Genomic DNA, 72,089 nt, shown 5'->3' with positions numbered 1-72,089 from the left:
TCTGAATTATGAAATATAGATTATCCATTCAGCAACAGTTCAAAGATACATTGTGTGTGAGGGTAGTGAGCAAAGACAGGGAACTCTAAACATTACATGTACTGTTATGGTAAGTACAGTGTCTGTTTAAATACCTCCTTGCTGTATAGCAAAGTTGCAGAACATGTAGAGACCTTCAGTTATTCCAACAAATGGGCATGGCTGACATTACTGACTCATATCCCCCTTAGAGCTACATTTTTTTCTCTTTTCTTTGTTTCCTCGTCTCACCTTATCCTTCTTTTCATGTTTAATGAGACATAAAAATACCTTTACTTCATTGAGCATCTTTCATCCAAGCAGCTCAAAGAATACCACATTAAGGCTCACAACACCTCTTTGAGGAAGGAAAGAGGTACTCAGAGGTTTTTTCACCTATCATATGGTGTATGTATTTCTGAACTGGAGGGTAGTAACTTTTCTGAGAAGGGATGTATCTCAATGTTACTGTTAAACAGCATATTAATCTAGTCCTGCAATGTGATGCATGACAGGTCCTCAGTCAAGAAATATATGCAGTACTTGTGCTTGGTCAGAGCAATCCCAGGCACAGCTACAGGTTGGGCAGAGAAGAGATCCAGAGCAGCCTTGTGGAGAAGGACTTGGGGTGTTGGTCGATGAGAAAAAGAACATGAGCCGTCAGTGTGCGCTCGCAGCCCAGAAAGCCAACCATATCCTGGGCTGCATCAAAAGGAGCGTGACCAGCAGGTCGAAGGAGGTGATCCTGCCCCTCTACTCTGCTCTCGTGAGACCTCACCTGGAGTACTGTGTGCAGTTCTGGTGTCCTCAACATATAGAGGACATGGAACTGTTGGAACAAGTCCAGAGAAGGGCCACAAGGATGATCAGGGGACTGGAGCACCCCCCATACAAAGATAGGCTGAGGAAGTTGGGGCTGTTCAGCCTGGAGAAGAGAAGGCTGCGTGGAGACCTCATAGCAGCCTTCCAGTATCTGAAAGAGGGCTATAGGGTTGCTGGGGATGGACTATTCATTAGGGGCTGTAGTGACAGGACAAGGGGTAACGGGTTAAAACTTAAACAGGGGAAGTTTTGATTGGATATAAGGAAGAAATTCTTTCCTGTAAGGGTGGTGAGGCACTGGAATGGGTTGCCCAGGGAAGTTGTGAATGCTCCAACCCTGGCGGTGTTCAAGACCAGGTTGGACAGAGCCTTGGGTGGCATGGTTTAGTGTGGGGTGACCCTTCCAATGGCAGGTGGGTTGGAACTAGATGATCTTAAGGTCCTTTCCAACCCTAATTATTCTATGATTATGATTCTAAATTAGATGTGTAGATTTGTTGGAGCTACTCACTCTTAAAATGTCAGAGGGTTAAAAGTTTCACTTCTACACCTAAAAGAACCAAACATTTTAGGAAATCAGGAAAAATGGATCTGAAATCTTAGCGAGACCTGAATAAAATACTGGCTGACATCAATAGGTTTTCAGCTATGGACAAATTTTAACAAGGCTATTTTGCAATGACTTCCATCAGAGTTCAATATGCACTATAAAAAACTATAATATCTATGAAGTACGTTACATTATCTCTGTTTTACAAATGAGGAAGCTATGCACAAACAGATGATGTGATTTCCAAAGCTTGATAGCAAGCTAGCATGTTACAGACAGGAACACCCTGCTGGCCTCCTGGCCTTCACTTTTCAGATTGGTTGTACTTCCTCTCATATACTTTTTAGAGAGATTTATATGCTCCCTTTTGAATCTAGGAAAAGATATACATTGATTTTAACGTTGGAAACTCTCATCTCAGATTTTTGAAAATTGTTTTTTAAAGCCATCCGGCAGGGGACAAAGATATGTTGAAAATTATAAACATGCAAATTCAAACATATTTTTTTCTTGATTATTCAGGAGTGCTTTGCATTTAAACCAGATATTCAGTGGAAGGCTTTCAGAAAACCCACACTTTTGGTCGGAAGTTTGCTAAATTTTCCAGATCCCCAAAAATATTCCTGGCCAAATGGAATTTTGAAATTTTCCTATGACACTTTCAAGTGATGTATCAGGATATCTATGGAGATGATGCATCATAAGATTTCTGTATTTCAGAGAATGGAAAAAGGAATGGTTTGACAATCAATGACATGCCAACATTTTAACAAAAAAAAATACTTGTGCTGAGTGATGTTCACTACCTGAATGCCAGATCAAATAGGCTTTGTTCTACATATTGCATATATATACCCTTAGTCATGTAGTCATGGAACTTCACCCTTGCTGTAACACTGTATGAAAGGAAAACAGGCTTAGAAAGCAATTCCAGCTGTTATAATGAGGGTTGGTTGGATTAAGTTTAACTAGATCATAAGTGCACTGCAGTCACTGGGAGGGGAGAGAGAGAGAAGGCATTGTTGGCACCCATGAAAAACAGCAAAACAAGTGTGATTTGACTAAGTGGCAGATTTAGGGAAGGGGGCTTGATTTGCCCATCCAGACTTCCTGCTCTTCCTTTTTATGCATTACGACTGAGTATTCAATTATATTGATCATGTACTATTTTATTTAAATTCTGCAGAATCGCTGCCTCATTTAGTGGGTGGCACTCAGTAAACAAGGCAGCTGCTCAATATTCCTTTTTATCCACTTTATTCATTGTGTGTGGTCTCATGCCTTATTTAGTTCACACAATCCCAAATCGGCCCTAGGTCTGGAATTATTCACCAAATAGTGTGTGATTATGCAGTTAAAGACTGTATCAAAACACACAAATGGGTTGAATTAGGATTGCATAGAGTTGAATTTAAGTTAGTTGAACTACATACGCTTTGACTGCTTGATTTTTTCACCTTAACAATCTTCTTTCAGTAGTTTTGTTTTTATTTTTGCTAACCTTCTGAGGCAAAGTCTGTGGCAGACCTTTGTAAGCTTCAGTTACTAGAACTGCAAAGATGTGGCCTAAGCTGTGAATGGCTTGCTGTGTGGAGTGGAAAAGCCTTAATTCTTAGCGTATCCCCAGAAAAGCCTCAGGACTTTCTCTGCTGGGTCATTGCCTGATGCAGCAGTATCATTCTTTTCTACGCCATTCACCTAACAGAGTCTCCTGAGAAACAACCTCAGCTTTTCTGGATGAGTAAAAAAGGCTCATTGTAGATCCTACCTAACATAACACTGTGCCTTACACAAGGAAATCCACAAGGGTCTGGAGAGAGACAATGCATCCTGTTCAACAGCCCCTGGCCATATGGGGATACCTCAGGCACGATGGCATCCCTGATCACAAACTACAGACTGTGCTTGTGGGTTTTCAGGGACATCCTTCCTTCCTTGCTTGGCAAATAATGAGTATAAGCTGTACCTCTATAATATTAGAGATAAAATACCTATCTTGTCATCTCTTTCATTTCCCCTGTGGTTTTCACACATTTTTGCCTTATTCCCATGTATAAAGGATCCCACTGTTAGCAAGGCTGTTTTTTTTATGCTGCCTTTTTTTTTTCCCTTTATTTAATTCAAGTCCAATTATACCCAAGTATTTCTAATTATATCCCCTAATAGCAGGCTAAATAATTTCCAAACCTTCTTGGCTTTTACCCTGTTCAAATATTTAAACCCAAGGCCAAAATCTCTTCTAATTTCTATGTCACAGAGTAAAATTTAGCTCAGACCAGTGTAGTTGCAGCCTTGCGGTAATGGCAATGTGGTGTGAGAAGAGGGCAGTACCTCATACTCCAGGATAATTGGAGGATACAATCACTTCAGTAATTCAGGACTAAATTGATTCGATTTGGCACTTTTCCATAACCCAAATTTCTGGGGCTTTGTGGGGTCTGGGAGAAAGGAAGTGGAAGGGAGCAGGAGGATTCACTCATCAAAGGGTAAACTGATTATTCTGAATTTCAAGTGCAGAATCTTTAGTAAATGAATACACAGAGGGCTCCAAGTGTACACTGAGAAATGTTGGGTTGCTGGCACTATAAAGGGCTAACTGTTAATTAATTATTGTCACATATGTTGTGTGGATTATTAAACCACAATTACTCTCACACTAGTGTATGGCTGGAAATGTCACCCTTATTCTTGCTTTACATGACCTGGTTCAAGACACAGATGAACATTCATCTAGCTTGTGTAAAATAGCCTGCATGCTGGCTTCAGCTCACATTTTTAATTCCTCTGTATGTTTGCTGTCTTCCTCAGTGTACTGCAAAATCCACTTATCACCACTTCCTCTTCTTCCTCCTGTTCCACCTCAAGCTATGCATAAAGGCAGCTGGATTTTCTGCCACTTTACATATTTAACAACTACATAAATGAACTTCAAACCCACCTACTCAAGACCACGCCTCAGCAGTGGCCTGGACCTCTTCCCACAGAAGGATATCTAAGTAATCCCAGTGATAATTATCCAATATCTCGTAACAAAACTGAAAGGATAGACTATTATTAAAGGTGCCTTTCTGTTGAATAGAACATGAAGTCCTTGCTTTGAAGTAAACACAGAACACTTTGTGGAACAGGGTTATCCCATAAATTTAATGGAAAATAACATCTTTGGAATAGAATGTTAAGGAAAAAAAAACTATAAAAATAATTTTAGTCAATATTAAAAGATTTCTAGTTCTTTCATAGGAGTTCCTTTGGAGGGTTCACAAAGATTGGTCTTCAAGCATGAATATAACAGACTTATTGAAAAATATAGTATGCAAATATATGAAAAATACAGCATTTCTACTTTTGGTTTTGACCCAGAATTAAATGCTCTAGAATATACAGGTAAATTAGTGCATATGTAAGATTAAATTAATTTTCAAACACACCTTTTAAAGAACTGTGCACTTTTCATCTTTCCTTTGTGCTCCTCAATGACTGCAGACTTGGAGTTGACTGTTCTTTCACAAAGAATTCCACAAATAACTTCCTTTTTTCAAATTAGCTGTTCAAAACTCACTGTCTTCCAGTAGAATGAGTTTGCAGTGCTGACACTAGCAAACATTATTCTCTGAAAAGGCTTGTTTGTTCATCAGCCTAGCCTCAATTTCTGACAACTGATAACTTTAGGAAAACATAGTAGATCAATGTATTTGGTTTGTGGAGCCAGGCTTTGTTAGCGGGGGGGGGGGCCTATAGAGGTGGCTTCTGTGAGAAGCTGCCAGAAGTTTTCCCCATGTCTGATGGAGCCAATTCCAGCTGGCTCCAAGACAGACCTGCTGCTGGACATGTCTGAGCCCATCAGCAATGGTGGTAGTGCCTCTGGGATAAGGTGTTAAAGAAGGGAAACAAAACCTGTGGGGAGCAACAGCAGCAGAAAGAAAAGTGAGAATATACGAGAGCAACAGCTCCACAGACAGCCAGGTCAGTGAAGCAGGAGGGCAGGAGCTGCTCCAGGCTATGGAGAAGAAATCCCCCTGCGGCCCATGGTGCAGCCCATGGTGAGGCAGCTGTGCCCCTGCAGCCCATGGAGGTCCATGGTGGAGCAGATCTCCATCTGCAGCCCAGGGGGCAACCCACACCAGACCAGGTGGATGCCTGAAGGAGGCTGTGACCCCTTGGGAAGCCTGCATTGGAGCAAGCTCCTGGCAGGCCCTGTGGTCCCATGGAGAGAGAAGCCCACACTGGAGCAGGTTTGCTGCAGGGGACCCGTGTGGGAGCAGTCTGCTCCTGAAGGACTGCACCCATGGAAGGGGCACACGCTGGAGCAGTTCATGAAGAACTGCAGCCCATGGGAAGGACTCACATTGACAAGTTCATGGAGGACTGTCTCCTGTGGGAGGGACCCCATGCTGGAGCAGGGAAAGAGTGTGAGGAGTCCTCCCTCCTGTGTGAGGATGAAGGAGTGGGAGAGACAACGTGTGATGAGCTGTCTGCAACCCCCATTCCCTGTTCCCCTGCACTGCTGGGGGACAGAGAAATCACGAGTGAAGTTGGGCCCAGGAAGGAGGGAGGGGTGGGGAGAAGGTGTTTTTAAGATTTGGTTTTATTTCTCATTACTCTACTAAGTTTTGGTTGGTAATAAATTAAACTAATTTTCCAAAATTGAGTCTGTTTTGCCCATGACAGTAATTTGTGAGTGATCTCCCCCTGTACTTATCTCGACCCTTGAACCTTGCATTATGTTTTTTCTCCTCTGTACAGATGAGAAGGGGAGTGATAGACCAGTTTTGGTGGGCACCTGGCTGTCCAGCCAGGGTCAACCCAACACATCCAAATATGTAAATACATAGAAATACACAATAACATCTTAGTATTATGGAATTTGCCACATAAGGAAAAAAATTAATTTGTATTTAAAAATCAGTTGAGACTCCAAAGTCTACTGCATTCCAATCCTAAGTGTATTGCCTTTTCTTTATATCACCACAATGCAAAAGCCCAGGGTATGTGGGCAGGCTGCCAGTCCTAACTTGGTTAGATGTCTTTTACGTTAACATCAGCTCTGATTTTCAAATGTTGTAAGGATTGGTTTTGGAATACTTCTTATTTGTTTGCATTTGTGTTTCTCCATGTATACTGAACTTCTATTTAGCATCATGGAGATCTTATCTAGGAATTTCTATAGAATCCCATTATTCTCTTTCACTACATAATGTGCACCTAACATACACTTTTCAAGCACAGCGTCTGGAGCTATTCTTTGCTTGAAGGTTTGCTCATGATTCTACGGCAATTCCAATCTCTGCAAAGGCTTAACCAGATGCTTCAGTTTTTGGGTGAAACCTCTGCAGTTCTGCAGTTAGTGACAGCTGATGAATTCTTGATATAACCGTCAGGTTTATATATGGATCATGATAAATCTTCCAACAACAGAATAACGTGTTCCAAAACTTTGGACGCTGAATTAACTTTGCACTATTTTATTTAAAAAACCTCAAAACTTCTTGTATTCGTTCTGCTCATAATTTTTATGGTTGGCATGGTAACGCCCTAAAAATGTGCTAGAGGCATTACAGCTCTAAGCTTTTCTTGTAGCCTATGATTCTTAATCAAAAAGTTTGCAATACATCCCAGTACTGTATGTGGTAAAGCTAAAAATATTGCTCTCTTCAGAGCATAAACAACTGCAACATGCTTTCAAAAAGAGTTTGCACTTACAATGAAATGGAAAAACACCAACATTAACCCCTTTATCCATTTCTGCACTTTAGCATCATGACACAGTCCTGGAAGTCTTGAATATCTGGTATTAAGTAAATTTTTCCTTTACAGCACTGTATACTTTTAAGATTGAGGGAAGCATGTAGGCTGAAAGAGTTTTCTCTCTTTAATATGTGACAAGATGCTATTTAAAGCCATGATACTGCAAATGCATACACATGGGGGGATTTGCACAAAAGTGAATAGTAGCACTGAACTCACAGGGATGACTTATAACAGTAGTAACCTCTATGTTCAGCTGGCTACAGAATTTAGGCCCAGCCCTTATAAATCATACAGGTGGCCAAATATTTTCTTGACAAATTACTGGTATTGTAAATATTCAATATTTCTTAGAAGATGCAGATGCAGACTTAAAGAGGGAAGATGGGGACTATGAAACCATCACAACACTTAATGCAGAAACATGTAATGCCAACCAAGGGCTTAACTCCACATAGCTATCTTCCCAATAAATCCACACCTGTCTAAAGGATGGTACTGAAATTAGCAATATTATAAGAATAAATTGTATGAACATGGAGCATTCCTTGCTAGAGTGAGATTCCTTGTATTAATAAAATGCACAGAGCGGTCCTAGCTATTTCTTCCAAAACACAGGGTAAGCATCTCCACGTAGGGGAAAGTGACAGCCCTCACATGGCTTTTTAATGCCTGTCGTGTAGGTGAGAATATTATCTATGGGGAATACATTCCTTTTTAGTACTATTATACATGGGTCTATAAAAGCAGGGATCACACCACATTTTCTTTCTAGAAGATTATGATAGTCCATATTTAGCACATTTGGCACCCTGAACTGGCACTCATGCAATCAGCACAAGGCCAGATGAACCCTTCTACCTGATCAAACATGCACTTTCAGAAGGTGTGTGCCTGGTTTCTCAGGCAGTGGCCCAGCCGTACATTCTCTAGCACAGCGCAAAAGTAATACAGCTATTTGCAAGGCATGTTATCTCTCCTAAGATGCTGATCTTTCTACTCTCTCATTTTCTTTTCTGAAGATTTTCAAACAGGGATATTATGTCCACTCCTCTGTGAAAGGCATGACTGGCAGTGCATTGGTGGCAGCAGTGCTAATGCTGGTGACAGTAACCAATGCTGACTCTGAAATTGTTGCTTAAATTTGCTGGGAAATCTGATGCTGTAAAGCCTTACAATCTTAATATCTGGCAGTTTCAGTTCTTTGATGGGACTCAGTGGTGCTCAGAGCTTTTGAGGATCAGGTTTGTCAATGACGTATGTATGACTTGGGTAATCTGTATTTTAAAACTTTGCTTTAAAGGGTTTGGCCTCATCACTCACTGTTGTACTCTAATGAGAATAAGAAAGGCTTTTGGACTGTCACACACAGCTCTAACAAGGGTATGTGTAAGCCTGTAAAATTCTTTTCCAGTCAAAGCAATGAACAATTTAATTGCAACAGAGGAAGGTCATTTTTATGGTCCCAACTTTTTGGATGCAGCTACAGTTGCCTTCTCTATACATCACTAGGTTTTTGAAATACTTTTGATAAGACAGAAGAAGGGCCAGATCCACAAGAGTAAAACAAGTTCCATCTTCCACAAGCTGAAATAAAGATACATACATGAGATTGATGGTCTTGTAGACTATAAACACAGAAGCACTCAAAACCTCCAGTGTTTGCAATGTTTACTTTTGTGAAGGAAACACCAGATGCTTGTTTGCAAGAGAAACCTTCAGCCAAATATATGAGATAATGACTGTACAGGTGTCAGCATGGTCTGTTTATACAGAATTGTAGGAAAAGGCTCTTAAACAGCATCTTTTTCAATTTTTTAAGTCTGTTCCATTTAGGAACCACTTTAAGATAGTATTAAGAATTATATTTTCACAGGAACGCATAATTCTGCTCTTCATTAAAGCTACAAAACTGCTGAAACAATGTTTATTATTTCATAACTTTTTTACTTTTAAATCTAGTTTTCTATGGAATAGGGACCAATGTAACCATGATGACCCTACTTGTCCATCAGTCCCTCTATCGTTCTATCTGCCTGGCTTTAAAATTAGGTTTGTACCTCCTGAAAATTTTCAAAGAAAGAGAAATTTCAAAGTTATTATCTTGGTAAAAGTGTTTTGAAAATATAGAACTGCTTATGACAGAGATACGATGTTAACTCTCCCCAGTGGAAGTAAGGATGCAATGCGAGCTCACTTCTGATCACATATCAAAACGCAAGTATCCCAACCATTATAAGAATTTCACTGTGAGTTTGTGCCTTAGTTGATGCTGGAGAATCTATTTATCAGTTATAGTGTCTCACTGATGTGGTTTCACTGAGATGTAGTAACAGCTAAGGTGGCTTTTTCATGACTTTTGGCTTCTGCTCTGTCCTGGGTTCAGCAGTAGCAGTCGTGTTTTTCCTTTGTGGTAGCTGGTGCAGCGCTGTGTTTTGACTTCCAGCCTGGGAACAGTGCTGGTGATACCGATGTTTTCGGTTGTTGCTAAGTGATGTTGACCCTGACCAAGGACTTTGTGAGACTCATGCTCTGCCAGGGAGGAGGGGAAGCCAGGAGGAAGCAGAGACGGGGCGCCTGACCCAGGCTAGCCAGGGAGGTATTCCATACTACAGCATGTCATGCCCAGGATGGGGGGTAACTGGGAGTTACCAGGAAGGACACGGGCTTCCGGGTGGGACTCGTTTCTTGGCTGGTGGTATTGTATTCTCTTCCCTTGTTATTTTCTCTTATCATTGTTGTCGTTGGTGGCAGCGGTGGTGATTTGTGTTGTACATTGGTTGCTGGACTGTTCTTGTCTCAACCTGTAGGAGTTGCACTCTTTCGATCCTCCTCCCCGTTCCTCTGGGAGCGGGGAAGGGGAGAGACCCAGGGGGGGTGGGGGTGGGGCCTCGATTGCTCTCAGCCCAGCACCACTCACTGGGAGTGAGTGAACAAGCTGTCTGGCTAGGGTTTAAACCACGACATGCTCCTACTGGGAGAGGCAACATTTCAGTTTGGAGAGAAATGGGGACCAAGTGGGAGTTGTGTTGTATCAGATCTTGTCCAATTCACTTCAAAACCCTGATGAAGTACCCAGTGAGGTACTTCTGACTCTTAAGATGAAGGAAGTCCCTCCCTAATTGCTTGTCATTTTTTACCAGGAAACTATTAAGATCATTTCAATTAGAAATACTATTATGAATACTAAATGTTATTGAAAATTAAGGATAAATGCAGAGGAACTGAGAATTTATTCTTTGGCTTTATAATGTTTTTAGTTATTTTACCATTCCTCACTCTGTGCAGCTACTATTTCATGAAAATGAGATATGCATTGCAGTTGAATGGGTCTTTAAGCAGAAGTCCCCAGTGTGCAACACATGTATAAAACAGAGATTGAGTTCAACATGGCAGCTCCTTCGACTCAAATGAGACAAGGTGGTGGCTTCCAGGACAAGAAGAAAGGCCTTGATCCCTTCTTCCCCAGGAGTCTGAGTAACCAACCCAGTCCTAAATAATGATAGTCTTCAGCTGACAACACATTAAAAACACTGCCTTTCATTTTCACACACTTCTAATACACCTGAAGTAAAACAAAACAAAGCAAAGAGGATTTTCTAGAGATTTAACTATTATGCTTGTGAATACATATTTTCCATTTTAAATAGAATTTTATATATGTAAACTGTAGGATACTTGGTCAAGGAGCTTGCAGGGGTTATTTTAACTTCCTCCTTACTGTGCAACTTTTCCATGGCAATATTCCATTCAACTTACTTGGCTTCTTTAACAGTTAAGACTTTCAGAAGCATGACTTTCTGTTAAACTCTACCTGTGCCACATTAGCCAAGAAAACCTCCATCCTTTGATGGGCCTGATTCCTGCAAGAGAATCTAAGATACAAACAGCCTCAGACCCTGCGGCCATGTAACCAGGTCTACTCTTAAAAACATCAATGTCAAGTTACATATGTGAGTAAAATATGTGGATACGGGCCAGGGCAACATCAAGGGACATTTGCCAGGTCCTAATTGAGCAATAAGACAGGGTGTAGACTCTGATCCCATGCTTTGGTATGTTGCTAGGCAAAAGGCAACAGCTCTGCAATATCACTCAACAAGGTGTGTTGTCATTGCACAATAACTCCATACTGTGCACTGGGATGATTAGAGAGTGCTATTTTCAGTGTACAGAAGATATTTTATTTATGTGTATTTTATTCTGCTGACATGTGGAGGAAATTGCTGCTTGGTAAATGTCACGTTATAGTGACTGCATTGTCTATTTTTAGCCAGAAAATAGACTGAAAGGTGCTGTTGTTTAAAGGCCGCTATAGGTGTGCATGGCCTTACATACAAAGGCTGAATGGAAGTCTTAAAAAAGCCAGTGACTTATTCCTGCAATAAGTTGTGGGCATGCAGAATCCTACCTATGCATGACACTGAGGAGAAAGGAATTTGGCGCCTTGCTTTACCTCTGACACTGAAAGCATACCTATAGCAAAAAACTCCCAATGTATTTTGTAAAAAAAACCCAGGATATGTAAAAAGATAACACTGCTCCTTGGGAAAAAAAAAAACAAACAACTGCATAGGAAGTAGCATGAAATTGTTTTCAGCTTCACAGTTATCTTCTTTTACTAATCCTCACGAACATTAATAAAGGAATGATGAGACAGCTGTAAGCACAGGAAGCAACTATTGCCTAAAGCATCTTGATATGATTATGTAAACACAATGTAATAAGAAAGCTGAGAGATTTAACTCTCAAAATATCTTTTATTTCCTCCAAAAAACAATCCCCTACCCTCTCAGAATATTTACCTCATTCCCCAAGTATCCTGCGAGTTGTTAAAGTACTGCGATTTTCACTGCAAGTTCCTTGTTACTATTGATCAAACTGTCCTAGACTTGATCTTTAATCTGAACTTTTCCTGGCATGTATTCTGGTTTCTGACCCTTTAATTTGAAAGAGAGAGGTAATTATAATTTGAAGGGGACATTTTGTATCTAACTGTGATGTTATGTGTATGTGTATGCTATGTGTACTATTTTCCTCCTACCTGCTGATAAATACAATCAATGTTTTGAGCATTTATTACATGGCATGGTTTCTTTGTCACTGAAACAGTGACCTCTTTAAGAGCAAGAAGCTGATCACTATTCACAATGAGCCAGGCTAATCACCCCAGTTGACAACTGTGTTACTAAAATTCCCAAGTAATAAGAAAGCTGAAAGATTTAACATTCAAAATCTCTTTTATTCCCTCCTAAAAAATCCCCTACCCTCTCTATAGCAATCACCTACTGGTCTGGATGCGTACTTGAGAAGGGGAGGACTTGCATACAGTCTGAACACATGCAGACCCAAAGGTTCCATAGGTCAGCATAGTGCCATGCCCAGGTCACACACAGCACAGGCACATCCTTGATCTTCCTTTGAAGCCATGCCGCCAGGAAACCCTAAATGCAAAAGACATTGAGTAAGATGCAGGGGAAAACCAATGGCTCAGTAACTTGGGCACTCCTTTAAAGGAAGAGAAATATGTACCTATTCTGTCATTTTATACCCATGTAATAATGTAGAATGACTGGAGAGTCCAGGAGGAAGAAGGAGCTGGACTGGTTCATTTCTGCCATTCCTATAGCATCCACTGTAAAGCACCAAAAGTCCTGCTTAGCCTTAGTAGCTTTTGTCAGAATCAGAAGAAGCCTTTTCATTGAACTTAGGTCTCATCTGTACTAAGCATATGCAAAATAAGAATATTTTGGTTGTAGGAGGCTAATGATTTGGTAGGTTTGTTTCCTGGGGCCACCAAAACCAGTTCTCTGGCGGCAGGAAAAAAAATCCCAAACCTCTCTCTTTTCGTCTAGCTTTTGCTGTTTAAGCACAGGGCTGAAAAAGCCTACCAATGACACACATGAGGTCAAACATAAACTCCATTGTTCTTCCTCCACACAGCCTCCAAAAACACCATTTTAGCTGAAACGTTCCAAAAGGAAACACATAAAAAGAGGTTGAGACAGATGTCTGGCAGGGGTATTTTCAATTCAGTGGTTGGAGTTTGATAAGGTTATAAACAACAAAAAACAACATTCCTCTGGACTAACACAGTCAACCTTAACAACAGTCAGCTAATTTTGCTTGCAAATGTAATAAGGAACTACTGAATGCTGGACTGTTATTGCCCATAATATTAATCTGCAGTAGATAATTACAGGTATCAAGATGGGCAGCTGTTTCTCTGAATTAATACTGTCCTTTCACTTTTTTGATTTAGATAACACACCAAAAATGTTAAAAATAAGTAGTCATTCATTATATAAAGCAGCAGCTGAGCGGTAGGTGGAGGAATAGTTGTTTGCTCCTACTCCTAAGCAAACACATTCAGATTCGTTTTAAAAATTCATTTTATTTTAATGGCAAAAAAGTGATCTCTAATGACACAGAGTTTTGACTGGTACATCTTCTTTGCAGTTTTCCCTGTTTAATCTCTGAAAGCTGATGTAGCTAATTCCAATTGCCCTCAGCATCAGCTTTATTCTCTTGAAAGAACTTGCTCTCTTTTTAGTTTTCCCTTAATGTTTTGAGCCCTTACCAGAAATTTTAATCTTCTTAAGGTGTTGACAGAAGCCATAAAGTTCACCAAAATTAAAGCTGGTATCTATCTAACCAAGTATTCCATTAGCAGGACCATCCAAGAGATCTGGGTTTATCACAGAAACAGTATATTCCTTTATAAGATTTTCTAGGATTAGAAAGGAAAAAGAATTAGGGGCATTGATTAGTCAGGTTAGAAGAAGGTTACGAAGATCATTCTACCTAAGTAACACAGTCTTTTAGGTGTTTTTGAGCAAAAACGTTCAGGTCTATTTGCTTATAACGGTCAGTCTGTTTATCAGAGTTATTTGATTTCATGCAGCCATCCTGGTGCTGCGTCCCACACCTTGTGTTAAGGAACTTCCCTTGGTAATTTATGACCAACTCGAACTTCCCTCTCTCTGCATGCTGGTGTTGGGTCCTATGTGAGATGGAAACACAATGGGAGCTGTGAGGTGCTATTGCACCTCTTGGTTATAAGCTTTCCAGCAACCATAGCTTTGTGAGCTGAAGCCTCCACTGCTGCAACATGCTGCCCAAGCTGAACCATGGAGGAGCATAGATGTCACCCCATGATGTGATAGGAGGGCAGAGTGCTCCCCAGGAACTGGCCTGTCCTACAGTAAGAGCCCCAAAATCAGGTGTGAGCATCAGTTTTCACTTTATTTCTCTTAGGGAAGTGAAAGCCCAGGATGGGAATGGTTCTGGAAACTCTGAAGCGTTTTGATTGTTTCAGCACAGGTTGGGAGTTGCCGCTGTAGCACCTATTGAAAAAACAGTGGTTTACATCACAAGAGCAGGATGAGACAGTGATACTTGAGCTAAGTCACTGCTGCTTCCCAGAACTGTTCAAGGTGATGACTAGTCCCAGAGTAGCTGGCATTCCGCTATAAGAAAGATTCTTTCTTTCACTGTGCTGTACAGTAGTGATTATAATCTGCCAGATCAATCTTTCCTTTCCCGGAGCTGAAATCTCTGTGACTGACAGAAGATCATATTTGGAGGCTCCGCAGTTCTGAAATTGGCTTATTCTGGAATTCTGCCAGTGTCACAGCCTGGCAAAGTATAGGGATCAGAATTACACTTGGCTATTCAGTCAGTCTTGCAAACTGTTGCATCATTGCTGCAGGATGTTACAAGCTTTTGAGTTTAAGGGACAGCTTTACTTTAGTCTTGGGATCATTTCCATTAATTTCCACATACCTAAAACGTGGAAAAAATAAATATACACTTCTCAGGTCCATTGCACCTTGAAAACATGAAATTTCTCTGTTAAATATTCCTTTGTCCATCCTAGCTGAGAAAGCCAGGAAAATAAGTAATGTGAAACGCCTGTAAGTAACAGACTGGGGACCCACGTTGAAAGATTAGGTGGCAACAGTTATTCATTCATGCCTTGTGAGACAGAAATAAAATAACTTTATGTTCATTTCCTCTCCACACCTCCACTCTATTCTAAGGTTAACAGAAAGGATTCCTGTAGTACACAAGTTATTTTAAGATCTTGAACAACTTACAGATCTAACATCTTTTTTCATGTGTATAAATAACCCCACCTGTTGCAGTATCATATATATCTGATCATTAAAATAGATGCAAGTAGGAAATAGTAGTATACTACATTTCAATCTAAAAATGATTCCAGCAACAAAGCACAGATATGAGAGACAGGCTTTTCCTATTTCAAAAAGACAAAGAGCATTCTCCAGTCTGAGGTGGATTTTCCAGGGTCAAAACCTATTATGCACTCATCAACATTTTAAAAGTTCCTAAAAATTGGAAAAAAAAAACCCAGACGTTTTCCTTGGCCAAGCTGTTGAAGCTCACCAACAATGTTGTGTCACTGCACATAGCAAGGGTTGCCTAAGTATTGCTAGGGTGGCGTCAAATTTGTCTCAGCTTCACAATTTTATGTGTCCCCTTTTACTGTTGCATTTGAAACACCCCCAGTTCTCCAGAAGTTAATGAAGCACTTTTTTCCCCATTTTTCAATAGAGATCTGAGACACAAACTGAGAAAGCTCCAAGATATTTTGCAATAAAGTAGGCACAAGACATGAGAAGGCAAAATAACGGCTCCAAATCATTTGCAGGTTGATCCTAAGTACAGTGGAAGAGCCATGCTTCAGATAAGAAAGAGATCAGAGACCAAACTTCCTGTAAATTGTTCCCAGGGAACTATAAAGCCACAGTGAGAAGGTAGTTATTTTTAAAGTGATATTTTGGCTTCTTTGTTTGGTGGTCATACCACATTTTCAGCACCTAGAAATCTTCTGCTTATGACAGCGCCTGAATGAAATTTTGCCACTGACGTAACAGTTATCTCCTCACCTGTAGCTTTCAAGTTATGACTTAATGTTGAGAAAACTGTGGGCTAAGTGAGTGAAACAACTTCAATACCTTCAAAGGATGTGGTTAGTCTGTAGGGTGGGAAGAGAGTTTTCCCTTGCAGTTGGTAGAGCAGCAACAACAGAGCGGCTTTTCAATTTTTTCTGCATTGAAGCTCAGGGCTTTTAGCCCCTGTCTGCTGCACCCACACACGATCTGGTGCAGTCACTTAAAAAGCATACAGCAGCCTCTCAGCTCAAGGAGTCCCTTCAAAGCAAGCTTCAGTCACCCAGGGGGACAGAAATCCATAGAGGCTGCTTTTTCTATCCTTGAGACAGTGTATCACATTGACTTTGCTGCACTGGGACCACCCTATGCCCATGATGGAGAAATAGGATTTGCTTTTCATTAATTCTTTACTATTAAAAAAATTCCTGTAGGATATTCTGTAGCTAGAGAACTGAATCATTTCTGAAACTTCCTATTCAAATATTTGTTTTATATGGCAATGGTATTAGTAATGTGCAAGTTTTATGCACTGCTATTTCCTCCCACACCCATTCAAAACTAACAAGAGCCAGCCTGTCAAAATAAGCATGTGAGTTATAGATCAGCTATAACATGCTTCAAATAGCCAGTGTTCCAGCCTAGGTGATACCATACAACTGTGCTTTCCCTGTGCTTGTAAAATTGCACAGTCTACAATTCACAAAAAATAAAGCCTACAAAGTGAAGTCTGGATTTATCCCATCTCATTGTAGATACATAAATTGGGTGCTTAAGAATGGAGAATTTTCTCCTATGCTTGACAGAAAGAGACAGCCTTTAGCTCACCTCGAATTTAACTTGTCCTTAAGGAAGGCCATTGCTGGCTACTGATGGAGACCAAGGTGACTCTGATTTTGCTTAGATTCCTCAGTTGCATACTTCATTTTCAAGGAGACAGAGCCAGGGCTATCTCTGAAGCTCGAAAAACCTTATAGGAAAGCTAGGCTCTCTCTTTCCAGTCTGGCCCCTTTTCACGAACTGTATCCATATGTTGCCTCAGAGGTTCGTTCTGGCAATTCTCTGTGGTGCCAGCTGCTCTCAGTACCAAACACCTCCTATGTATATTGTCCTGTAGGCTATATTCAAAACGATCAGGAAATGGCAGCAAGTAATGTGTCTGCAATGTTTGCTCATGTGGGGTAATAAAAATGAAAGCTGACTCTGAGGAGCTGCAGAGGGGCCTTATTCTACAGAATGACTGGGTAATAAAATGGCAAAGGAAATCCAATGTTGATAAATGCAAAGCAGTTCACGAGGGGGGAAAATAACCTTAACTGCACGACCCAGTAATGGGTTCTGATGTGGTCTTAATCACTGAGGGGACACAGAAATCTTGGAGTCATGAATACAGCCAGCCATAGTCACAGACTGTCACATTCAGCATAGCAAATAGTAGTGGTCAGAAAAGCAAGTCAGTACCAACAACTATTAGAAAGAAATACAGAACAAATCAGAAGCCAGTAGTGTGTCACTATAAATCCATACTGCTGCTGTATCCTGAATATTGAGTGGGATTCTGGTTTCCCATCCCAAAGGGTATAGCAAAACCAGAAAAGGAACAGTGAAATGAGATCTTTTATAAAAGGAATTATAAAATAAACTGAGATTCTTCAGCTGGGAAAAGAGATGGGATATAATACAGGGTTTATAAAATCATGAATGGCAGGGAGAAAGTAAGTACAGAATTACTATTTGCTGTCTCCTCTAAAGCAGTAACGAGGGGGTATCAAATGAAATTAGGAGGCTTGAATGACATAAGTTCAAACAAAGAGTTACTTTTTCATATATACAATTAAGTTATGGAATGCCTGGGCACAGGATGCTGTGGCTGCTAAGAGCACATGAGGGCTCAAAAGCAAATCAGAAGAATTCACTGAAGAAAAATCCACTGATGAATATCAAATAGAAGGCACTGCTGCTGGTTGAGCAAGCAAATAGGCTGCAAATCACTGGGAGAGGGGCCTGAGAAACTGCTATGAGGGTGTGTCATTATATGCTTGCATTGTTCTTGTCCTCTCCCATGGACATTCACTGCTGCCCTGAGAGAGAAGATACTGCACCAGATGGACCACTGGACTGTCTTTGTATGGCCATGTTATGTTTTTAGTGTAGCTACAAAATTCCAATGCCTGAAGATGGGAAAAGATCATTCTAAGTAAGATCATATACCTTTTTGTCTGACTGATGTCATCACTTAAGCAAATTCAGGGTAAAAAAATGCTTATGGAAATCCAAACAAGAAGCACTTTGCAAACAAAGAGGCACAGGCTGGTTCCTGCAGAGCTACTACTCTTCATGCTCCACAGGACCTGAAAGAGACCTCTGCTACCTGCAGCCAGAGCACAGATGCATAAGGGCAACAAAATGATCCATTTTTTTTTTTTTCCCCAGATTATGGCAGATCTGATGCTTATCATTTGAAATCCAGGACACACCTGGGCAGTAGCAGTGCAGTACTGAGCCAGAGTCATGACAAACAGTAACTCTCCCTGGCTAATACATTCTGATGAAACACAGGACAGCACTCAAGGAAAACTGATTTTAGTGCTCTCATGGACTTCAGTCTTCAGTGCCAGCAGCATGGTAACACTGAGACTATAGCATGAAACAAAGCTTTCTTCCAAACAACACAGAATTGGCTCATCTAACCAGCCCTACCTCTGAGTATAGGGTGACCTTCCCGATTAGCCTTTTAAAAGCCTTTCACTATATATGGCACTTTCAGACTTGGCAAGATAAATCTGAAGGGAGAGCAAAGGGATGTTTCATGATGCAAGTACTAAAGCATTTGTGGATTTTGAAGGAAAAATACACAAAACAACTTCCTGACTCAAAAAGAGCTGTATCTGGCATGGGAAACTTCTACACTAGACCTCATCCTGACAGTGAAATATTAATCACAAAATTTAGAGTTTGCTTAGGTGGAAGTGATAATGACTTGTGTTTATGTTTAATGTGCTTTTAAAATGCATTTTACATGTTTTACATGTAAGCAGGATAAACCTAGCCACTCATTGCCTTAAAAGATCATATTCCACAAAGCTGAAAAAACAAAGGGACGTATCAGCCAGCCTGGAGGAGAAAATTTAAACCAATAAAAATGTGAATAATAATTTACAGCAACTCAGTAAAATTTCATTAAATCTTCAAAAAGCGACAACTTAGATGCGCACACTGGTTAAACCAACATCCTTCTTAAAGAAACTTAATGAAAGTTAATATTTTGCCAATACTTCTGCAGACAAAATATGGCAACCAGGTAATTACAGGCCTGTCAGTTTGACGTCTATTCCAGGCAGAGTGATGGAGCTGCTGATAGGAAAGTCAATTAATAAAGTTTTAAAACAGTGCAATTTAATTAATGGCAGTCAACACAGATTAATGGAGGAAAGATCTTATCGAATTAATGTGCTATTTTTATAGGAGTACAAATTTGGTGGATAAAAGTAATTGTGGTAACATTGTATACTTTGACTTGTGATGCATTTGCCCTACAGTATTACAAACAACTCTGACAGGAATCAGAACTAACATGATGAACACACCTGGCTAACCAACTTGTTTTAAAGCTGGCTAGTGTTAGAACTAACAGCGTAATAGAATGTGGGGATATCAGAGAGTGGGTACTGCAGGGACTGCTTGTGAGCCTTGTGCTTATTAATAATGCTGTCAGCAAGGTGGGAGAAAGCAGTGCCTTTGCTAATAATATTTTTCAATGAACCAAAATTTGGAAGGGGGCAGAAGTGAGCAAATGCCTTTTCAGCTTTGCTTGAGAAGCAGGTGTAAAAGAAATAACAGTTGCTTCACATGTAACCCAACACAAAGGGTCTATTTAAAACCAAACATCTCAGGCCTTACATAAGAAGAGTACTCTTCTGGGAAGCTGAGACTGAAAAATGAACTGAAGGTTCAAGTGGCAGACAACTGTCTGAGCCCCAGAGCCTGTCTGAAATCATGTAGCCAAAAGGGCCAATGCAATCTTTTCCTGTGTGCAAAAGATAGCATCAAAGGGGAGTAAAGAGGTTGCATTACTTCTGCATTTGGCACTGGTAAAAGCTATTGGAATAATGTCGGTCCTGATGTCAGCAACTCAAGAAGGATGTTGGCAAATTGGAAGTAGCTCAGAGAAGAACCACAAGAATATGAATGAAAAGACAAAGGCTGTAAAGTGGAGTGATTCCACAGGGTAAGTCTATTTAGATTTAGTGTATCAAAGTAAAAGCTAGGGAATGACTTGATTGTGGTTTGTAAGTGCTTTCATGTGGAACAGACACTGCCTAATAAGGGAGTTTTTGCTCTGGTAGAAAAATATACAAGGAAATCCAATGGAAAGCTGAAGGCACATTTCAATTAGGTTAAAGATAGGCAACTACTGCAAATATTTACCATGCACTGTAATAGAGATGGATGACTTTTCTGTCTAATCCTACTTGAGTCCTGCTCTTGTTCAACAGGAATCAATTCCAGGTAAGCTAATGACTCGCACTGAAGAGTCAGAAATGGTCTTAAGATAGTTTATGTCCTTAACATGTTAACAGAACTGTGCAAACTATATCAACATACATTTTAAATTTAATAAAATAAAGATGCTTCTTTGTGAAAAATGGGATCCAAATTTAGCTAATTGGAGTTTCTTCTCTATATCAAAAGGTGCTTTGTGAATGGTGGGGGTGGTGTTTCTTTCTAGCTCTGCGCTGAGAATCTGCTTGGTTTTCAGTGATACCCAAAAAAAATCTGGCAGCACAAGATTGCAATGTTTTGGAGAACAGCTCCTAGATGCATATCCAGTTGTCACATTTTCATCTCACATTTACCTCTACCAGCACCATGCTGATGGGTGCGACTGAGGTAGCAAAACCTACCTAAGAGGGATCTGGTTTGGGTCATGTACTTACCTGTAAAATAACTTCCAAAAGTTATTCCTAAAGTAAAAAATGGATGTTACACCTCCCTAAAAGAAAAAAGACCTTAATAGCAACTGGCTTGAGTGCGTTAAATACCAACAGGTTAGGAATAACTAGTCATAGTATTTCATAGCTTCCCTTGCATAATAGGGTTTCCCTGGAATGTGCAAACATAGCACTTGTGCTCCTGATCTTACACCCATGGGTGTGCTCTGCTCACCTGGCCTATTAGAAAAGAAATAAGCTCACCTTTTTTCTCCTCTTAGCAATACTAGTATAACTTAGAATGTAGGAAATATGAAAAACATGCCACTTACATCTGACCAGTGAGGTAGTGCTTTTCCTCAGGTAATTTCATAAAGCTAAAAGAAGGGGTAGTTCAGAAGAGGATTTCTCCCGTGTAAGATTGATTTCAATTAGTAACGGATAACATTGATATGGATATATATAACACAACTACTTTTTAGCTTCTGGGAATGATGCCATCTGTAAATAAAGAGAGCTAGTGGTAACAGAGAACTGTAAGGTCTGACTGGGATAGCCAACAGCCTGCACTCTTGTGGGTCTGATTTGGAGGGCAACACTGTGCTTCAGAAGGTCAATTTGCTTGTGCTCATTCTATCGGAGACCCATCAGCAACACATCAGACATACAGATGCAGCTTTCTGAACTACTAGGAATGGCTAGGTTGGGGACATGCTGTAGTCATAGATACAGTTAAAACCTAGGTATGTAATAACATCACTTTGAAAAACCTAATGCATTGCTGAGAATCAGAACCAGAGACAAATCATTGATTCCTGGGCCAAGGACTGCTTTGCCTCCTAGGCAGAACACTCTCCCATACACAGAGATTTGTCCTGTAAGTCAACTAAGACATTTCTTAGGTCACAGATGAACAAACATATGAAGGCAAACCTCACAGCACTTTTAGTTAAGAGCTTTTTTTCTTTTACAATTTCTGTACAATATAACAAGAAGGCAGTTTGCGGAAATGTTGGACCTGCTTCTCTCTACCTCATTTAACTGGATTCTGTACATAAATTACTCTGTGGAGTGCCTTTTTTTTTTTTATTGCACTGTAGTCTGTTGTAAATCTTGCTCTGAGTTGTTCAATAACACCTTTTTTGTTGTTGTTGTTTGAGTGAAGAATGAAGCCTAAGGCTTGATTCTGACTACAGATACGGCACATAGGTATTTATCCCTACATACTTTGTTGCATCCTTATTGCACACACATGTAAGCCCCACATGTGCAGTTCATGCAAACGGGTACATTTCCTGTCAAGTTACCTCTTGACAGCAGCTCATTTAATAAAAAATGGATGCGTATACCAAAAGTCAAAATCACACCTCTTTTTAAAGAATAGATGCTTGTCTCCATGTCTTTGAATTGCCCTTTTTGAGGTATGGAGAGAAGACTTGTCCCTTTACTATTCCATGATTTACCTTTTTGCTTAACCTTCTTTACTAACATACTGAAGTTCTAGGGTAAATTATTACAAACAACGATTACAAAAAATAGAAAACCATAACCAAGTTGGCATGGGGATCCAGCCCTGACAACTGGTGGGGAGGTACCTGCAAGCGTATTTTGAGCTAGCTACTTGAATTAATTTTGCTGGAATGAGACTGTCTTCTCAATATGACAGTTCTCAACACTTAATAGTTGTTTAATGTTCCCAATAGGCTCAGCTCTGCACTTTGTAAATCAGCAAAAAATGAAATTAAGGTCTCTATTTTACCACTTCAAAAATTATTATCCTTTTTGCTCTGGCTTGTGTTTGTATGATGATAATATATTTTCTCTAGAGGGACAAGGAGCAGACTGACCTGGAAAAGGAAGTCTTTTTTTATGTAGAACTGTCTTTGATCACTCACGAGACTTGTGCTCTCATCTAAGCTCATTGACATCAATGGAAGAAAGACTGCTATTGGCTTGGAGGGGAGGGCTGGCTCCTGTCCACACAGAGTCCATATATGCAAAAGCAGATGCTAAAAGATAAGTCAGAGTTACAGAAAAGATATTTTTCTTTACACAAGGTTAGATTTATAAAAACTTTTCACTTAATATTTTTTTCTTAGTCCCTGACACATGAAAGTCCAATTTCTACATTTATTGTTGCTGTTTATCTGAAGATAAACCTTGGATACAGAAAAGGGGAGACCTTGTTGGATACTTTCCATAGCATGAAAATGGAAGGCCTCCTCCATAGTCTTTCCTGGTACACTGAAGAATAGGAAAAGGGAAAATACCCTCTCACCATGTGCATTTCCTGCAGGAAGAGCCATTTTGGAGAGGGGATTCAACACATTAGTGGTGGACACGGTCATCAAAGAAGTGGATAATCACAGAGTCTTTTTAAAAGAAACTTCTAATGGGATTATCTCTCTTGGTGACAGTTTCCAGACAACATAAATCAGCACAATGAAATCCAGAGATGAAAAGTCAGTCATTAAAAAGTCCTGAGAAGAATCCTCCCCAGCTCACTTGGGGGAAAGGAGGCAACCTTCATTCTGACATGTATCAGTATCTTCAGAAAGGTCATTGGGAGATCACAATAGTTTTGTTGTATGCCATTCTGCTGTCTACTTCCTTGGTTGATTCAGTAACTGGTTTATATTGTAGATTCAGAAAATTCATCTCATTCAATTGTATGACAAAATTTAATGAACAGTATTTGCCACTATCATCACATTTTATTTCAAACAACAGTCTCCAAGTGCTGTGAACATGACATTTATGCTTGGACCAGGCAACAGCACTGCTTTGGCCCAGACATTCTGGCCAATGTGCTTCAAATCAAGTATCTCTTTCTTACTCACTTAATGCTTCCTACAGAAGCACCACAGCTAAGCGAGACAGGCAGCAGTTACACAAAACTTCACTGCTGACTTGGTGTTCAGCTTTGATCTGACTTTCAGGACCTTATTCCTTTTCACATCTCACATGTTATATGCTGACCTTCTCTACAATTTCAGCTGACTAACAGACTTAGATCTATAAAAACAGGCGCAGGATTATGTATACCTAATGTCTCTATGAGGCTTATAAATATTTGCTCATTCAGAGCAAATTTAACATTGGACTGAAATGGCAATATTTTCATTGACATATCTGAGAGTAAAGCAGTTTATAAAGTGTTAAGTTTGGGGAAAGATGCCATAGAAAAGGAAAGTAAAATTATTAAAAAAAATAAAAAATAATAAAATAATAATAATTATTATTAAAAAATAATTTAAATTATTAAAATACTGAATGAGCAAAATTCATCCAATGAATAGATAACTGTGGCATTCCCACTACATGTATCCTTCCATGCCTCTTAGAGTAGAATTAAATCCAGAAACTGAAATGTATAACATCTTCCTTACAAACTTGAATATTTATGGCAAGTGTGTTCTATTTCACCCTGAATCACTTCTTCAGATGCTATTAAAAATCAGGAGTTTCCAATCACAGTCTTAGAATGAACTAGATTTTTTCATCCCTTTCTCCTTTCACTCCTTTCTCTGGTTGGGCTTGGAGGCTCTGGGCAGACTTTCCAGAGTTGCTAGGGACTGTGGCTCCAGCTGATGCTGGGTAACTAAGCAAGTTAAACAGAAAACATTCTTCCAGAGAACAAAGGTTGATGCAAGATTCTAGGTCTCTCATGCTTTGTCATAGTCAGAAGGAGTATGCAGGGGGAGAGGAAAGGAGAAATTGTGCAAAAAGCCATCTACTAAGAAAAGAATGTTTGATTTGGATCACAGGATGTGAGACTGGAGAATGTATTGCATAACTTTATGGCTTGTCCTTATTTGCAATGATTCAGTATCCGGCACTGCTCATCCCATTTCTAAAAATGGTATTGAAAAGATACAGAGTATTCAAAGGTGATGGGAACAAGTAAGGAATGGGAGGAAAACACCTTTTCATCTTATAACAAATAGCAATGACTCTGTCTGCAGGTCATCCTACAGGTCATTGCAGATCTCTGATTCTGCCTCCATCCCCAGTACCCAAGGGACATTCACTAGGTCACGCCCCTTCTGTGCCGGAGGCTCATCTTCTCCATGCCAAATTTAAGATTACAATGATCCTTTCTCAGTAGCATTTATAACTGTCTAACAGGTAGCATGTATAGCTCCTAGTGTGGAGGACAAGAAACGAGGCAGGTGAAATGCTGTGGAGGGAGAACTGCCCCTCACCACAGCTGTTTCTGAAGACTCCCCTGTCAAGACAAGCCCCTGCTGGAAGAATCTTTATGGCCTTTTTGGAGGCCTGTTCCTGGGGTAGAGGTATTTCCCCCTACTCCAAAACAGGCACCTCTGGAACAGTCTTTTCTGTCAGGATTGTTTCATTATTAGCATGCTTCTTTCTCCCTACCTCTTCAAAGCAAGCAACATCCAGACCTGCAGGTCCTCACCCCAAATCAACCCTTCTCCCATTTCTGACCCTCCCTTGTGCTGATGTGGGAAAAACGGAGCCAAGACCCGTCAAGCCCTTTGCCATCATCCTACCAGAGCTGCAGGTCCGGGACAGAACCCGGCTATCCGAGAGGGATTCACAAGCAACCCGCAGACAAAAACTAGGCAATAAATGCCAAGCTCATTACTTCAGGGAGCCGCTCATCAAACTTTAATATATACCCAAACTCCTGTTATTTAAACAATGAAAGGGAGGCGGGTGAAAAACCCCAGCAGACCGCGGTGGTGCTGGGCGGGGTCAACCCGACCTCATTCATGGCTTTCTCTGTGTAGAGCGAAAGGGTTTACGTTCTCTTCCCCCCACCCCCGCCTCCCCCGTTTTAATTTTGGGATGGATTAAGACAAGGCTGGAGTCGGGAGAATTCCTCCCACCCGACTGCACCGGGTAAGCGACCGCTTTAGCTCCCGTAAGTATGCGGAGAGCTGCGATGCCTGGAAAAAAACCCCACGATTTCTTCATTGAGAAAAACAGCACTCCTGGCTCGCGCCCGCGAGCTGCTTTTAGGGGCCTTTACTCCATTATCATCCTGGCTGCCATTTATTAATTTGTTATGATATTACAATTAATTAGTTAACATCTCACATCGCAAGGACAGTCCCCCGAAAGGCTGGACCTGCCGGAGCTCAGTTGGCGGGGGTAGCCGCGGCGGGAGTCACACCGGTGAGCTCATGTGTAAGGGCCCGGGCCCGTCGGGCTGTCCCCTGAGGCCCGGCACAGGCAGGCAGCGCCGCGGAAGAACACCTCACCTTGTTTACCCCGAGCGCGGCCGGCTGCAGGGGGGAGGTGGCGGGGGCCGGGCCGGGGCGGGGCGCAGCTCGGTGGGCGGTGGGGCCGGGCCGGGCGGCGGGGCAGTCAGCCTGCGCGCTGGGCACCGTGCGGGCGTGTGGCGGCCGGCCGCGGGGCACGGAGGCAGCCAGCGTCCCCGCCACGTAAGTAGCTATTGATACAGTGGGGGGAAGCGATGCCTTACTGAAGGGGAGCGGCGCGGCCATCCCTTTCCTCCCCCGTCCTACCCCAAGGAGAAAAAAAAAAAAAAGGCTCAAACAAAACCTGCTCGCTGTATTTTTTTTTAAAACAATTTATTACAGTTTATTTTGCACCCTTGTTCTTTCGCTTTTGCACTCCCAGCCCCTTTCTCGTCGTGCTGGTTTTCCTTTTCTTTGTGCATGAACTACGTTTAAACGCCGCGAAGGCAACGAGCCCCCAGACAGAAATCCCGCTGTGCTGGGGAAACGTGAGCGTGTGCCTTCTTCGCCCGTGGTTGCACTTTTTGTTCTGTCGAGGCGACCACGACAGCACGTTTCTTCTCGCCGCCGCGCAGCGGTGCGCGTAAGCCCCGCTGTCCCATCCCCGGCACGGCTCTGCCGAGCCCCCCGCCGCGCCGAGCGCGCTTTTGTCGGCCCGGCCGCTGCCCGCTCCAAGTTAAATGCTCCCTCGCTATTTCGCGGGGCATTTTTGGAGCGCCGCGGGCGCCAGCGGCGAGGCTTCCGCGCCATCTACAGCCCGGCCGTGGCAGCGCGGCGCAGCCTCGCCGTAGGAGAGAGAAAGGACGATCACCGCTGCGCGCAGCGCGTTACCTAACCTTTTGTTTTCGCCCGCGCTGCGCGCCCCGCGGGAGCCGCGGCGGCTGAGGCCCGGCCGCTCCGCTCCTTGCCCCGCGCTGCCGCCTCTGCCTTTCCTGCCGCAGCACCGGGCGCCGCTGCCCCGCCGCGCTGTTCCGCGCCTCTCCGCGCCCGGCCGCCGGCGGGAACAAAGGGCCGCGGGCTGAGCGCTCTCTCCCTGTGCCCAGGACGCGGCGCTGAGGCTGGTCGCCCGCCGCCGCCGCGCCCCCGCTCCCGCCCCCCCCCCCCCCCCCGCCACACAAAGGCAGCCGCAGCCGGACGGGCGAGGGACCGCGCTCCACTCCAGGGCTCCGGTGCAGCGTCTCGGCTGGTCTTCTCCATACTCATGAACATACAAAGGTCAACCCCTATCACGATAGCACGATATGGGAGACCGCGGAATAAAACCCAGGATTTCGAGGAGCTCTCGTCCATACGGTCCATCGAGCCAAGCCAGAGTTTTAGCCCGAATCTAGGCTCGCCGAGCCCGCCGGAGACCCCGAACTTGTCGCATTGCGTTTCTTGCATCGGGAAATACTTATTGTTGGAGCCTCTCGAGGGAGACCACGTTTTCCGAGCCGTACATCTGCACAGTGGCGAGGAGCTGGTTTGCAAGGTAATACCTCTCCTCCTTTCCTCCTTGTCCCCCCCCCGGGTCAGCCTGCTGTCGCGTGTTGTTTTCCCGTGTCTTGCAGGAGGGCTGAGCACGGTCGTGTAGCTCAATTATTAAACAGTTGAGAAACAAAAGGAAGGGAGACAGAATTAAAGGCGCATCCTGTAACTTTTCCCTTGCTCTAGACAATGGCCACGTTATAGCGGTGGCCCGGAGCCAGTTCTGCCTCTTACCCGGGTGATAATGTTCTGGAAAGAGCCGTGCTTTTTAAGTAGGTCTTAACGTGAGTTCAGGTAAAGAAAAAGCCTCATCTTCCCCACTCCTACTTTTCAAAATGGAGTAGGGAATCCCCAGCAGATTTTAAGGTGTTGGGACCTGCTGGCTTCCTCGATTTTTCCTGTCACTTGTTCGTGTGAGTTTTGCGATCCAAGAGGATAGAGAATCAGGGGGAAATACTGCCGTCAGCCTTGTCTTGAAAGTGATAAAAAAAAACAAAACCCCAAAGCCACATCGAATTAATCAGCCCAAGCTCCCTCACCGTTGAGGTTGTTTGCAAACAGCATCCTCCCCCGTTGCACAACTGAGCAAGAATAAAATCTTCACACCTACGGTTTTTAGAAGAGCAGACAAAATAAGCTATCCCACTCTTTGTGGCCTGCCTGCCTTTTCTTGCCTCCTCCCAATTTGCTCCTACTAGTCAAAGGTGAGCGGGGGGGGCGGAGAAAACCACAGGTGTGACCATCTGTGGAGGGATGTGCTTGTCTTTCTGGGCTGAGGGAATATTTTCCTTTGTTCCTAAATTGTGACTCTCATTGTCTGTAGTGAGCCAGACTTATGCCTAGCAAACTGAGGCACTACCCAGTAGTAGTTCTTTATAACTATGTAACAAATTGCAACCTTGCAACGCACGCTGCATTATTCGTATTGTTCCCAAAATATGGAATTATGCCATTTGGCTGCCTTTGGCAAATTTCTAGTGTCAAACTAACTGCAAACCAGAAAAATACACATATTACAGTTTATTTATATTCCATGGATTAATGATGGTATTTCTGTTTCATACTTTCTCATACTTGAGTCATCAGAAGTTATAGGCTAGCCTGTAACAGGGAAGTGAAAATAATTGCTTCTGTTTGCTGTTTGTAAAGATTGGAGTTCAGAGTTCAATTTAAATATGTTTAGTGATTGAGCTATAAAACCTGATGTTAAGGCAACCTAGGACTTTGTGTGATTATTTAGGGGGGAAAAAAGGGGCTGTGACTTTGCAAAAGGACCAGTATTGCATGCTGAACTGAATGCTTTGTTACTAAACTGAAACAGAACATGAGAATTTCTAGAATGAAAGCTCTGCTTGGTGCAGTAGTACAGTGCTGCACTCTAGGACATTGGCATCTTTTCATGAATAAATAGATCCCACAAAGCTGCTGCTCTGCATGAAATTATAGGTGAACTTGCATAGCAAATAGTAAAGCAGGGGCTATGCTCTTCTTTGTTTCCTGTTTGGCTTGCAGGATTAAGGCACTGTTTGATGACAGTATGAACAAGTATTAACTGCAGCTCACAAAGAGTGGACTTAATTTTTTTTCCTTCCCTTTAAGCTGTACATTTTTGAGCTGATCCTGACAGCTGAATAGTATCAATTTTTCCATATGTGTAAGGCACTACTTCTAGCTGTGCTCCAAAAATATGATCTTAGCCTGAATTTCTAGTTTGAATATGCAGTTGTCAGTCCTGAACTCAGTATAATGCATGCTTTAAAATGCCTGCAGTATCAAGACTACTATTTGTCAAGTAGCCTTCCGGCTAAGAAACCTGCTATCTGGTATCTTATTGAAGATGCTCTTAGAGATTGCTTGCAGAAACATTGGTTTGGATAACAAACACATGCTGATGATTCTCAAGATTCATTTGGCTGCACCCACTGACTGTACAGATGCCGTTATTTGCTTCAAGGCTCTGTGGCATCCAAACAATGGTAACTTCTCACTTCCAGTTCCCAGCAACAACTAAATCAAACTGTAGCTTATTGAACATCTGCTGAATTGAGGTCAGGGATCTTAAAAGTAGGATACAAAGAAGCCCTTTATAAAAGGTATTCTAGACTGTAGCAGTATGATAGCCCTTCCCATCTCCCCACTTTCAAGCGTAGTACTGGTATATATCGAGACTTACTTATTTAACATAGTCTGAGAATCGCAAAATGTAACTAATTTTTATCAGAATTTTGGAAAGGCTATATTTTTTTTATTTTATTTTTATGTGAGGGTTCAAGCTACATGAACATCCCTGTGTAAATTTTATAACACCCAGTTTGTGGAGGAGCCATTCATTTACAGTGTAGTAGTTACGAGTTTTGAGATCCAAATGTCAATGAATTCTCTGGAATGAATTACACACCAGGGGTCTTAGCAACACCCCCTCACCACCCTCGTTCTGCTTCCCTGGCGCACCGTGTCACCAGAATGCCTCAGTGCTAATCTACCTCCTGTAAAATGTGTTGGATCTGTTCAGCAGCCTGCATTTAAGGTTGGTTTTGTCTGTGCTGGAGTATAGCAGCACGGGTTTGGGGTGGGGAGAAAGAGATGTGTGAGAAGGGGGTGTCCCTCCCTAGTTTCTTGGGGTTTGAGTCCTTTTCTGCAGAAGGAGTTTATTAGGATTGTCGTCTGAAGCATTAAATGACAGGTTTTGAAGCCTCAGGTAAATCTTGATTGAAGTGTATCTCGCTCAGTTTTGAATTCTTTTTAAAAGCTTTAAAGAAAACTGGGAGATTTGCTTCTTGGAAAGGATACAAATACCTGCTATTGGAATACAAATACTAGAAGGAAAACAGTTGCAGCTTAAACCAGTTGGTTAGAAACCTATACCAGTTCTTCATTTTTTATATTTATATTTTTTATATTCAGTTAGAATAACACTTAACTACCTTAAATTCTTTTTACAAAAGTAATAAAACACCTGCGAGTAAGTTACATATTAATGGAATTTCTGTGCTAGTGGAAATGCTAATCCCTTTCTTTGTAATACCTCTGCATCAGGTACAATTAAAAATAAAAATCACTCCAGTCAATACTTTGCTTATATTCTCTTTCAGCACACTGAGTTCTGTTATTCTCAATGAAGTCTTTCTTGTAATGTGGGCATTTCTCAATTGACTCAAATACTGATTCATTCATCACCACTAGATTATAGTAACTTTTTATATTTGGGTTTCCCAGCAGCTTTTTAAATTCTTACTGCTCATTCATAAGATCAGTGATAACATGCTTACTAGTAAAGGGACACTCTGCTTTTAATGGTGCACTTGATTAAAATGCAGGGAGTTCAGAGTGGTTTTGTCTTTGCCTTTTGAAGGATATTTGTCTGCACTCCAACAGGCAGGGCTATTTCCTGGTTGTTCTTCTGATCTTATAAACAGCCATTGTAAAACTGAGACTTTGAAAGTGAAAGTGACTCTGCTGTTTGTCAGAGATGAAAGAAAGGCAGGAAGTAAGTATGAATAGCAATAGATGATATTTTAAACTTGAAAATCCTTAAGGCTTTAATGGGTTAATAAAATCAAGACAGAGTCATGTGTATTGGTGTGGATTTAATACGACGGCTTCTCTCAGTACAAAGCTACTGGCTGTGTTCTCTATGAGTTTATTTGGGTGGTAAATAGAAGTTAAACATGTTTACTTCTGAGTACTGCCCTTCTATGTTGCTGGTCTTCACAACTTAATTTAGATTACATTCTAAATTGGATCAGTTATTAGCTAGTGAAACTATTCCTGCTACAAGTTTTGAAGACTAGCCTGTCAAGGTTACTCATCTATTCTGTGTAGGGTTGTATAGTCTGTTTTGTCTTGTCCTCAGTGCTGTGAGTTTGTGACATCCTGTTTACATAAGTGCAGCTTCAGCAGCAGCATAAATTGTACTTGGAGATGGTTCTGTTAATAGAATTAGACGTACCATAACTTCGCTGTCCTTCATGTCACTAACCCTGGCTTTGCTGTCATTGTTTCTGCAGGTGTTTGATATTGGCTGCTACCAGGAGTTATTAGCACCATGTTTTTGTCTGCCTGCGCATAAAAATATCAACCAAATTACTGAAATAATTCTTGGGGAGACAAAAGCATATGTGTTCTTTGAAAGGAGCTATGGGGACATGCATTCGTTTGTTCGTACCTGCAAGAAGCTTAAAGAAGAGGAGGCAGCCAAACTCTTCTATCAAATAGCTTCTGCTGTTGCACACTGCCATGATGGTGGACTGGTACTGCGAGATCTCAAGCTGCGAAAGTTTATTTTCAAGGATGAAGAAAGGTAAGAGTCTCCCTTACGGTACAGGTGGGGGTGCCTGAGGTCAGATATTCAGGCTTGCAGGATGCTGTGCACTTTGTGTGCCAGGAATGATGATATGGCAACAACAGGGTGTTACACTTTGGGTTGCAGAGGAAACTAAACAATCATGGGATGGATGTGCCATTTTATCTTCTGACTTAGGCTTTGGAATAAAGCAAGTATAGAGTGCTGTTGCACCTGTGTCTGAGGAGCACCCTCATTCCTAAGGAGCAGATGTCTGCTTGAGGAAGGCTCTGCATAGATATCTGGTGTAAGAGCTCTGTTATTGTAAATGCTGCTGGTATTTAAAGGGGAAAGGTGCAAAAGATCCAGTATGTTAAAAAAGGTTGTAGACTTGAATGGCTCATTCCAGTAAGGAGGCACAAAGAGGAAGAACAGCCAAGTGGATAATGTCGACACAGGTTGGAGGGAAGGACCACCAGTGACTGCTTTGTGGACAGGTTCTTGTTTTCTGCGCTGGAAGAGTCTGGAGGCTGCTTCTGAGGCAATAGGCTGATCTATTATATGAGCATAGTAAAACTAAAACTGCCTTTCTGTGTGGGTGCCTGTATTATCAAAGCTGTTGTGGTACTTGGGAAACTACCCTTTTATCTCCTCCCTGCACACCCTCCTCTCAGTAATTGGGTGGTAATGATTTGGGGAAGTAGCATGGAAATAAATGATGCTGGAAGCTCTAGGCATATTGTTGAAGTGCTCTTTCTGATACTGAGCTATAGCTATAATCTTGTACCTGTGGAAACTTCCAATCTTTTTCCTTGTTGTTACCTGTTTATTTTATGTCATGTATTTGCTTGCGACTTCCACATAAGGCACCAGAGTAATAAACACTGCCAGAGTCACTGCCACTGTCAGGCTTTGACAGTGGAACTAAATGGAAGATGACCATTATGAAAGAAAAATGAACTAAATAGGGGCAGAGCCTGCCTTTGTGCTTCTTCCTGCCTTGGTAGAGGATTGGGAGATGTTTTCCCCTTTTAGTTAAATCCTATAAACTTTCTGAAAGCTTGTTCAAACTGTTGCTGAAATGAAATGGATGTTCTGAGATCTTCGTTAAAAAAAAACCCAGTGCGTTATCGATTCCATTTGGGACTGTTTTGGGGAAGTTATAAGCAACAGCAAAGGTACAGAAGTTTTCTGTAGGGTCAGTAAGTCTGTGATCTGAGAGTTAGAAAATGTTAACACACAATTCAGTCAGGAAGGAGAAGTTCCTGGCCTTAAAATAAAAATGACAATCATCTATACTGTTTATCTCTACTTCATTTTATTACAAGCTGAGTTTTTAAAAATAAACTCCTTTGAATCTCTTTACAAATTGAAAATAAAAGACATTTTCACTTCTTAGTTCAGGCAATTCTCTATGAACCAAATAGCTATTCCTTGGTTTTCTGCAATGGGCCAATATATATGATTACACTTTCTTTCTCTTCAAATAAAAAACCCTAAAGTGAAATTAGTTTAATGTCCATTCAGAGAGAAATGCAAAGCAGATAGATATAAACTGCACTTTCACAACTTAAAGTTTATTAATTAAACACCATTGTAGCACCTCTGATGCAGATAAGAAGGAAACTTGCACAAAATAGTTGAGGTGGGCATTGTTTTCTGTTGTAGCTGATAGTCCTAATGTTAAAATGGATTTTTTTTTTTTTTTTTTCCTCTCCTGGGGATATATATAAACTTGTGTGGTTTTCCATGAAGGATAGGATTTGGAAAAGCTGCTCCAAGTGGACAAGTGGAAGCAGTGAGAACCCAGGGCAGTGCAGTGAGAGCAGACATGGGCCTGTGCTGAATACTTTTGAACTCCTACCCTGCTGCTCGCGAGGAACTGAATGCAGCAGGAGGCACAGGGCCAAATCCTTTAGCCACCCAAGAAGAGTGGTGCATACTGTAATAGCAGTGTTTGCTTTTATGAATGTTTTTAACATAACTGTCCTCTGCAAAATCACAGTTACTCACTTTTGAACAGTGTCTTATACAATAATTCACTTTAAAGGTCAGATAGGACTTGCTGGTTATTTTTAAGATAATCATAATGTGGTTTTCTTCTGGATGTAATGTTGATTTGTAAGTACTGTGGTATTGTAATCCTTCTTCTGCTAAATAAACAGAGATGAAATAGTGTGAGATAGAAATAGAACGAGAGACTGTGTTTTTTTCACATGCTCTGATCATCAGGCTGTAATCAGTCATCACTTTCAATCTGATGCTATATTTATGCTGAAGAATCTGCCTGATCCTTCTGGGTTCACAAAGGTGTGTGCGTTGCTTGCACCCTTCCAAGCTCATGTTCTCTGAGGCTGCTGGTTTTGGCGAGGATGCTCATGTGCTGAGCAGCCTGCCTTTCAGAAGCTGCCATCAGTGGCAGTGCCTGGGAATATGACGATATGCATGATCTCTTCTCATTGACACCAGTAATGAACCAAGGAGGAAAGAGAGAGGTGAAAATGATGTTTTGAGAAATATATATGAACTTCACTGCTGTGTGTTGCCTGTTCAGCCAAGCTCTTTCTTAGTTGTTCTTTCCCTGTTTCTGAAGTTTTCTTTTTTGTTTGTTTTTTTTTTTTTTTCCCTGCAGTTCGCTTTAAGTACCCACTGATTTGAAACTTTCTCTTTTTGAATACTCACAGCTTTTTTTGGTAGAAAGAAAGATGGGAAATCCAGCATGCAGGCAACACATGAATGTAAAACTCACTTCTTTTATTTTTTTTTTTTTTTCTTCTGAGTAAGATACTCATTTGCTCTTAGCTGAGAGCTGTCAGACTGGAGAAGCCAGAGAGAAAGTGAAGGATATAAGGAAGCAGTTCCATTTGTTTAAAAATAAATCAGTTAAAGCATTTCTTCATACATACTCTTTCAATTGATCCCAGTGATATCCTGGTAGCTTTAAATGAAATCGGAGCTCCTGAAGTTTTGCACAGATGGGTGCATACAGCATTGAAGTTCTTTCCACCCCATTCCTATTATCTAAATTACAGCTGGAATTTGCAAAGATTCAGGCTTCTGATCTAGCAGCATCATGAGTGCTCTGTGCTCCTACTCAGGTCACTGCTAAGAATGCATGTTATTTGGATGTTGCAAATTGCAGTGCCTTGAGATGTCTGTAATGAACTGGGAGGTAGGAAGGTGGAAGAAAGTAATGTTGGAGCTTCGTAGTGCTGAGCATTTAGTAGGGTTCCTAATCTTACTGGTTATGTTCTCTTGATGTGCTGAATCAAAGGTAGACTGTGATGATGTGCTGCCTCTTACTACTGCATGTGTAAATACATCAGCACTTAAAATGAAATAAAAAATTCCATAGTGCGGAAACAAGCAAAACCAATTTGTCTGTGTTTCAAGGTACTTTATCTATAGCTTCTTTTAGTCCTGAACTGCAGAAATTTTGAAGGTAGGATAATTTGCATTCCATTAAAATGATGTGTGCTGTTGCCAAGCACCTAAGGTCTTTTTTTTTTTCGGTGTTTTTTTTTTTGTGGGGGGAGGAGGTGTGTCTGTGGTTCTATTTGTCAACTATAGGTGAAATGGCCAGTCTTCTAGTACTACAGTTCCATAGTTAAGCTCCTTAAATCTGCAGCTGATCTTGATGAAGCAGAACTTCTAAGACATTACAGCATGGCTGGAAATGTTTTGTAAGACTGGGTTCACAAGCAGCAGCACATCCATTAAATGAGGGCAGTGACTTTCAGAGAACTGAAAATACAGAAAATGCCATGCTGGGTTTCACCAGACTTTCTAAAGTACCTATAAGATTCTTGAATACTTTAAAAATTGGGTTCTTTAACTTCAAAATAAAACTTGAATCTGAAAGAGTGTAGATGAGCTAAATAAAACACGTTTTTTTCTGTGTTTTCTGCTTCCATCCCTGCTGGTAGCTCTTTCTTGTCCTGGATATTAAGCCAGGTCAGTGCTAATGTTGTGGGGCTCTTGCCTATAATTCTTCTGCTGTGTTTCATTGTCATGATATTTACAGTTTTCCTTCTACAGGCTGTCTTTATAGTAGGCCCTTGGGCAGACTGACTGTGCCCTTCTCCTAGCTTTTGTCCCACAACCATGTTGCAAAATGGACAAGATTTTTTGGATTGTTCTAAAAATAGCACTATACATAGTTTATAGCCAATAAAACAGTTCATTGGTCTGATACATAGCAGATGCTTTGAGAAAGAGCCACCTCAAATATCTCAGAATTAAATCAAGCATTTCTGTGTTGATTGTTTCAGTGGTTTTCTTAATCCAAGAACATTTCTGCTGTCAGGGAATTATTAATTTCTTTAGTGCATTTTTAAGCCTTTAATTATATTAAAATATTAGCTGTCATAATATTTGAAGCTTAAAGACCTTACACATTTGTCATACTTGTTGAAGGGAAAATTAAAATAATTTTGGTATTTGGATATTGTAATTTTCCTGTATTCTTTGAGTAAATATGAGGCAGGTGGGATCCAATAAATGGAGTTTGACACTTTTTGCTCTGCACCAGGGGAATGCAGGTAGTACAATACAGTAATTTAGAAAGCCTGTTTTAGCACAACATATTTATTTACTTCTCTTTTTATTATTTTTTTTCTCTAAAGTTTCTCACTTTTGAGTGGATGATGCTTTAAGATGACCTAGTTATGTTGTTTGCAGTTCTAATGATACATACCTGATCCCACAAATAAATGTAGGATGCATCTACCAACCTTTTCTGAAGTAAACCCTTCATTTTCTTGTAGTTGGTAGTAATTTTCCTCCCCAGCATTTATCAAACTGTAATACCATCAGATACTTTTCCCTGTGGTGTTAGAATGTGCTGTTTTGCTTACAATTCCACAGTGAACAGGTAAGTTAATTCTTTCCAAGTCCTAGAAAGAGTCCTAAAGTGGAAGAAAATCAAACATAATAGAAGTGCTCTTTGAATATCAGCAGATTTAGAAATAAAACCAGTCTTTATCTGTTTTGTCATTTAACCTCTTCACATTACCCTGAATGGGGCCACAGGACCAAAGAGCGTAAATTCTTCAATAGTGGAGAGTCTAGGTCAGATTTCAACCTAGAAATTCTTATTCCTAGAATATGGGGAGGAAGGCAAATTTCTTCACAGGCAGCAAATCTCTGTTGTCAGACTTAGGGTAGAGGATGAAGCAGTTGCATAACTTTTCCACAGAAGGGTTCATGCTCCCTTTTGCCTTCATGTGGTTTGGTTGCTAAGCCTCTGTTTTGTCCTGGTGTTCCTGGAAGCGGTGCACTTTGGATTTCTTAAGTGTGCTGTACCCTTCCCAGTGGGATGTGGGAGGCTCTTTGCAGACCTCAAACATCACACCAGGCCTGTGAAATGCTTCAGTCTTCTCCCGAGGGTATAGATGGTCATAGAGATGCAGCCCAGTGCCATGCTTGAAGCTGGAGGGGAGTATGGCTTTCCGAGAGGGACCTCTGGTGGAATGCTGTGTTATGTGTTGACTGCAGTGCCAGATGTGTTTGGCATGGTTGAGTGCCCAATCATGAGATGTCTATCACAGTATTGAGCTCTCTGATGATAGGTGCTTTGCAGTCCCTGGAAGTAGATGTCACTTGAGACAAGAGTTCAACGGCTGGTTGTTTTGAAGGCTCCATCCACAGACTTTGGTCCAAAGCACTCCATGTTGACTTTCGAGCAGACACTGAGGCTGTCTGTGACCATCTGTGCGGGGGGCCAGGAGGGGAGGCAGGGAGCCCAGCTAGTGGCATCTGCTCTGGACTGTCATGATGAAATTCTGCTGCTGCCTTTTCTTCTAATTGTCCTTATTACCACACTGTGAGATTGCTTCAGGCTTGGGAGGGAGAGGAAAGGTGGAGATTGTAAACAGGAGCCAACCTGGGATGTATTTAGTCTTAAGCACCTGCTTTTTGGTAAATATATATTGCTTGGAGACAGGTTTACAGACATCTAAGTGAGAGGTTTCCATTGGGGTTGTGAAATAATGCCACTGCTTTATCTTGGAGGTGCTGAGCATTTACTGCAGGCTCAGAAAGTGTAAGGCTTTTTTCACAACTTGCAGTATGTTAACAAAATAAAGTTTTGATCTCCTTTTCCTATGGAGCTTCACTATGCATTGCATGAAAAGACTAGAAAAGATGGTGAACACAGCGTGCAGTTCACAGCAGAGCCTTTTATAACTGACCTTCAGTGCGATCTTGAAAAGATAAAAGTGAGGCGGTATAGCTGCCCTGAGCCAGGTGCTTATCAAATAATGGGCTCCTTACAGTGTTGGAACCGAGACCCTCTGTGGAAGGGTCTGCACTGGATTTGAGAACCTGCACCCAAACATACACATAACCTCTGTCTACCTACTTTTTGAGGAACATGTTGACTCCTTAGGCAGTAAAGGCACAAAAGAAACTTGGTATATGGCATACAGAACAGGCTATTCCCAGCAATCCTATTTGAGTGTTGCAAAGCTGAGGTCTTTGGGGCCCCAGCCTTTTCTGGAGGTGTGTGAGGGGGTGATCTTAAAGCATTTAAGTGGAATTTTATAGAAAAAAAGTCTAGTTTAAAACAAGTTAAAAGCCCTAAGCCTGCAGATCAGGAAGGGGGTGTGGGGCTGGGCTTAGTGTCCTGGTAGCATCTCTTTGGAGGAAGGGTGGGGGATATGTAATTTTTAGAGGCTTCCTCATTCTGAGGAAGTACCATTGAGGGAATCTTCCCTTAGGAACAAGGTTCATCCTGTGAACCTGTGCTGCCTGTAAGTCCCGGTAGTCTTTAGAAATACATCCTTGAACCTGTTTCATTATGCCAGAGACAGTTTGTCTGCCTTTGTGCAGTGTTTAGTTTTTATTTCCCCTGAAGTTGTGTAGGATGTTGCATGGTGAATTCCCAGGCTGTGTGCTGTTATGCACTGGAAAGGATCTTATGGTGAAAGGAGCAGGATTTAAATTGATGGCATAACATTTCCCCTCTGATCCTGTGTGCCTTGATGCCCCCAGAGGAGAGCGGGTAGTTCTGAGTTCAGAACGAGCCTTTGCACCAAGCTGCAAATCATCTGCACAGAGTTTCGTTAGCCGCCTTCCCCATCTCACTGTGTCTGCAACAGCAGCCTACTTCTGCATTATTTAGGAGAGATTCCTTTAGTTAAAAAAAATCAATTAAAAAAGATAACTGTTTCCAGTGGTGAGCTGCTTTCGAGGCTGGAACCTGGATCATCTCATGATCATCATTTTTAGTCCAGCCTGAATAATAAGTGCCTGGAATGTCCATAGCAGTATGGCTTCTTCCAGCTCTTCCCAAGGCAGCTGATCTGGCTGTTGTTGTCTGGGGTATGCTGTTGTCCTAAAACTGTGCATCTGGTGTGCTGTTAGTGTTTCCAAAATGGTAGCAGTGGCTCAGCTGTGGTTCAGGTGTTATTTCCCTTACAGATGGCTTTGGGGACAGAATAGAAGCAACTGTTTCCATTGATTCAGGCATGGGCTTCTTTACTACTCACTATTTATTCACTGCAGTGGGATATTTTCCTCTGAAACACCCAGACTCTCAGTCAGTATTTCTGCTTTAAATGGTCTGGATTATTTTATTTTATTTTTTTCCCCTCTCCAACCTTAGGAGCTTAGAGCTCTGAATAATTCCACTGATTTTGGTATGGAAATTATGTTTGCTTTTGGAGAGTAAGTGTGAACACTGGGTTCTTACAGCCCTCGCTTCAGTGTCAAAAGGCAGGATAGCAGTTTGCCATTAGTCCCCAAGCTCTGCTGGGAGGAATAGCCGAATCACTCTGAAAAAAGTGTAGGATGTGCAGCAAAGCTGTCTGCCAGAGATGGGTGCTTACTCAGGAGGTTGCATTGAAGAATCTTCTGGAAGAGGTTTAATTGATTAGGTTTTGTTACATTACTGAAGAGCAAAGTCTGAATGCAGTCAAGTAATGAATGGCATATTGATAAGAAATTCAGAGTGGTATTGTTTTTCATGGGTTTCCCTGACGGTTTCTATGGGGACAAAGACGCATTTCCCGTCCGAGTGCTGCTGCTGCCCTCTGATTGCACTTCTGTGGTTTCATTCACCAGTAATGGGAAAGCATTCATAGGCAGAATAGCTTCCCCTTTTAAATAGCCATGATTCAGGGTTGTATTTTTTTAAATGCATTAGACTAATGCAGTGTTTTATCAATGATCTGATAGATGCATAATGCTCTTTTTCCAAGTGCTTATTCAGGGTCTGCATTAAAACTTGAAATTATGTACTGTAATTACGTAAGCCATGACAAAAGTCTTTGTTGCCCTACAGTATGTGTACAAAGTAATTCTCATCCGGCTTTGGCAGTAGCTTGCATTTGAACTTTAGGGATTAATTTTGTTGCAACCATTTAAATGGTCAAACTCAAATGCTGATGCTTTTGGGAAGCTTCTTTTTTTTTCCTCTTGTGTGGGTCTTTCAGTTGACTGATGTGAGTTAATTATTTAGAGAATGAGAGTTTTTTAGAAATGTGACTTTTTTAAAAAAGTGAAAGATTTTTGTTTGTCCTTTTTCTGCTCTGGGATGGGAGGCACTTTGAAGCTGATTGTGATTTCACATCTCGGTGTTCTGTTTTGAATCTTTCTCCTTGCCTGCCAAGTGTTGAATTTAGGCTTGTCCGGTTACTCTGCAGTTGGATGCACTCTCCACCCTTTGCTGTGGAGGTTCTGTGTTCTCAGAAACTACTTGCAATTTTGAGGGTCTGTTTGTTGTTGTTGGCGTTTATTCTTTTTCCTGGGTATTTGATTTCAGTGCTTCCTCTGAGAGAGAGAGTGTGCGGGGGAGAGAGAGGTTGCTTCTCATCCAGCATGTCTCTGCATTTCTGTGTAATTTAGATTTCCCTCTTCCCTGTTCCCCTCCACCCATCCTCTCACCCTTCCTCCCTCCCCCCCACCCACCAAGAGCTAAAAAGCTCTCTGGCTTGCAGAAAACAGAGCTTTTTTAGCAATGCTTGAAATGCGGAGGAAGGGAAGACTAGTGAGAGCTGTAAACTCTTGCAGAGATGGGGTTCTGTGAGCTGGGAAATAGCAGCTTCTGGGCCAGGCTGCTCCTGTTTGAGAAAATGTGATACGACTGTAAAAAGGAGAGTGAGACTTGCTGTTTACACCTGTGTAGCACGGTCACAGACTGTGTTCTGTATGCAAGGCTTAGGTATGTGAAGTCGTCCATCACTGGTGAAAACAGGCTGGAGTGGGTCTCCCCAGCTCTGCTGCTGGCATACAGATGGGGTAACACCCGAGTTGCTTTTGGTGGTAATTGGGAGGGGGAGAAGGTCATGCTGAGGCCATATACCTGGCAGTGCGTGTTCAAGAGATGCATGCAGCTCCTGCAGTTTGCAAGGGAAAGGTGTATGTGTGTAGAGCGGCATGTCCAATGCCATGCCTTCACTGGAGCATCACCTTGTTGTAGAGGAGCCGTTTCAGAACTTGTACCTTATACAGGAGGGTGTTACTTGTTGAGAGTTTGGGCACTAGTGAGGAGGAGGACCAAAGGCTGGTTGTGGTTTTGTTTAATTTGGGACCTTTTGTTTCCTCAAAGCCTGTCAACTAAGCAGGATGAAAAACCTGGTTTGAGTGTTTGCTTCATTTGGCCACAGCTTATGTAGGAGCAGGCAGATAAGGGCCAGCTGTTGTTACATTTGCTTGCTTAAACAAAACCCACTGTAGCATGTGTGGAGGGCTGTAAGCTGCAGCACCTTGAAAGAAAAGCAAGGCAGGGATAAGGCTTTTGTGTGCTGCTTCTGGTTTATTATCGAAAAATGGTTTCTGTTGGAGAAAAAGGTGTTTTTTTTTTTTTTTCCTTTCTTTGACGCACCTTGCAGTCTGCTCTTTGAGGTTTTGTTCTGCATCCATTGTAGAAAATGAAAGATTAGGGAATTCCAGTAATTTTCTGTAATATAAAAGCTTCTCATTGAACTGTTTCTCCAGTTTGTTTGGCAGCTCTCTGAAATGTGAAATAGGATGGGAAAGTTTCAGTTTTTCCCTGCAATGTTGACACTGGGATGGCAGGGGAGCATGTGTGTGGGGTGAATTTTCTCCTGTAAGCTGCTTATAAACAGCATGCTCTGCCCCACTCCGTGTGTGTGTGTGTGTGTGTTCGTTCGGCTTCTGTTAGTGGGATTGAGTGAATGCTTTCCTATCTGGCAGTTCAGTGACTTAATGCATGTTTGAGTAGCTGGCCTCACCGTTTTATTGCTACACATACTTTTCTATGGAAAAACTGAGGTGGGCAATGCAAATGGAACCACAACTTATGTCCTTGCCTTCCTTTTCATTTCCTCCTCTCTGGTTTCTGCCCTCTTTGGTGTGTTTTTTCTTCTGAGCAGTTCTTCTTGCTGCTTTTCCCATGTTGTGCAGGTGCAGGAACTTCTCAAAGCTGAGCATCGTGAATTACTTGTTCTCTAGTTATTCTCCTTCCTGTTTTGGACCCTCTGGGCTGTGTACAGAGGGAGATTGCTGTGGTATTGCTAATTGTAGTTAATTTTCTCCTTGCAGCCAGCTTCCTGTGTGAGGTATTGCTGCTGTAAAGTATTGTTTGAGTGCTAATGAGGTGGTTGTCCATAGCCAGGAGAAGTGCTGTTAGGCTGGCAATGGGTAATTAATCAGGAAGCAGGTGTGTTGTGCAAACCCTATCAGCATCTGAACTGGAGGAGAAAACACTGGCCTATTTAAGGAGAGAAGGAGCTGCCTTGACACACTCTGCTTGGGAGCCAGGTATTCTGAATTCTGTATTTATGACTTCCTGATTTGACGCACGTTGCCAAAGGGGCTTTCACCTCTTCTGGTAAATGTCTCTAGCTGTTGAAAAGGTCCAAGTGTCATTATGAGAGTTTATGGCACAGTTGCCTCTCGAGTGCTCCGTGGAGTAGAATGCTCGTCTGTGGGTTCAGAGAAGATGGGGATGAGCTGCCCTGGAACCAAGTCTAAGCCAAAGGTGGCCCAGCTGTCTTTGCAGCTCAAGTCAATGTTGTCTTCAGTAAACATTTAAGAAACAGGGCTCTCCTTTTCTCTATTAATGACTGTTAAATGATGTGCTTTAGTCAAGAGACATGAGTACTGATTTCTGGGATGAAGTTCAGTCCCTGCCAGTCTGTCGTAAGGGAACATGGCCATGACAAGGGCCTAAGAGTGACCATACAGCCCGGTGAGATTGAGGGATGAGGATGATTATACCCAAAGCTGAATTATGGTCCAGAGTTGTTGAAAAGAAAGCCTGCACCATTGCTAGGTCCCTCTTCCATCCAGATGCCCTGGACAAGTCCTGTTGTGTTGTAGAGATTGTGCTCTCAAAACCAACGATTGCTGGCAAATGCTTTAAAGGCTAATTGATAATTCTTTTGGATGCCTTTAACAGGGACAGATTTTTAAATACAGTTACAGATGCCAGCAGTGAGGATTAAAAGGAAAGAAAGGTTATGTTCCTCTACTGCTATGGCAGGCAACTCTGCATCATATTTTCTGCTCCTGTGTGATATCCATAAGGGAAGAAAATTCTCTTGCAGAGATAATTACTGCAGCACAATGACAAGTTCACAGTGCTTTGCAGGCAGGAGTTTGCAGTCTAGGTAAGGCATCCCTGTCATCTCTCTGCAAGCCCTTTCCTAGCTTCTCTGTCGTTCCAATGGGAGGAGCTTCTCTGGTTCAGCTGGGTAGATAAACTTGCTGTTAATCCTGGCAGCATGCAGCTCACCCCATCTCTCCTTGCCCAAAGGACTATTTAGGAAGACTGAAATCCGATAAAATTCCTCTTCCTTAATGCTGGAATAAAGAAAAATGTTGGTTGGTCAGAGGGATGATTTAGGGTCAGAGTGACCATTTTATTCCTGTTGAACCTTGTGGAATTACAAGCAACTGCTCACTACTGTGTAGGTGTAAAAATAACCTCGTCAGGGCTAGGCTTGTATTTGGGCATAAGTCCTACATTAAGGTACATTAAAGTGGAGCCAACACAGAAGACATCTTGAGGTTTGTGTCTCCTTTTTGAAACTATGTCTATGTAAAATTTACCAAGCACATGAATATGACAGTTGCTTTTATCTTTTTAAGACTTTATTAATGAGTTTACTGGACATAACTGTATTTGAAATCTCATAGCTCTGTAAATGTGTGGCAATGTTCCCTGTATGTCTGATTGTAACAGGCAGGAATTTGTGTTTTGATGTTTGCTTACCTCAGTGATTTTTGTTTTCTTTTACCTGCAGGACTAGAGTGAAATTGGAAAGCCTAGAAGATGCTTATATTTTAAGAGGAAATGATGACTCTCTTTCTGATAAGCATGGCTGCCCAGCCTATGTGAGTCCAGAGATCTTGAACACAAGTGGCAGCTACTCTGGCAAAGCAGCGGACGTATGGAGTCTAGGTGTCATGCTTTATACCATGCTAGTTGGACGCTATCCTTTCCATGACATAGAGCCTAGTTCTCTCTTCAGCAAGATCCGTCGTGGGCAGTTTAACATTCCAGAAACTCTATCCCCCAAGGCAAAATGCCTCATACGTAGCATACTGCGTCGGGAGCCATCGGAAAGGCTGACTTCACAGGAAATACTGGACCATCCATGGTTTTCTACAGATTTTAATGTATCAAATTCAGGATATGGTGCTAAGGAAGTATCAGATCAGCTGGTGCCTGATGTCAACATGGAAGAAGATTTGGACCCGTTCTTTAACTGAGCAAAAAGACTGTTGTTCAGAAGGTACACAACCTGGAGATGGACACATGAAGGAGCCCTTCCTGACCGTGTTAAATCACATCCTGCATCAGCCTAGCTTGGTAGCAAAAGACACTCAGAGGTCCTCAAATCGAGAAGGAACCTCTACAAGGAGCTAATATAACAAATGTAGCATGGGGACAGACTGGGGGGGTGGGGGGGAGCTTGCTATCAGGTTAGATTGATTTGGAGGAGAAAAGGCAGCATGGAGCAATTGTAGCTTCTCACCTTTTTGGAGCCAAGGAGACTGCACATGCCAATTCTGGTGCAGCTGTATCACTCCTGTTTCTGTTCCATTAAAAATAGTGGTAACTCACAACAAATAGAAACTTTTTTGCCTCAGCTCACATCTTGGCATCGCACTGTTAGATATTTAACTTCAGCCATTATTCAGGGAAAGTATAATTGGCTAACATTTTTTTTGAATCAGATGTCTAATGATTAATGGGATTAATTTAAGAAAAAAATTAGGTGCACGAAGATGGACATGAAAAGTGGGTGCTAAAAACAAACAAAATTTCAGTTCATGTCTCTTGATAGCTATTTTCAACTCATTTCTTCTAAATAAACTACTTAATATTCTTGTCAGGAAATGACATTTTAATGCTTTGTTCCCTTAAGGGGAAGTAACTGTCATTTAAGAAGCTGTTCTGTTTTGTGTCAAATGGTTTGTTGCAGGAAGCTATTATAACTCAAACTTCCAGATGCATTACTGCTATAATGGGGGGGGGGGAGAGAGAAGAAAAATGTATCTTTTTTTCCTTTTTTTTCTTTTTAAAGATATGAGATACTGGCTTCCATATCTGCCATGCTGCACGTTTATGACTAGAGAGGGCAGAAAGCTCTTAATTGTGTCTTTATCCGAGAACCCATCTCTTCTTTAACTGACTGGCCCATGTGTAAATAGAGGGCTCTTTATTATTGAAGAAGAGTATTGTGTTGGATTTTTTTTCTTTGAGTTCCTTTCAACTTGGGAAAAGAATTGTTTGGGTTTGATTTTTGTTTATGTCCAGAATAAGAAATAAGAGGGTATTAATAAGCTGAACATTTATATTACAGATATTCCTCTTGAAACATACACAGTAATATGCACCTTTTGTATTGTCAAGACTTATTCTATTTATTGAAGAAAATGTCACAGTAGTGATGTATTAAGCCAGTACTTCAATTACGGGTTGACTTGGGATGACATGTTACATGCTGTAGTTAACACACTTCTTTTCTGTTCAGGTATTTCTGTCCCTAAATAACTTTTTATTTAGCTTCTTTTTCTAGATAGCTTTATTTGATTTAGACTGGCAAATGTTTTTATTACTGCTTTTATATTGCTGTATGATATTGAAATCTCTTGGCATAAATATTTGTGTTTCCAGTACCTCAGTTGTTCTGATATTACTGCCTGTATACGTTTTGTGAAGTGGTCATGTTTTTTGGGTAGGTACATGTGGACTCTGTAGTATGTAAATGTTACTTGAATTTGTGCTTAATTATAGTATGTGGCATGTGCGTACAGCTACTTGGCATTTGACGTATGGATGCTATTTGCCTGCCTTGCAGGAAAGTTATGGTCCCACTCTCAAGAGGATGTTTCACAGTTCTTTATCAAGAGACAAAGCTAGCTGCAGCTGACCTGCCTTGGTTCTATTTTGGTAACTAAGAATATAAAGGAGTAATGTTTTTACACTCTGAAGATGGTGCTGTGTCAAGAAGGACTTTTTTTTTTATTTTATAAGTACCTTATAGGAGGAAAGATTGGTGATGTGCATGGTGGGGTTTTACTGCCTCTGGTGCTTTGTCATGTATTTGGTTTAATGTTTTTGTCCTAATCTCTTCAATAAATAAAATTGTGCATATTTAACTAAATTTCAGTGGTGAACGATGTTCTTACTGAATGTCTGAGGTGCTGCAGGAGTTTGCTCAGTTAGGATCATTTAGCTGGTATTTTTTGTGCTGCCTAACAAGCTCTTGCCAGACCAGTGAGCTGAGACAACTTAGCACTTATATTTGCAAGGTAACACTGTAAGCCTTTTCACTGAAAAAAATTTTACCATTTGCTATGAATAAAACTGGCTTTTATTTTGTTTATTTTCTTTTGGCTTGTCTCTACCACTTATGGAGCCCATTTACCTTGTTCAAGATGGGTAATGAAATGCAACGAGAACTATGTCTTTTTGGTGATTGGAGGCTCTTTGCCTGATGAAGAAAGATACCACAATGGAGCAAGCTGGCACTTAACACTTCCAAAATGCTAGAGAAATGCATCTTGCATTTACACATCAGTTTCAGATAGGATGGGTCTGTAATAGCACCATCTAATTTACAGACTTTTACTTAAGGCCAGATACTGTTTCTGCCATTCATCTTGGATAATAATTAGTAGATGCAGGTAGTGAGATCACTTAAGAGAGGCATGTGGAGTAGTAAGGTGCATTGTGAACATGAGGCAAGACATGATGAATCCTGGCCCATTAGGAAAAGACCTTTTGAATTGGGCTTTGCTTTGAACCAGGACAGTCTTTTCAGCAGTTCTCTGGTTTGAAAAAGCTACAGGTGGCTGATGATCAGCCCTAAAGAAACTCCTCCCCAGCCCCAAACCTCTCCACTTCAACATACGAACTGCTAGCCACAGGAATTACTGTCAGGCTAGCTAACTTTGTGCTACATGATTTCATCCTAGGTAATTCCTGGCATATGTTGAATATTTCAGTTGGTAGTTTGAGAATTAAACCCGTTGATTATAGAACCAACCAGAAAGGCTGTTAACGTGTAGAAACTCTTGACGATCAGTTTTTAAATGATTTGCATGCCTGCAGCCAAAGTTTAAATTAATTGAAACTCTTTCAAATCAAACTCCCACAATAAATGTGCTTTAAAGAAGAAAGCAGATTGTAATCAGTTGTAGAGAGAAGGGGGGGCAGGGGGAGTGCTGAGAATTTCCCTCTCCCCCACTAAAACTTACGCGAACGGCTTCTGTTCTGTTTGGGTGGAAGTAGTTAGACCTTATTTTACAGCAACTTGCATGCTTGCTTTTTCACTGCCAGTAATTATATGAAAAATGTGGCTGACTAATGATTGCTCGTTTGCAGTGAATTTTTTATTTGAGGCAAAAGCTTTTTTGGTGTTGCTGTGGAGGAATCCTTTGGCAGCTGAGATCAGCTTTATAAAATGCTGAAGGGATGCCCTGCTTTTGGAGCTTCCTTGTCCCTAAAGTGAAACCTGAGAGGGGGATCTGTGATTCAAACAGCTGATTTCTGACTTTTCATTCCTGCTTCATGGGTGCAGTAGAGTACGGGCATAACACTGCCTGCTGCAGAAATGCCTCAGCAGCTTGCTTAGTGCTGTTCAACCCTTGATTTGGGCAGCAACTGCAGTGGGATGCGGGATTTTGCTGCGCAGGGACTGTCAGATTGGTTTAGCTGCCTCCTGGTCCTGGGGGAGGGGAGGGGATGAGCTTTCTACACTGTGCAGGGTGAAAAGCCGTGTCTACAAACGAAGCCATTTCATAGAACGAGACCTTATGGCAGACTTTGGGATGGAGGACCCCCAGCACCTCTGTCTCCTCTACCCAACACAATTTAAAAAAAAGTAAAAATTATTCTTTTAAATTTGTTGTTTACCACAGCATTTATTTTGCCAGTGCAGCACTGTGTGTGATTGCAAGCTACAGGCTTTTTTCTTCAGAACTGCACAAACAAGTGGCAATTACTCCTTTGACACCATGATGTCATATAACCGGATCCCTTAGCCTTACTGAGGTGTGCATGTGTTATGGGGATAAACAAGTCAATTAAAAATACATTCACTTAGAGATGAAATAACCTTGGGAAACCTGTGTATCTGGAAAGAGAAACAGTAAAACAAGCTCAACCCAAGCCCCTAAAACCCCAAACCTGTCAGTCAGAGAGAAAGGGTATGAAATCTGATGCCAAGGAAAAATGATTGGGAAGGGGGAAAAATAATATTCCTCATCCTGAAATGATTATGTTGAAATTTGGAAATGTGCGAGTGAGCTCTGTGACTAATAGCATAATGAATACCAAAAGAATTAGTAATGATAAGTTTTTTATACTCAAAGTTTTGTTTAAGTTTTCTATGAAAGAACTTGCTAATTTAATAACTGACAAAATATCTAACAACTTTAGCTTGTAACTTTCCTATTCCTTCAGTAAAAGCAAATGTTGAAAATTGGTAACATGATGGGACAAATTGAAATCAAAGTGTAAGTAAAGCGGGGTATAAATGGCCTGTAATACAGTATAATTCCATTGGAACATGAAAAACAACAGGAAATTTTCTTTAAAAAACACCAACTAAAATGAGGCCAGTTTTGGCACTGACTTTTGTTTTTCCCCAATGTCCTTGATAGTTACATTCTTGGGGCCAGTTTTCATGCCTCTGTTTCTGCTTTTTTTGACTTCTGAATTACGAAAATTTAGGCTATTTCCTTGAAATACTGATCCTTCTGCTATGCCTCCCCAGAAGCCTCTATACAAGGTTGAAACTCTAGGCCATATTTGGCTTGAAAAGTTTTAAATATATTAGTGAGTATATGTAAATGCGAGGAAAAATGTTTTTACTGTGATGGTAGTGTACATCCTGACAAATTCATCTGATTTTACTTGTGCTGATGTAAATGAGTGGATTCCATTTCTTAAGGACCTAAATGAAGCCTGACTTGTGTGCTGCGAAGTGTCATTTATTCTAGTTGTTATTCAAGTTCCTTTAGACTTCTGAGTAAAAATGGCTGAGTATGAGAGTGGATCACATTGTTCTGGCTCTCCTGACTCTTTTGTGCAACATCCATAGCCAGCAGGGGAAAAATAAAGTAATCTTAGTGTGGCAGCTTGTGGAAAGTAATGGGTTAGCTACTGCATTTATTTCTGTTCAAGAGATTAAAGCATAGTTGCAAAGCTGGTGCTGACATCATTCCAAGCATACAAAAAGCTGTCGTCAGTTATACAGTATATTGCAAGGTGTTTATCTTCATCTGATTAGGTTAGCGAAATGCATACTGCAAAGGCAGCACACAAAGGAGGAAATGGTATATTTGTGCTTACAACTTGCCCTCTGACACTGGAGTCAGTCCTGGAAAGATTGAAACACTTCATGATTGATAAGACCTCTAAAAATCCGTAGAGTTACCATTGGACCTCACTTTTTCTCATCTTGATCTTTAAACACATCAGTGTTAAGCACAGAAGGAGGGTGTTGGGCACCCCCTCCTCGCAGGGAAATTGCTGTCTGAATTTTTCTTCTCCACAAAACCAGTAAAAGTGACAAAGTGAAAAGGGATGTTGGGACACAGCAATGCAAATGCTAATCTTCTCTTCTGCATGCTCATCTAAGTGTGTGTGCTTTCAGTGAGCCCAGAGCAGCACCGCTACCTCCACTTCCCCAGTCTGCAGGAATGTGCTGGAGATGTAGAAAGCAGCAACAGGAAACAGGTATCTTCTTTCAGTTGCGACTGAGTGTACACCTAAATGCAGACACTTCGACCCGTAAACTATAAATATCTGCGCAAGGGAACCAAGTGTGCTCTATGGGTCATGAGCCAAGGTCTTCAAGGTATGGGGCAGAGGTAGGTGTATGTTTCTGCTCATAACGAGACCTGACTCAACAACCCACACGTATTGTACTATACAAAGATGTTATTAATTGCACACTTAGGTTCTATGCTTACCCTTAAAGGACAGTTTCAGTATTTGCTCCGAGTACCTGCCCTGGATATTTGTGGGTGCTATCACAAGAGGGGAATCCCATTGTTCCATAAGGGCCACTAGTCCCAGCTAGTGACCACTTTTCTGATGCAATCCAGTATTTATTTCAGTTATCTTTTTTTCTTCCAAGTTAGTTCATTGGTGCTGGTCGATGGGAAAACGAACATCAGCTGGCAGTGTGTGTTTGCAGCCCAGAAAGCCAACCGTATCCTGAGCTGCATCAAAAGGAGTGTGACCAGCAGGTCGAAGGAGGTGATCCTGACCCTTTACTCTGCTCTTGTGAGACCTCACCTGGAGTATTGTGTGTAGTTCTGGTGTCCTCAACATAAAAAGGACATGGAACTGTTGGAACAAGTCCAGAGGAGGGCCACGAGGATGATCAGGGGACTGGAGCACCTCCCGTATGAAGACAGGCTGAGGAAGTTGGGGCTGTTCAGCCTGGAGAAGAGAAGGCTGCGTGGAGACCTCATAGCAGCCTTCCAGTATCTGCAGGGGGGCTTTAGGGAGGCTGGGGATGGACTCTTCATTAGGGACTGTAGTGACAGGACAAGGGGTAACAGGTTAAAACTTAAACAGGGGAAGTTTAGATTGGATATAAGGAGGAAATTCTTTCCTGTTAGGGTGGTGAGGCACTGGAATGGGTTGCCCAGGGAGGCTGTGAATGCTCCATCCCTGGCAGTGTTCAAAACCAGGTTGGATGAGGCCTTGGGTGATATGGTTTAGTGTGAGGTGTCCCTGCCCATGGCAGGGGGGTTGGAACTTGATGATCTTAAGGTCCTTTCCAACCCTAACTATTCTATGATTCTATGAACTAACTAACATCGTTTATCATAACAGTTTATGATTAAAAATTGATCTAATTCAGTCACTGGAAAGAAGGATAAAATTTACGCATGTATTTTAGTCAGAATTAGAATATCATGGGTTGAAAAAAAAGTTTGATTCCATGCAGTTATGCTTTAATGTTAAAGGCTTGATATCTGCCTGCTGGAAAGGCAGAGTTTGTGCGTACCGGTCACCAGTGGGCATTTTATTACTTCGTATTTTGTTGTATTCTACTCCCTCCTGTGTAATCACCATAACTGCAAATTATTAGTAATTTCAAAGTGTTGTAATTGCTAATTAAATATTTTAGGTTTCACATTAGCAAGAAATGTGCCTTCTCCATGTGAACAGTCTTTAGAGCAGATATAAGATGGAATGTATCTGTGGGCAAAAATTGCAGCTCTTCAGGGTACTGGGCTTCTGACAGGTCTTCAACTGCATTAGGGTAAAAAGGTCTTACTACATACAAACTTTTTATTAGAATAAATGTTGCTTCAAAAATTACATAACGTGCCTACTCTCTTTGGTAGCTCAAATCAAGGCCAATCAAATCAACATGTTCAAGATGAGTAAGTACATGCACATTTTACCGGTTATTACTTTTTACAAACTCCTTAATTCAGTCAAAGGAGCATACCTTGGATGAGCAATAGTATGATTGCAAAAGAGACTTTATGGCAGAGAAAGAAAAAACATACTTCTTCCTCTTTTCAGCATGGTGAGAAACGTTGAGAAATCTATTTTCTTGGTACTGTGTAGAATACTGTGTCTGAGGAGCTGCTAACATGAATAACCAGTGATCTCATGTAACCTCAGGACAGCAGCGAGATTTGTCAGAAAGTCAGCAATGTGCTGCCTTTAATTTAAGAAAGGAACATCAGGCAACATGAAATGCATGATTCAGAGAACTCCACTGACATTTTGCTGTTGACTGCAGCTGATAAAACTGGAATAGTCAAAATTGTCTGATTTTATCTCTGCTGATTGATCAGGCCATGAGTATAACCCACATTTCACTGCCTGATGGAATATTTCCAGGATAAATTTAGATGCACGTAGGAAACCAGGACAAGGTCAAGGTTACGTTTATGTCCTCAGAGCATCCTCAGATGCAGAATGGTTGAATGGTTGTGCCCTTCCTTTTTTTTTTTTCTTTCAGATTAATCTGTTGCATAGGTAAAGGTAAAGAAGATAATGCCCTTTGCCCCTTCTGCAGGAGAAACGTTGCTCACCAGTTCCAGAATAACTGCACACTGACCTGTCAATGGTCAAGTGGTATTTTGACTCCTGCTCATTTACTAGTTGAGCAAAGGGTATCCCATGCCTTATTTCTTTCCATCAAGTGAATTGGGATTGTACAACTGATTTGCCAAATGCCTCAAAATCTATTGATAACGTACCTCCATGATTTAACAAGCGTATCGTTCTGCTTCTTCTTCTACAGTTCTTTTTCAACAACATTTTCTGCAGCTAGTAATACTTAGAGAAGTTAAGTTTTTGCTTTTGAGATAGTTTTTCCGATAAATAAGGCATGAAGATAATAAATATATCAGATAGAGGGTATTTTATGGAAGCAACCATTGACTTTTGGTAATCGCTTTTTCTGAATTGCAGAACAAAGACCAAAATCCCTCAGTCATTATGTTTAAATAATTTTATGTTCTAACTTCTACTCTGCCAATACATTTTGTTTTTGTTTTCAGACAACTGAAATTATAAGTAACACTTGCTACCTTGGGGTTTGTGCTGCTAGGTCACTCAGAGTGCATTTCAAGAGCACCATGGTGAACACACCATCAAAGTAAGGGAGAAATGCATGTATTGTATCCAAAGGCTATCTATCTCAGAAGCACCAGACTTTTCTAAAGGGTAGAAGGCTTCTTATCTTCTTTCTAATTGTAGATGGGATTATGAAAAATCTAAATATTGTTTCTCCCATCCATAAGTAATGTTTCTAACATTGTAGTTGTTGGATACCAATTGTTCAGAGAAATGGAAAAAATGCCTAAACCATGTCTTTCAATATTTCTTTGCAAATTCTTAACACCATCAATTTACTGTGAGTTCCAGTCATCTGAATCAATAACAGATATAGGCCCTAGAGACCTAGGAAAGACCTTCTTTCCGGAGGTAGGCTGTAGGCTTCATTGTCTGTGGTGGAATCATTGTGCTTTTGCTGCAGAACTAGACTGAAGACTGTGTTATTTAGAGTAATTTCAAAACTTATTCCAAGACTGTTTTCACAACAAAAGGTTAGTCTGTCAGAGCACAGCAGGGGAGGCTGACTGTAGTTCTGGAGTCAGTATAGACAACACCAAGCTTTGTTCTGCCTCTCATCTCTTAAATCAAGTTCCTTGCAGAGGGGCAGAGAAACTCACTGACAGCTTTACATGTACAGTGAGGACAATGACAAGACTCAGGCCGTCTGGCGCTATTGAAGCTGGGAGTTATGGCTTTCACAAGTGAAAATTGGGGGTAGGATTTGTCCAGCTAAATTTTGTCAATTGTATCTCTGATGACTATAAAATGAGCTCAGTGTGACTAGCTGAGCCATAAAATCTAAAGTTAGATGGGGTTAATCCTCCCTGCTTGCCAGAACCCCAAATCATTTGCATACACAGAAATGTGTCATTCCTTTTGAGATAACACCAGGAATACAAGACATCTACAGAAGGCTTGCAGATATGACTCAGTGTGTTGGGGTGCCCTCGAGCATTTCAGATGGCAGTGGGTGGGCACATCTATCCAGGCATCCATGTAGGGTGGTCCAGAAGACCTTAACTTCTGAAAACCTATGATTCAGAACATTACTCTCTCATGAGTTTGAGAGTTTTCTAGGTGTCAACACTTGGATATCTTTAGAAAATGTAAATACAATTATGTAATTTATGTGCGGAAAATACTCTTTCATCTTCAGAAATGGCCATTTGTGAAGCATCTTGCAGATGTTGTTGGCCCAGAAGGATTCCAGGCCAAAGGAGGGCTGACCCTTTTGTAATACATGAGCAAGTGCTCAGCCATGGGCACATGTGGGCTGCTTTCAGCTTTTTGCATTATGTAGCTGCTGGACAAAACCCAGAAATAAACCCAACTGCAGAGAGAGCACAAGCCATCATAATAAAAAATACGTATGATGAATGTTGATAGACCAAGATACTGGGAGACTGAATAAAAGATGAAGAGGAAACATTTATTTACTTTTTATTGCATGTCACTATTTTATCTTCTTCTTGTTACACTTCCATGTAGGGTATGCATGTAGTGAAATCCAAAAATGCCACCTCTTCCTCTTAAGTAAATACTTTAGAAAAGCATTTCCCATTTCTTTCCTTTAGCATCCACCAGAGGATACACTCTCTGGCTCCAGCAGCAGCTGGTGTAACTCAAATAGCTCCTTAGAAGTGCCTTGTGATCCTTTCTTTTGTGGCAGTAACCAGTTTGCTGTTAGACTTTCTCAATATCCTGCAAAAATAAGTTGCTTCTTATTTGGGAGAGAGATCTGTGTGTTGCCAGAGAGGAAGGTTCAAATCGGGCACAGCGCAATGAGCACAACACTTGCAAATCTCTCTGGTTTCAGGCAGTAGGAAAATGAGTTCCTAGCATTTGCTAATACTTACCCAGACAAGTGTGTTCATTAAACAATGTTAATGTTTTTCTACTCTTAAAAGCCAAGCTATGGTATGAGGCAGCCTTTGTGTTTAGCAGTTGCTCACTGAGTAAAAATCCTATGGCAACCAATAAATGGAAGCCAAAAAAATGTTGCAATATTATTTTAGAGGACTCATCTGCTTATTTTTACAGTTAGCCTTGCATAACCTTCTGCATTTTTGGACTCTGCCTTATGTAGAATATTTCTTAAAGTTTCCATTTATTTTAATTGTACACTACATATTAGGAAAACTCCTAAAAATTAGAAAAAAAATGAGTCACAAATACTTTCCCTTTATGATGTTTTTCTGCCCTTCTATAACCTGTTTATGTACTGCTCTTACATAATATTTATTTGGTTATATTTTTGCTGAGGATATAACAATATTTTTTTTGGTTTGCAAAGCAAAGATGGAAATAGTGTCGTGATGGTAGCTTGAAATGTGTCTGTTTCCTGGGTTTTAAATATGCAGACACAAGAAATGAGAAGTGTGGCTAACCATCTGATGAGCAGAGTTGGGTTTATAGCTTGAGCCATCCCATATCTATTACAGGAGTGTGTAGGATTTGGAATGGGTCTTCTTTTTATTTTCATTGTTGTTGTGGAAATCCATATTTATAAACAATGAAAAAAAGTCTAATAGTAGATTTAAAATGCCATATAAAAACCCCATTTAGTTACCAATGCAGCTCAGGCATTTGGTATATGCCCATCTCTGCATTACCCAGTTATCAAGAGTATCAGAGACTACAACTGTAAGATTCCACCTTGATATGATGTCCTAGCAATGATATATTTCACTCTCTCCTCCCCAGAAATTAGCAACAAAATCCTGCCAGCCTGTTCACCTTTAGCCAATGGTATTGGAGTACATGAATTGCTTCAAGACAGCTCTTTATAGATGGGCTGGTTCATACCTGATGTTGCAACCCCATCACCCATGACAAATTACACTTGTAACAGTTGCAAAATTGTATTCTTGATAAAATAAAGGCTTAGAACTTTTTCTCTTTTTTCCTTTTTTTTTTTCTTTTTCTTTTTTTTTCTTTCCGGCACACAGTATCCTGTGTGAAAGCGGAGATGGATGAGTTTGCATGCCTGCGTGTGTGTATAAGGGTGTGCATACACGCACAAATGAGCAATCCTAAATGAGATCGGGGTTAGGATTGTACCATTCTACTTCTCACATGCTTCTGCACCAAGCTGGGTAAGAAGCTGAAATAGGAAATAGTGACGTATTCCCCAGCTGCTTCAGAGCATCACAACTTATTTTTTTCAGCAGGAAGAGCAGGGGAAAGGTTTGGCACTTCTGTAGGCTGGAGGTTTGCAACATGTTGTGCCTGCTTGTTTGAGAGGGAGGCTGATGGGAGGTGGCAGGACCCTTTTTGCTTTTTCAGAAAATCCTTACCCGTACAAATATCTGAATTTTGTAATTGTAATATTGTGTTAACATGTGCTTATATACAGAAATAATAGGGAACCAACTCATTCAATCATTGGATTGCTTAAAACAGTTTGTGTGGGTTTCAGTCTCCTGAGCTTTAGGTTTCTGCAGGAAGGATGTCTCAGTTCCTGTACAGTTCATGGATACCCCATCAGCACAACCTGTGTAGCCTAGAGAGCAGTTAGCCAAGGTAGACACTCATATTTAACCAGATGAGTGGCAACCTACACCCACCGCCTGGGAACTCTTATTTTTTAAAACAGAAGCCACACCATCTAGCTCAAATATAGATATCAAACTTGTAGTCACCAGAAATCAGGAGAGTTGTAACCTACTTCTAGCCTGACAAAGTGTAAGAAACCGGTATTTTTTTATGCAGAAGTAGATAATGAGGTAGAGTGTAACTATTCATATGCTAATCCTATTAAAATGTGTGCTTAGATTGAAAGTTCTTTGGGACAAGGACAGTTTTTTTCTCTATGTTTGTATATAGCAGCATAATAAAGTCTGGATATGCCTAGGACTGGGGATCCTTCTGTCTACTGAAGTAAAAGTAATATAGTAGAATGGTTGAATATTTTTAAGATCAAGTACAATATGTTCTATCTTATGCGATCAGAAGCTTCCTACTCTTCAGACAAGACATCTGCTCTGTTCTAATTGAATTCTTTGGTTTTTTTTTTGTATGAAAGGAACAAATTTTATGGATGAACTTTAGCTGCCATTGACCTAATATTGCAAACCCCATTTCTCACAGAACCTAAGAAGGTTTTAACCTGCTTTTGAAAGGAAAGCAAAATATAATCTACTTCAGCAGCTGTACCCAGAAGATAATCTATTAAGGATAAATGAAAACAATGGAATAATTTTCTTTTTATGGTCTTCCTCTGAAAAAAAAGGTCACATAAAAATCTCATAAACTGAGGTTTTGTTTTGTCATTGTAGGTGATTCCGGTATACCTTGGAATATCAGTCCAAGAGAAACCATCCAGTATATTTTCTGAAGGATTTTTTAAAGCAATAGTATTTTTAAATATATCCAACACTATATTACATTACATACTATAGTACTATACTTCAGAGCAAGCAATCACCTTCTTCAGATTTATGAGAAAAGAAATAGTGGGAAATTTTTGAGAAGTTTAAATTTACTGGTTTGATAAGCATGGTTTACTGCTTTACAAAACCAAACGAGGGGTGACAGTGTCAACAGCAATCCTTCCTGATCCACTGGATGTTTTGTGGAGTTCTGTTTGGTTTATTGCTTTTGTTCATGTTGTGAATGTATTTATTTATGCTAAGTCCCGACTAGTAGTGGAAATGTTGCCAGGAACAAGGCTTTGTCATGACAGTCATGGTCACAAAGCTCTGCCTGCAAGGTGCCTGTGCCACTCTAGTGACCTGCCCATATCCATTCGTTCCCAATGTTTGGACTCAGTTGAATACTCCAGAGCAAGAATTCTCCAAGGGTCTCTTGTGGGCTGCAGGCAGCCTGCAATGCCCTTGCTTGGAGTCTCAAAGCACCTTCTTACCTGAAGCCAGCAATGGCAGACCCAGTTGCCCAGTTGCCACTGGGGTCTCCACAGCTGCACTCTGACTGCAGTAGTGGTCAGGGTGCACAGGGCTGTAGTTTAGGAAAGCCCTGAGAAGCAGTGCTGTGGCATTGCCCATTTTCACTGCACACACCTCACCCTAACTTTAGATAGTGTCATGTGGAAAAAAAGTTCTGTGAGGGCAGCCTCAGTATCTTCATAAGGTGAAGCATGTGGTCCTCTCATTTAAAAACCAGCATGGCATTTCTTGATATATGAAATGCTATTGTGAAGGGATATTACTGCAAATTGCTTTTACTTAGCACTTGCTGGAGGTTAATGCAATACACATTTACTGATTTATTAATTATAGTAGGTTAATTATAAAACTCCCCCCTCTTTCTTTCTTGGGTTTCTTTCACTTCATATTTCTACTCAAAATGTACAACCTTCACAAAGGGGAGGTTGTGAGGGTTGGAAAGTAGAGGTTTATTTATTTTTAAAAAATAATTAAATTTTGTATTTTAAATTAAAATGTGAAATTCGACACAGTGGAATGAAGAGCATTCTCTTCTCCCCTACCACAGGTGGATATGTTCCATGGTCTTTTTTTTTTTGTTGTTGTTACTGTGTCACTTTTCCCACCTCCCATAGCAATGCACAGTTTCCAGGCTGTAATCAACACATAAAAGACTTTCACTGATTCACACATGACGTCTTCCCAGCTTGTATTGTAGTGCTGCCTTTTATCACTTTTTAACAAAAATTTTGTAGTTTTAGTATTTTTCTCAAGACCTCATCTTCTGGAGTTTTTTCTTCTGTCCCTGGTTTAAACTTTGTGTTTATGTCTCTTATGTACAGTAAAGCTAAAATGACAGAAATGCAGAAAGTATCTTCAGACATGTTATTTTTTTTTAAGTTCACAATTTTAAACAACCTGTGTGTGTTTTGGAAGCCTGAATTGTTTGTTATTTTTGGTGCTGAAGCTGAACTGAACTGCAAAAGCCAAGGAATGTTGTAAGCACAACTCTCTAACTACTGTGTTGTAATCTTATTTCATTCAACTGCTGGGGGTTTATATGACCACTGAAAGGAACACAGCCCTGGATGGGTACTTTTCCTGTGAAAAAAATGTTAATTTTTTAATTGGCAAAAAATGCCATCACCATTTTTTGGGTATCTACATCAAAGGCTGACTTTCACTGGTCACTCAAGTGAGTTACAGAAGGACAGAACAGGAGACTAAATTTCTCTGTAATTTCTACACCATTCAGAAATTATATCCTTTAAGAGCAGTGGCTTTTAAAAGCTTTGTGGTTTAGTGGTTTTAATAATATACATTATTGCTTTGCAACTCAGTATTCCTCTGAAAAACATCCCAAATGTCAGAAACAAAAGATGATACAAATTATGCACATTATCAGGGCAATTTGAAAAGCACTTAGATGGCATTTCACACTGGAACCTTCAGGAGTGATTTTTTTTTACTCCCCAGGACTTGTGATCCCATTTCTGGACCGTGACATGTAGAACATAGCTGTCTGTCAAACTCCACATCTGTGTTTGGAAATAGCTGTGCCAGATACTGAGTTTCACTATCGTTTGGGCAATGGTACTGAACAATTAACCACATTGTTATTTAATATTTAATTCCATTTGTAAGTATTTCATATTACTGTTTATATTTCTAAATAAGGTATTATTTAATATATTACAGCGACATAAATATTACATACTATATAATGTATATGTCATATAGAACTGTCATGGTTTAAACCCAGTCAGACAGCTCGTTCACTCACTCCCCCCCTTCTTTCCCTCCCCCTACTCCCGGGGGGATGGAGAGGAGAATCGAAAAGAATGCAACTCCCATGAGTTGAGATAAGAACAGTTTAGTAACTAAGGTATAACACAAATCACTACTGCTACCACCAATAATAATAATGATAAGGGAAATAACAAGGGAAGAGAATACAACATCTCACCACCAGCCAACCAATAACTCGCTCCCTCCCAGCCCGACCAAGCACCGACCGATACCTCCTCCAACCCTGCACTCTCAGCCCTTCCGGCTAACTCCCAGTTACCTCCTGGGCATGACGTGCTGTGGTATGGAATACCTCTTTGGTCAGTTTGGATCAGGTGTCCTGTCTCTGCTTCCTCCTGGTTTCCCCTCCTCCCTGGCAGAGCATGAGGCTCACAAAGTCCTTGGCCAAACCAAAACATCATCGTTATCAGCTCTGTTCCCAGGCCGAAAGTCAAAACACAGCACTGCACCAGCTACCAAGAAGGAGAAAAATGACTGCTACTGCTGAACCCAGGACAATACCATATGTCATATGTACCATACATTACAAATATATTTTTATACATGCATGTAATTTGAAATTATTTATGTATTTACATAAATATATTTATGTATAGACAAAATCAGAGTCCATTCTGTGGTCTCTTCCATTCAGCTAGGTGAGAACAAGTTGTTCTTATGCTGCATGACATAGCGTGATTTCATCAGACTGCTCCCTGAAGCTCCTTTCATATAAACAGGGCTAAGCAGAGAAAAGAGCAGGTTGCAAATGCTTCATCACACAGATTTTCCTTTCACACTAGGAAGCTTCAGGGATAAAATGACTCAGGTGACTGGTGGCATTGATGCCAACAGGAGAAGAGATAGAAAATTGGATGGAAAGAATACAGCAAATGGATAGAAAGAACTTCAGTCTCCACAGTTAGCTGGCATCTTCTTGATCTGAACCTACTCATTTTGTCCTTCCCTTCCCTTCAACTTCCCCGTTTGCCTTCCTTTCCTCTACCCTTTCCCTTCCCTGTTTCCTTCTGCTTCCACTTTTCTTTCCCTTTCCTCTTTCTTTTCCCTTCCCTTTCCCTTTCCTCTTCCACTTCCTCTTCCCCTTCCCCTTTCTCCTTCCCTTTCCCCTTCTACTTCCACTTCCACTTCCTGTTCACCTTCCAATTCCCCTTTCTCTTTCCCTTTCCCATCCCATTTCTACCTCACATTTGCACCCTTTGTGTTTCTTGCTGTCCTGTGAATGGTTCTGTGTCTCCTGAATCAGGAATTGAGGAGTGCAGTGATCTGACAAACCAAATTATTGCTATAGAAAAGCAAATATTGCAGTTTCTCACCTTCAAAATCCATGGTTTTAAAGGAATATATCACCCCTCCCGTTCTATTCCCCGCATGTTTGTAGAAACACATGAAAACAGAGGACAAATTTTAATTGGAAAATTAAGGAAGATCACAAGAAAGATTGTTTTCATCTTTCCTGGTCAATATAGTTAAGTACTAACTTTTTTATGTGATCATCTGAATAGGAAGTTGCTAATTACTAACCACCATCAAAAATGGAATTAAATAGGAAACTGTACATATTCAAGGTTCTTTTTAGGTGGAAGGATAGGTTTGCTGACATTGACCTTCTGTACTTTGATTTTCTCAGCCTTGTTTCTCTTCATGATACTGCAGGCCAGATGCTGTAAGAGAATGCACACTTTAAAAAAGAAACTGTCTTTGGCACAAAGCTCTTTCTTATACCAGCATCAGGATATCCCAGCTATTCCAGTTTAGATTCATGCTGATACCTCTATTTTTAGGAGTTCTCTATGACTTACAATTTTGTGTTTTACATACAGTACTATGGCAATCACAAAAATCAACTTACTAACATAAACCATAGACATACATTCTGTTTCTTATACCCACTTAATTCTAATCAGTTACATATTTTCTGAGAACTAAAGATTCCTCTGGTTGAATATCATAAGTGAATTAGCCAAATAATCACCAATATTCAGAAAAAATGAGTCTGAATCTGCCATCTAGGTTCTGCATGGATTTTTGAAGTTCTGTGGTGGAAATCTTGGACCTGTTGAAAGGAATGAAAGCCCAGTCATTGAGCTTACTGGGACCAGAATTTAATTTTGGTTGTTCTATAGGTCCATTGAATTACTTTTCTTTCAAATTCGTAAATTAAAATCTAAAGATTTTAAAAAACTTTAAAACTATTTAGCATTTCTCAAAAGTAATATGTTACATCTGTTCAGAATTTGGTTCTTTATTGGGCAAAATGGTTGGGATTAATCTACTAATTTTTTTTTTCCTGAAAAATGGAAAAAAAAAAGAAGAAGAAACATATTTTGTTTTCCTTGTTGTGGCTACCATAGCTCATTCCCTTTGAATATCATGCTATACATGCAATAGGTATGTGTTTCAATCCTCAGGATGTCATTCTCTTTAGTACCAGTGGATATTGGAATGAGACACTTCATATTCAGCTGAAGTCTTGCTTCCATTTAGAGTCATTCCACACTCTTAATTGTGCCCATTTGGCAGAAGCTGAATCTTTGCAAACCAGGGTCTTGAGTCTAGAGTTTCTGTGGTCTGTATCTGTAGTTTTTGTGGTGCTTTGTGGGTTTTCTTTCAGAGAAGAACGGATGAAGGAATGGTCCTGTTTTTCCCTCATATTGCTGAAGGGAAATAACAGCCATGGCTGTACTCTATGGCCTTCCTTTCCTTGTTTTAATTTTAGCCATCTTTTACTGGTTCCTGTTATACTTAGTTCCTGACTCTCAGCACAATAAATGTTATTGTTCATGAGCAGAATGTGTTCTATAAATGTCAAGTCATCAAAAATCAGCTGGCCAGTTGCCTAAAGCCTTATTTGCTTTCTTCATGGGACATAACTGTAAGTACTTATTCATATGAATGAGTCTTACACCTAAGTAGACCTATTGACAGTAGCAGTGAACTGAATGGAAAAAAAAAGACCAAAAAAACCCTGTGTTATGTAATAATGTCTTTTAAACCTAGGACTGACGCTCTAGTGCAAATCTTTAGCTGATGGTATAAATTCAATTGCTTTTGAAAACATATACACCCCTTACTATGTTTAATTTGTAAAAAGTCAGAATAAATCAAATTCAAGTAATTTCAAATGCAAGGAATGATGTGGTTAGGGAAATGATAGAGGCTCTTGAAATGTTTAGCAAAAATATAATGTTGGATCTGTTTCATACTATCAATATCTCACTGAGTGTTGATTCCTTTGGAAGAACATACCAGTGTAGAGAAATCGTTATTTGATGATACATCAAACCCAAAGTCCAAGACTATTGAAGACAGACATGACAAAACTGACAATGTCCACAACATATAAAGGTGAGGAAGGAAACTGAAAAATAAAAATTAGAAATAACAGAGCAATAAATGAAAAGGAATATTAAGGTTCTTGCAGTAGCTGAAACAGGTATTAGTATTAGTTTGTTCAATTATAATAATAAAACCTGTAGTAATAAATATATTTACAATACTTTTCGAACAAGCATTCTAGGACTCTCAAAATAAAATCAAACTGAAAGGGGTAAATCCACCTTGCAATTGCTTAAAGTTGAACTTTTAGGCAATAATTATTTGTTTTTCTAATGCAGCAATATCACAGCAGAGGATTATCAGAATTAAATGACTGCTATCTGGGGAAGTCTTATGTGCTGATTCCTGAATTTACTGTCATGAAGGATCAACTGCCCCTTCCATAGCTGTCAGTGCATGGGATGCCTCCCCATTTTGTTTGGTATGGCATATTTCCTTTCTCCTTGGTAATATGAGTGCCTCTTGGCTGCAGGGTCCCTTTCTGGAGCCACTAAGCAAAACGTTTGTTCCTCACCCAATGTGGGGTTCAGTTACCTAAACATAGGTGCCTTGCACTGTTTGGGACACCTTGGACTAGCCTGCCTAGCTTTCAGCTACTCCTTGAGAGAATACAGGTCTTGTGTCATGTCTGTTACACCATCACATCTTCTGCATCTCAGAAAATCATGACACTTGCTTAGGTCTCTGACAGTGTAGGTGTTTACATGTGAGCTAAGTGTCTAGACTATCAGTGGAGTCCAAACAGCAGCTTATCTTGCTCTAGCCACCTTCACATGGCCCCTGGAGATGCTTCACAACTGTCTACTAACTGCCTATCTTCAGCTTTACTTCTCATCAGTATATTACCCCTCACTTCAGTCTTATATACTTGCCCCCAAGCTTGGCTTAGCAGCCAGCACCTACCCAGCAGTCCACCAGTACCCTACAGGTTCTATCTTTTCTAGCCTAGTGCAATCCGAGTGAAGCATGTTCCATAGAAAGAGGAGGTTTTTGATTAGGTATTGACTAACAGCTTGGTAACTGTCAATTACAGTCTCTCCAGCTTATTGTGGAAGGATGAAAGTCTGTTGTTGAAAATGAGCTAATTGTACTTTCTGTTTCAGCCCACCAAAACCTGTACAGAGTACACCACAGCAGATGGACATGAAAATCACTCAAGCAGGAATTTTGAAGTGCCATGTTTTTTTTTTTTTTCTCTTGTCTAATACAAGTTAAATAATTCTGTCTTTCTGATGTAAGAATCCCTCATCTCCATTTTTGTATAATGGCAGAATGGTTTGGGTTGGAAGGAACCTTAAAGATCATCCAGTTCCAACCCCTCCTGCGGTAGGCAGGGACACCTTCCACTAGACCAGGTTGCTCAAAGCCCTGTCCAGCCTAGCCTTGAACAGTGCCAGGGATAGGGCAGCCACAGCTTCTCTGGGCAGTTATATTGTGGACACTGTAAGAGGTCTGTGCAGTGATTAGAACTATGCAGACAGAAGGTTTGTTCTCCAAAAGTTAACTTGACGTTTCCTCATCTTGTCATCCTGTTGTTTTGTTTTAGTGTCTTATAAGAATATATTTCTTCTTTTTTATTCTTCTAGCAGCTGGAACTGGTAGCTACTTCTCATAAGGGGGATTATTTTCCCCCTTTACATCCTCTTTCAAGGTGAATTTTAATAGTATCTCATATGATACGAAGACTTTGTCTCAATAATTTTAGTACTTTGAAAAATATCCTTGCTTTTTTAGATTTTTTTTTTAACAACCTATCAGGAAAACCATATTCAGTTTCTTTCCACAGTGGAAACTGTGAATTATTTATAACAGTAGTTTGATTATATTAAAAAGCACAATCCCAAGCCTGCAGTACATTACTGGCTCCATTCCTTGCATAAACCAGGCGTGTTTATATTTTTCCTCAGTAAATATGTGATAATTAAATGCAAATAGACCATATTTTTCAAACGAATTCCCAACCCTGGAAACTTGGATGATGATAATCTTGCCTCATAAATGCACAACTGCAACTGAAATCAAAGTTTACTGAAGCAGAACATTCGTAGCAGTCAGTAGCAGCCATCACTTAGTGAAAAAAACACCAAGATTAATATAGACACATCACTGAAAAATGGATAGCCCTAAGGTATTTTATAATCATGGTATATACCTAAGTATTAATTGAAAACACTGTGCACTCTTTATGGGATGTTCTCAGCTAATCCATTCCTTCAAATTATTAGGCTATATTGAAGTCATGCCTAGGGCTGTCATCATTCTCTTGCATGCTCCCCACTGTGTGTGTTATCCCCTGTTTGTAGGTCAGCTTTTCAGTCTTTCCCTCTCCCCTCGTGACAGATAGCAATCTCTCCCATATATTTCCTTTATGAAGGGAAATACAAATGTTCCTTGGCTAGCAACACCTGGGCTTCTGTTTTCATATAATCTGAGATCCTGATTTTCCCTTAGGGGTAATGGGAGAGTTTTCCTATTGCTCTGCTAGTTGCATCCCTAGGAGCGTCTCGGTTTCCCCCTCCTTTTTGATGGATTGGGTCTGTCTTCTTCCACTGTCCCAATCTGCTGGGCAGAGAAATGAGAATCAAAGAAAGGACTATCTCCTATCCAGCTTTCAATGAGAAACTGAAACCTCCCCTGCAACCCTCCTCATTCCATTCTCATTCTTCACTGCTTGATCCACTTCTAAACAGCCGTTTTGTAACATCTGGAAATAAAATTATTGTGTGCCCTTAAGAAGAACCTTAAAGTGTGGGGTCTTGTTATCTCAATGGCAGAATGCTGGCAAGAAGCTGAGTATTGTCTTTGTATCACCTGGCTGGCTGCCCTCCCTGTCCCATATAACTTGGTTTTCCTAGGGGGGATTCCTGTAGCTATACCCCAAGACTGTCTTCCTGAGATATTTGGAGAGAGGCCTAAGAAAATCTCCCCTTCTTTCCTTATGACTTCCTCACATGAAAGTATTTCCCCCACTTTTTCTAATTCTCTTTACCAGCTAAAGAAAGTGGCTGTGTTTCATTCACTCTTGATGACCTTATGAATGGGGAAGAAAATTATACAGCCCATAGGTGGCATGAACTTAAGCTCTGATGGCTATTCCTTCTGGAGCTCTATCCCTTTAATGCATCACTGTTTTCTTGCCTGAACCTGGAGAAAGAGAGCAGTTGCACGGGAGGAAAAGGCAGGTTCCTGGAAGAAGGAGTAACTGACAGGATGTTGCTTTTGTTGGACAAGATCTGTCCTGTTGACAACAGGGAGGACCAATAAAGCTGAGACTTAGCTACCAACCAAGCAGCATGCTGCCAATCAGAGTTTAGAGGCCAAACTTTCATTCTTCCTGCCAAGAAAAGGCATTTAAATAGGGACTGAAGTATGATTTCAATTTCACTCCAGTTTAATGCAGACAGCAGAAAAACACAGTGACTCACAATACATTCTTGCCCCTACAATAAATAAAATTTCCTCTCAGAAGTCTGCAATTCTGAATCAGTAAGGAGGCACTTGGTCCTAGGATGTACACAGCACACCAGGTGGATTTTCATTCTAGGAAAGGCCAAGAAATGAACATTTTGGAAGTTTGTGAGAAAGGCCACAATTTACATTAGTGTTCTATTTCCTTCACAGATGCAGAAATATCTTTTAAAAATATTAAAGGTTAATAGTGGATGCTATTCCCACAGCTATAAATCTGAAAACAAACAACCTATGCCCTAAAGCAGTCATCTCCTTAGTCCCGTACCTTGTAGCTCTCTTCATGATGTGGGGTGGAGGGAGGTAAAGGGGGTGGCTGAAGGATGTATTGCCACAGACAAGGCTATAGAAGTAAAGTTACTATGTAAACCACCAATCTACTCCACTGCATTGTTACACTAAACAGTGATGGCTAGGGGAGATTTTTAGCTTTCTCTGTGCTCCCTTTCTTGTGGTCCTAACACCTGATCAGCTTCTCAGTCACACAGGTGAGGACAGATGACTCCCAAAAAGTTGGCCAGTGGCATCATTTGTTCGTTATCTGTCTCTGAAGGTGATCAGGAGATCTGAATAACAGCTTAATTTTGGATTTTAGATGCAAGCCTGAGGTTTTCAGTTTATGTAATGCTTTCTGAAATGTCCTGAAAAGAACTGAAGAGTTAGGCTGAAGTCCAGGAAAGGAAATGAATAGTAGGAATGATACATAATCTCCCCTGACATCCTGTTAACATGGCCTCATGCTTAGCCCATGAGCTCTGCCTCGCAGAGCTGGCAGGGTGAGCAAGCCCCTGCCTAGAAACATGTTTTTTTCAGCCTTGTCTGATTTGTTGTGCACCAAATCCTTTGCTACATGCCAGGGTCTCTGGGCTTGCTGCTCTGACTCTGCGCTGGGGAAGCCATGTGCAGTGTCCCATCCCATGGTGATAACTTTTCTGCACTGGAGTGTGGTGGCCCAGACAGGCATGCGTTCAGGTTATACAGGCTCATGTCTCAGGCATTTAAAGTGTAGCTCCAAGTCTGCTAAATACAAAAGAAAGGTTTTAACTGACATGAGGAAGTTTTGAACAAACCCGTCAAGAAGAGCTGGGATGAAGACAGGAAGTATAATTTAATGTGTTGTTTTGTCTTTTTTCCCCCCAATTGTCATCTATTTATGAATATATTTATTGACTTCTTTGATATTTTAATCATTGTGGAAGCACAGCAACCTGATGAATCCTTTTAACATACATTTAAATGCAAAAGGGGCAGTTTATTTTTCAGCAGTTGGAACACCTGCAATTCACATTAGCTTCAGCTGGACTTCTGTGTGCTCAGCAAATTAAACGTTCAATAAACAATGTTATAACAGTATTGGCTTCAAAATGAAATCATAAATGCATGAAAACAGGACAAAGCCTATAACTATATGTGGCTATATTCCATCTGTTATGCCTCTCAGCCCTGGAATAGAAGGTTGAAAAAGATCTCAGTAGCCCTGAATTAGCTCAGCTCTGCAATTATAGCATCTGAGAAGGTGAGAGCTGGTACTTCGCTTATATTGGATACCCAACCCAAAACTGACACATAAAAAGGAGGATTATTTTTTTAATACAATACTAAGATCAAATTCATCTTAGAACTGAATTAATCTGATTTTCCGAATCCTGCAGGCCATCACCTTTCATTTTATGCTGAGATTAATATTCTCCATTTCTGGTGGAAAGAATTGAGAGAGTGTGATTTTATGCAAACTCATTTACTTCTGCAATATGTCATTCCCAAGATTCCCATTTGTGATGTCTACTGTCTAGTATAACTGTGCATTTATAGCAAAATCATGGTACAGAAAAGAGCAGAAATGTTTAATAAACAAAATCAACCTAAGGTTTTATGCATAGTGAGTAACTTGATCTACTGCAGGCCAAGTTGGTCCATTAAGAGACTCAAAGGACTGCTCAGTCCTTTGTTTTCAGGTCGGTCCCAAAGTATATTAACCTGCTTTGAAATGTCTGGGAGCTCTGGGAGATGGCCACTGAATATGCTAGCAAAGGGAAACTGGAGAGCTTAAACGCAGTCAGGCCAGAAACAAAGCAACTTTTCTGTCTGCTTGGGTAAGATATTACTGACTCAAGAGATTATACATACCAGAAATCAGATTTTGACTCTGCTTTTGGAAATTCCCCCAACAGGAAAAGACTACATCCTTCCTTGGATTTAAAAAGTGTTGTGAGAAAAAAAAACATCATTGTACTTGCCTTCCCCACCTTGTGGGGAGAGTGCCAGGAAGTCATCAGAAATAATTCAGTGTATTGACATAGGTCTCTGGCCTTTTGGAGGATTATGGAAGTGTATGATAAGAGTTAGTTACCAGATTGGAGCACTCTTCCCTGGTTTCCTCACAGACAAACCAGTATCTTTCTCGTTTCCTATGACACTTCACACAGCAGTGGGTTTTAGGGCAAAGATGAGCAATGGTGCTCAAATTTCCCACAATCAACTTCAGAGAAATAAGAAAGCTAGAGGATGGAAAGCATAGAGGATACTTGTGTAAAAAAATAAAAATGCACAGCATAGAGAAAGAAAGTTCAAAACTGACACTCTGCAAGTTTGCAGAAATGAACAACACAAATGTTACTTAGAAATGAGGACAAGAACAGGTAAAACATGGCAGGCTGTCTTGGCTAAAGTGATCAGGATTTAGACTCCATGTGAAGCTCTTCCCTCTCAGCTGGGACTCAGTATGCATTTGTGCCATTCACTGAATGAAGGGCAGTCCCTCCTACATTTGGAGCAATCAGTTTGTTTATCCAGTGTTGGGAGCACTTGCTATCACTTCTCTTTCAAAGGGAATTTTTCTGACTCATGAAAATTAGGGAAGTGCTCAAATGAAACCCTACTATTTCTTATGAGTGTCTCCTTCAGATCCCCCTGCTTCACGGCCTCTGGTAGGAGCTCATTTCTCTTTTACAATCTCTTTTCTAATATCTTAGTAAACAACAGCTGACCTTCTTAAGTATGTGGAACTGACTGGCCTAGGTTCCTCTCATCTTTAAAAGAGTAAGCTATGCTGTTGCACACATGGAAGCATGTTCTTTAGCAGGGGGAGGTTGCGTGTACAATTCGAGGTGGAGGGAACCTTACGAGACTCTGTGATCTGGCAAGTCTTGAGCTTCTGCAGCTGGTGCTTCTATTGTTGCTTCCCTCAAATGAAAGAGTCTTGCTGGGATTTTGAAGGAGCCAGGCGTGAGGGCAAATGGACAGGCATATAGGTTGTAGCTTTATTACAGAAAACAAAAATAGGAGAAAGAAAAGTCTGTAAAATGGTATTTGCTTGTGATTCACATTTACCACATAAGAGAGAGTATTTCTGAGACCCCAGGCTCTTTAGCCTGATTTTCTGCTCTAGAGAACTTGATGTGATTATTTACTTGGGACAAGGAAATGAGGATGTGGCAGAGTCTGATTGATCTTCCACCAAAGAAAGGAAGACAATGACCACACATGCTGCTGGATAAATAAGGTACTAACATGTCATTAAATATCCAACTGGCTTCAGAACTACAAAGATGTGTTTATTATTTACAAGTTTTCTATTTGCACAGAGCTTGCCCAAGGCCTTTGTGGCCAGGTTTGAATCTTTTTCTTTTTTTTCTTCCCACTGAGCAGTGGTTTATTTTGTTATAACTCATTTCCATACTTCATATGAGATGGATGCCATGGCTTGCTTGGTTTTCTTCTATTTGAGATTTGGATGATGATCATAAGAGGTCCTTGTACAAAATCCCACAGATTGTATCCTATCACCCGAACTGGTGACTTTCAGATCTGTTAAGGCCTTAACAGTTCCACATTGACTCCATATGTTTTCAAAGAAAATTCACTGGTATATTGGTCACCACTGATGGGCCTGCCACTGGATGGAAGTTTCAGTCAAAGTAACTTTCTTCAGCATGGTGGTTAAATCTGTGGTCTCTGCCACTGATGCTAAAAACTCAAATGCCGTAGTATCATGCATGGTAAATGAGAAGTTATAAATGAGGCACAAGATGAAGATAGGCTCTGTGTTTTTAATATATAGCTCTAATGTTGCTAGTGCATTTTTAAATGTGCTTCTAGATGAACATTTTTGCTTTATTTTGAAGGCAAGAACTTCCTTCTGGTTTCTCTACACTGAACTCTATTATTTGGTGCTGGGGACTAGGCAGAAATGAGTAAGTTCTCAAAATAAATTCGGTATATAAGATGTAGGTGATGCCATGACCTCTTATAAGTCTGTATGGAAAAACATGTCTGAATTTGGTGATAAATTGTACCTTTAATATGCCCAGAGATGCAAATTTGTTTTTAAATAAATGTTGTATCTGTCACCTTCTGTAAGAAAGTAATTTACACAAGAATGGAGAGAGTACATGCTTGAAGGGATAAAGAGCTGTAGCTACACACATGGGCACACAATAGAGATTAGGCGTCTTGACTTTTAGAAGCTATTAAAACTGTCCGAGAAGTTTCCTTCTATTGAGGGCAGCAAGTGTCCTATCAGTGACCAAAGATTGCCTGTGTCTGAATTAAAGATGTAGATCTCTACACTTATGCAGTCTTTGTTCTGATTATTGACAAATTAAATTCCTGTACCATAAAAACATGTCATCTGGGAGTGATGCTGAATCAATATGACTAGAGAATAAACTGGACCACTTCACAGATAGCTCAGCCAAGACTTTTCAGCTCAATTTGAAGTCACAATCAGAAATACAAACGTAGTTAGCCAGCTCATTTTTTTACACAATCCACATGAAGATCACTAAAGTATTTTTCTGTAAATCAGATTATTCCTCATCTGCAATTTATATGTGGTAAAGGTTATTGCCTTTTGAAGCAATTATTTTGAGGATCTATTCAAAGCAAATTGACAGTGCTCCAGAATCTTGGAAACAGACAACTCATAGCAGGAGATGGACATGATAAAAACGTGCAAAGCCACAACTGAAATAGAAGGAAATATTTTTTCAGCCAACCTGTAATTAGCTTGTGGAAGTCACAGCTACAGAGAGTCAAGGGCAAGAATATCATTAGATTCCAAAAGGGACTGGAAGTGTATATTGATGTAATTAATTATAACTCTGGCTATATTTCGTTAAGTTTTGTTGCAGCAATATTATACCTCATTTTTCCCCCTAGAGAGACTGTTTTTGCAGAAGGCCAAAGAACACATGGGCAGGAAACAGCCCTTAGGTAGTCTGCAATGCACAAATGACACTCCTGAGGGAGAAACAAAGGTGCTGTTATGGCATTGAGCAGTAGGGCTGGTAAGGTGCTGGGTGGTCTGTGTGTGTGCAAGACTGACACAATAATGACTTAGACTAATATTCAAACATACAATCATGGGCGCCAGATGGTCACCAGCTGGGAGACAAGTCTCATTTTTGAAATTGTACATCCCTTGTAAAATATCTTTATTGCTATCAGCCTCTGTAAACTTTATTTTAACAGTCTGCTCTGTTGGTTGAATTTAACAGTAGAGTAAGCATGGCAATTACAGATACTGAGATGAGTTTAAGTTATAACTGGAAAGTTTTTCTACTGTTATAATTAGTTTACATAAACTAAGAGGCTACTGTAGTGTGTATG

General features: G+C 40.7%; 1 protein-coding gene across 1 annotated transcript; it reads left to right on the top strand.

Moving 5' to 3' along the window:
- Window positions 1-26,289: 26,289 nt before the first annotated feature.
- Window positions 26,290-46,543, top strand: TRIB2 (tribbles pseudokinase 2). The gene is made up of 4 exons (XM_062615885.1): window positions 26,290-26,395; window positions 27,256-27,683; window positions 31,687-31,979; window positions 44,174-46,543. The coding sequence occupies exons 2-4, from the start codon at window positions 27,414-27,416 to the stop codon at window positions 44,640-44,642; spliced, it is 1,032 nt and encodes a 343-aa protein (XP_062471869.1). The 5' UTR covers window positions 26,290-26,395; window positions 27,256-27,413; the 3' UTR covers window positions 44,643-46,543.
- Window positions 46,544-72,089: the final 25,546 nt, after the last annotated feature.

This window comes from Pezoporus occidentalis, unplaced genomic scaffold (genome assembly GCF_034315485.1).
Source record: "Pezoporus occidentalis ecotype Australia unplaced genomic scaffold, CSIRO_AGI_Poc_V1 ctg185, whole genome shotgun sequence".
Taxonomy (NCBI): domain Eukaryota; kingdom Metazoa; phylum Chordata; class Aves; order Psittaciformes; family Psittacidae; genus Pezoporus; species Pezoporus occidentalis.
Note: the sequence above shows the minus strand (reverse complement) of the source record. Positions and strands in the feature narration are given on the sequence as shown.

Coding starts and splice junctions, on each gene's coding strand:
- TRIB2 (XM_062615885.1), top strand. CDS start 27,414: ATGAACATACAAAGGTCAACCCCTATCACGATAGCACGATATGGGAGA. Junction 27,684..31,686: donor GCGAGGAGCTGGTTTGCAAG/GTAATACCTCTC, acceptor TTGTTTCTGCAG/GTGTTTGATATTGGCTGCTA. Junction 31,980..44,173: donor ATTTTCAAGGATGAAGAAAG/GTAAGAGTCTCC, acceptor TTTTACCTGCAG/GACTAGAGTGAAATTGGAAA.